The 72,089-nt window shown below is 32.4% G+C and overlaps 4 protein-coding genes and 1 pseudogene across 9 annotated transcripts; 1 reads left to right on the top strand and 4 right to left on the bottom strand.

Annotated features, from left to right (window-relative positions):
- Positions 1-4,866: 4,866 nt before the first annotated feature.
- LOC144563825 (uncharacterized) lies at positions 4,867-10,764 on the bottom strand. Of its 2 annotated transcripts, XM_078313296.1 has the most exons (9): positions 10,585-10,764; positions 9,284-9,693; positions 9,047-9,189; positions 8,802-8,906; positions 8,148-8,511; positions 6,668-6,740; positions 6,519-6,587; positions 6,345-6,414; positions 5,976-6,046 (listed from the first exon to the last, which is right to left on the bottom strand). In XM_078313296.1, exons 4-7 carry the CDS (start codon positions 8,861-8,863, stop codon positions 6,523-6,525), a joined length of 564 nt encoding a protein of 187 aa, XP_078169422.1. In that variant the 5' UTR covers positions 8,864-8,906; positions 9,047-9,189; positions 9,284-9,693; positions 10,585-10,764; the 3' UTR covers positions 5,976-6,046; positions 6,345-6,414; positions 6,519-6,522. The 2 variants fall into 2 exon arrangements, with proteins under 2 accessions (XP_078169423.1, XP_078169422.1); XM_078313297.1 differs by lacking the exons at positions 6,519-6,587; positions 6,668-6,740; positions 8,148-8,511; ... (2 more) ...; positions 9,284-9,693; positions 10,585-10,764 and adding exons at positions 4,867-5,267; positions 5,451-5,520 and having other exon boundaries at positions 5,913-6,046; positions 6,345-6,409.
- Positions 10,765-19,425: 8,661 nt separating this feature from the next.
- On the bottom strand, positions 19,426-20,435 carry LOC144564413 (putative cinnamyl alcohol dehydrogenase pseudogene; annotated as a pseudogene). Its single transcript, XR_013514624.1, has 3 exons — positions 20,415-20,435; positions 19,873-20,350; positions 19,426-19,565 (listed from the first exon to the last, which is right to left on the bottom strand). The product of XR_013514624.1 is annotated as a putative cinnamyl alcohol dehydrogenase pseudogene (transcript).
- Positions 20,436-29,509: 9,074 nt separating this feature from the next.
- Positions 29,510-33,462, top strand: LOC144564431 (protein NEN1-like). Of its 3 annotated transcripts, none has more exons than XM_078314031.1 (7): positions 29,510-29,671; positions 29,925-30,280; positions 31,091-31,245; positions 31,678-31,724; positions 31,809-31,872; positions 32,226-32,761; positions 33,130-33,462. In XM_078314031.1, the coding sequence occupies exons 2-7, from the start codon at positions 29,983-29,985 to the stop codon at positions 33,353-33,355; spliced, it is 1,326 nt and encodes a 441-aa protein (XP_078170157.1). In that variant the 5' UTR covers positions 29,510-29,671; positions 29,925-29,982; the 3' UTR covers positions 33,356-33,462. The 3 variants fall into 3 exon arrangements, with proteins under 3 accessions (XP_078170157.1, XP_078170156.1, XP_078170155.1); XM_078314030.1 differs by having other exon boundaries at positions 29,905-30,280; XM_078314029.1 differs by having other exon boundaries at positions 29,900-30,280.
- A 4,804-nt stretch (positions 33,463-38,266) lies between these two features.
- On the bottom strand, positions 38,267-41,682 carry LOC144563801 (F-box protein At4g22280-like). 2 transcript variants are annotated; one of them, XM_078313256.1, is made up of 4 exons: positions 41,545-41,682; positions 39,950-40,792; positions 39,711-39,866; positions 38,267-38,697 (listed from the first exon to the last, which is right to left on the bottom strand). In XM_078313256.1, the coding sequence occupies exons 2-4, from the start codon at positions 40,751-40,753 to the stop codon at positions 38,515-38,517; spliced, it is 1,143 nt and encodes a 380-aa protein (XP_078169382.1). In that variant the 5' UTR covers positions 40,754-40,792; positions 41,545-41,682; the 3' UTR covers positions 38,267-38,514. The 2 variants fall into 2 exon arrangements, with proteins under 2 accessions (XP_078169382.1, XP_078169383.1); XM_078313257.1 differs by having other exon boundaries at positions 38,608-38,697; positions 39,602-39,866.
- Positions 41,683-55,347: 13,665 nt separating this feature from the next.
- LOC144564573 (homeobox protein KNOX3-like) lies at positions 55,348-58,960 on the bottom strand. Its single transcript, XM_078314176.1, has 5 exons — positions 58,627-58,960; positions 58,128-58,250; positions 57,695-57,857; positions 56,552-56,763; positions 55,348-55,587 (listed from the first exon to the last, which is right to left on the bottom strand). Exons 1-5 carry the CDS (start codon positions 58,954-58,956, stop codon positions 55,378-55,380), a joined length of 1,038 nt encoding a protein of 345 aa, XP_078170302.1. The 5' UTR covers positions 58,957-58,960; the 3' UTR covers positions 55,348-55,377.
- Between the last annotated feature and the right edge of the window lie 13,129 nt (positions 58,961-72,089).

Below are 72,089 nucleotides of genomic sequence, written 5' to 3'. Positions count from 1 at the left end.
TATACATTCACATTTTAGTATATGTTCAATCCTTAAATTGAAATTTTGTGAAAGGGATATAGGTAAAAAAAAGGAAAAAAAATCTAATAATAAGATCAAAATTGATTTTTAGACCAAAGAAGTAGAAAAATAGGAATTTCAATCAAATTGATTAATAAACAAAGTCATTATTTACCTAGCAAACTTCATTGAGACTCCGATCTTAGACCAAGTTGGGAAATCCTACGCATCCACTAGAAGAGGCATACCACCAGGCTCTTATTCTCCTTCTTCGCCTTCTTACTAGAGGGAGGGAGGAGGGAGTGGACAAAAGTAACATATATGCAAGAAAATGAGGGAAATATGAACCATCTATTTACACTTTTATCTTTTAATGCATTACTGTAGTGGTATTAGAGCAATATAATTCTTAACAGTATTTACCTTGTAATAGTCTTTCATGACTTGGGGTCCTCTGAACTTGAGAATGCCTTTAGAGCCATTAGGTACCAATGAAAATACTTACATCATATCACCTACATTGTTGAAAAGTTTGCTCAACCAATCCAAGTATGTCATTGTTGAAGTTCAACTTAACTAAAATAACAAGTCAAATGTAAAATGAAAAGCCCTTTTATAATTATCCTCGACTTATCTTCATTCGCTACAACAGTAAATTAGTAATAGGTAAATAAGTAAGAAAGAGAAATAGTGAATAAACCTAACATTTGCTCATATATATAGAAAATTAACATCATATAAGAAAGTAAAGAGAGATGAATTTGTAAACCTAACAATTCCCTAATGCCGATTTGTAAATCTACCACCATCAGTTGTACAGTATCAATATGACAAACAGAAATCTAAATAAATAACTTTGGCTAAGTCAGACAATTCATCAAACACCTTTCACGCAAGGCACATGCAGTCAGTTTCTGATCACAATTCATCAAACACATTTCAGAATGCAAGTTTACGACTTGTGCAGTTAGAAAGGTACCTGGGATGAGCTCTCTGTATTTGCTCCAAATTGTTTAGTTCCATCTTGGCCATAACAAGGCGGATTTAAAACCTCCCTGATCAATAAAATGGCCAGTTACATTAGATTGGTCCATGAAAAGAAGCAAGAATAAATTTGAGAGGTTAAAAGGAGGTATTCCTACCTGGAACCGAACCAGCTGCTTAGAAGGGTCTCCCGCGAGCGCGTGAAGTTTGAATCCCGCTAGCCAAGGTCGTACTTCCTGGAGCCAAAATTTCCATCCAAATCGCGAGAAGTGAAGTTGCTTCCCGTCACTGGTTAGGTTCCGGCCAGAGAATTTAAGCAGACGTCAACTCTATTTCGTGTTTGAGAGGGGATTTGAGGTTCCGATCAAAGACAGAGAGATAGAGGTCGTTGTTGTTGAAGAGTGAAAGAGAGAAAGGGGAAGAAATAAGAAGCAATAGAGACGAGAGAGAAGAACGAACGATTTGAAATTTCAGGAGGTTACTAAACGATAGCCGCTCTTAGGCGGGATCCGTAGAAAAAGTATAGCCACGTCAGCGATCCGTGTGGTTGCATCCGATTGGCTCCCTGGCCTCGCTCTCTCTGTTCTGTGGGTCTAATTAATTTCTGCGCTAAGGGCTCCCTGACCTCGCTCTCTCTGTTTTGTTGAATCATGGCCATCCTATACTTATCGGACGGCTTGGACATTTGCCCTTCTACTAACGACATAATATATACAGCAATACTATAATTTGCAACCTTTTTAAGGTGTATTTGGATGAGGCAATGAATAGTGCTAACTCGGATTAACTACTATTTTACGTTTGAATGTATTTGAGTTAACAAAAAATAACTATTCTTTGTTTATCTCTTGTGGATTAGCATGCTATTTTACTAACTCAACTAAAAGTTAAATTAGCTCACTATTCTCATTAACTCAAGTTTTCATCCAAACACACCTCCATAATTCATATCCCCTGCATTACCTGACCGTGTAAAATGAGATCTGGATCGTTTGTTTATTGTTTGTTTGATACGAATTTCAAAACAATTCAACTATAATCCAAATAGACACTTTCTTTTTGCATGGATTAAAAAATAAAGCTCTTACTAAGAACTCTTCATGATGTACTAAATTTAGTATCACACAAATAAGTCATAATTACTAGTATCGTGCCCGTGCGTTGCAACGGAAATATATTATGAAATTGAATAAAATATAAAGAGACATTTTTATTTGACACTCACACAAAATTAAGAAAACATATATTTAAATTAAAATAAAATACACAAATGAGAAAAAATAGATATCCAAATAATAAATAACAATAAAATAACTAATTGGATGGCCCAAAAAACTCAAAAGGGTGGCCCAAAAAACTCAAAAGGGTAGTGATTTGTTTGTCAAAATCTTGACTCCCTCAAATATTCATACATGCAAGACTTGTGTACTAGTACGTAAGCATTTTTTTTTTCATTTTCTGCAGTTATGTATTTAATGGAGAAAATGTTTGTGGGAGATATAAATGTAAGTACATATGCAATCAATCTTACTATCTTGTTGTACAATGTTGCTATATATGTACCAGAATTTACCTGATGGTTTTGCGTGCAAAGTTCTTCGCAGAAAAAAAGAAGAAGATTACTCTGTTACCTGCAGATTTAGATAAGGAAAGCAATATATGTACTGCAAACTGCTGCAAGAATGAAAGTATCAGATGCATAGGTAAAGGTTGGCGTGAATTTACATGCATTAATGGATTGAAACAAGGGAATCTTTGCCTTTTTGAACTAACGAAGAAAGACGAATAAGGAATTCTAACTATGGTAGTGCATTTCAATTATGAATAGGTAAGACATATATAACAATTACAGTTTGTTTGCTAAGTAATCCCCTGTTATGTTGCACTAATTAGAACGTAACTTGTTGATTAATTGTGGAAGTAGCAAATCGATCGGATGTAATTTGCAATGCTAGCTCATGTGTTATATGCATCTGCAATGGTAGCCCTTGTGTTATATAAATGTGACAGTAATACATATGCTTTTGTATTATGCGTGATAACTAATTATTAGTTGTAATTGTCAGACAAACTAGATATAGTGATGACGGTGTTCATTGCATAGTTGACATGCCTTAATTATTATTAGTGACATTCAATTGAGCCTAAAATGCTAGCAAGTTCAAAGCAAGCAAACCCAAAATTATTCTTGCATAATAATTTGTACAATTTATTTACTTCATATGTGTCAGTGAGTTAATTAGGTGCATGTAATTGTTAGCTTGTTACATACAAGATAGCATGAGAGCGTGAGGTCTCATTAATTTCATTTGGGTTTGTTCAGTGGTATGTTGTAGGTTGTCCTATTCATGCAACCTTATTACAATGCCATCAGTACAAGTTTCCAAATATATATCTGTTAAGTTCATCCTCACGAACTAATTAAGCACCATTGACCGTTAAGAGCAAGTCCTTGACAATATACACATTTGTGCTCGCGTATTTTGGCAAACAGAGATCATTAATTGGTAGCCAGAAGCCTAGAACCAATGAAAGAACTCTGAAAGAGATGAAGCAAGATACGAAGAACTAAATCTTATGCTACATCAAAAACAGAATTGTCCACCTGGCAATCCCTTCAATCTCAGATAATCTTTTTCAGAAGGAAATTCAGATAAACAAACCTTCTTTTGGTGGACTGTTTTACCCAACTCCTCAACTAGGTGTCATTTACTCCTTTGAATCACAAGTAATGCACCACTCCATTCACAGAAAGTTAAAAACATAATTAAAAGAAAATTTAGAATGAAGCTATTGAATAAATCTCTGCGTGTGTATATATACAGCAATATACATAGCATCTTTAGAGAGATTAAATTTTGCATATAAACCAAAAAATTCTACCAACAAATCAAAGTCTTGTTGCGTACAAATTTATTAAAATTAACACAATTGTTTATAATACAAAAACCTATCAAAAGGCTATATACAAAAAATTTCAATTGGCACTGTTTCGAGTTCTACAAAAAAATCGAAGTGCATCTGACATTCCGACTAGGAATAGAGGCTTTACAAATCAGACTTCTCTCACTTTATAGGACAGGATAAAGTGGCTCGATATTTAAATTAGATCCTTAATTTATTATTATTATTATTTTGTAACGAGATAGATCTGACATGATGGTTAAGAATAATTCAATCCGCAGAGCTCAAAGATCAACAATAATTGAAACCGTATCAATCCAATCCATCAGCTCCAAGTCAACAATCACTAAATCCGCAACCAATCCGATCCATTTAGACTTAAAATTGCATTTAAATACATTTGTTATTTCCTGTTACTTAAAAGTACTTATGGGTTGGTAAAACTCTGCTATCTATATATGAAGGAATTACAATAATGCATGAGTCATTAAATTTTTTCAGGAGTTTGTTTAATATGTTATTTAGGTAATCTTTAACTTATTTGAATGTGTCATGTTAGCTATTTTGTTTAGTATATAGTAACATCATTGTAAAACAAATTCTATAAGGGGGAGATGGTATAAAAACTTTTCATTTTTTTTTGATACAATCGTTAATGGACAACTAATCCGTTCACCTTAAAAAGAAAAAAAAATATCGATGTTTTCACCTCATTTTTCTTGAATAGACATCCCAAAAGTAGACTAAATCTGACTTACTACAAAATAATACAATATTGTGAAGCTAAATTATTTGCAAAAAGACTTGCACGAACAAATAGAATATTCCATTCACATGAACTCATTAAGCTTGTTTTTTTTTATAGAAACCAGTCTTATTCTATATTAAACTAATACAGCCATATAAAATTATATATTTGTATTATTTTGTGCAAGATTAAAGAGTAGGAAAACTCAATAATTTATTATGATTAATTTTTATCCTTTGATATTGTCAATGTATATAGTCTGACTTATGTCATAAAGTTATAATTTCAACCTAAGCTATACTGTCAAGAGTTTGACACCCCGCACAACTTCGCAGCCTCTACGAAGGATTCCACAAAAACAAAATTAAAAATAAATAATTGCTAAATTGGACAATTGTTGTGACAATAGATGATCTGGAGACATGACATGGTACCAGTAAAATACATCAAACTGAGAAATCCTAAACATTGGCATCAAGGAACAAACCCTAATCTTTCTCCATTTCATGCAATTTCTTCATCAAAAGCAATGCTGCATGTTCCCTCGCCTCATGAGGATTCTTCCTCAAGTCGCTCTCGGCCATGCAATTAATAACCTTGCTTTTAAGTGTTGCACTTGCCATGTATAATCCTACAGTAAAAAAATTTCAAAGTTTAAAGTAACTCAAAATTACTGTATAGGCCTTTGATATCAGGCCCATTTAAGACCAATACAAAAGATGCTTACCCACAAAAAATCCATACCAGAAAGGATATGTAGGTAAAAAAATGAACTATTTTTTCAAGTAATAAATTAGGTCTGTTTTGATCATACCATTGGATATTAGATGCACGTGGTATCTTGGTAATGCCAGCTCATTATCCTTACCGAAGTCGTCCAGTAGCTGGCATAATTTGATATAAATGAAAAGTCAATCTCTTTGCCATAGGAATACACAAGAAAAATCATGGAATTATGTAAAATAGTAAACTAAGACGAAAGCAACAGCAAGAGAAAGTATTTGAGCTTGCTATGTCACGAGAAGTTTTCTTTAAAAGTTCGAATAGATAAATGTCAACCACTCAAAGTAATTTCTTTTAAAGGAATTGTTCCTTTGTTTCTCCCATATTTATACAGAATGAGCTGCAGTAAAAAGAGGTGTTTTGGCTTCTCTTGGACACAAATGGAAAAGATAAGGCTACATGTATTAGTTTTAGCATATTTCATATGATTTACAAGTATATATATGATAATTACAATTTTCAAAAATACCAGTAGCTTCACCAAATGAAATACCTGGCATGAACTCCTGCACTTCTTCTTTTTGTTTGGATTTAGACATTCATCAGAGGCATTAAGCTGGCCTTCACTCAGAATTGATTTTTCCCACCTTTCTACTATTTTCTCCACATCTGGTGTCATCTGTTCTTCTACAAATATTAAGAAAAAAAGTAAATAAATAACAAAACTGAGCCATTATGTAGAAATGAGGTCTGCAAAGTAAGTTTTCTAGAATGACAATCTCAAAAATCTTAATTTGGAAAAGAAAGAAAAGTGGAAGAAGAAAACAAAAGGAGGCCTTCGTCATGCACCAGACTTGACTGATATGGTAAATTATATCTGACACGGTAATTCTTAATATGACTGTAATATGCTTGTCAATTTCAACACATGAGTGAGAAAATTGTGTATAAATACAAAGGGGAAAAGTTATAATTATAGAAGTACCACATCTAACGGTCTCTATGTCCATCTCACACTGAGCAATCTTATCTTCAAGCTTCCGATTGTTTTCACACTGCAATATAAAGCCAAAATTATACTTCAATATTGGAACCAAATGAAAAATAACACAAATTATAATGAAGAATATATAAAAATGGGTAAAATAAATCGACTAACCAAATCATCCCTCATTTTCATCAGATGATACGCACGATGGAATATCTTTCATCACAAATGGAACTATCTCTGCAATAAGACAATTGTTTTATAGCATTCGATTATTGTCTTTTTTCTTGCAAACAATGGTAGAAGAATATTATATGTACCTTGCTTAACATAGGTTTCATTGATTGCCCTTTTTGTTGGAGTGCATGGCTTTGAGTTTACTGTCATTAGTTCCTGAAAAGGAAGAAAAAGAAACAAAAAGGCATTACAAAAGGGATACGTGCTCAAAAACATCATAAATATAAACTAAAGCATGTCATCCCAACTTATGTGACAGTTTCAGTATGTTATTTGCATGATCAGGTCCAAAGCAAGCATCAGGGTATAATTTTACGTCAAGACATGATCTAAAACAAATGGCCAGCAGAATAATATCATGTCAAAAAAGGTACTCACAAGAAAAAATATAAAGCCCTTTTATGTACTACCTTTGCATCAGGTCGGCTACAGTTCAACAGTTATCAAGTAAATGAAATAATAATAAAAAATCGGATCAAAGGGAAATGATTTTGAAGAATAGCAAATATGTTGTTGTTCGACAGCTTAAATGTAATGCTCTTAATTTTTCACTGAGACAACCATCATAATTTATTTTAGACTTTTTACCTTGTCAGTGGGGTACCATAGCAGTTGACTAAATTTAACCCCTAATTTTATTAGCAAGGTGTACCATAACTTGTCAGTGGGGTGCCATACCAGTTGTCAAATATGCAAGTCATGCTTTTTGAGGCATTACTAATTTACTATGCTGAACAGAAAATTTGTTCCCAAGTGGAAGGTTTGATTGAGGTACTTTGACACATTGAGAGTTTAATTGAGGTTAAATCATGTTGAACTTCAGCTTACTTCATGCTTGCACTTACATATGCATGTTAAAGCAATTCAACTGAGATGGTGAGGAACCTCTGTTACATTGCAGTTGGATCATTTATACATTTCATTTTATTAATTGTCATCTCTAGACAGTAAATTGACTTTGGTTTTGGTGTTAGCTATACAGATATGCAAATGGATGTTAGAGATATGAGCTTTTTCTCCGACAAATCGTTTGATTGTGTAATTAATAAAGGTGTGTATGTGCACTTATCTCTGTCTCTCAATTTGGTACCAGTTAAAATTTCTTTGATTATATAAGATAAACTGAAATGAAATAATGTAATAAAAGAATATCATAATAACTAACAGAAATGCTGGCATTAATTTTTGAAAAAATATGGATTCATCCTGTTCCGTTATTATCAACAGTGTTAGCACAAGACTTATATGGAATGGTACTGTTGACTTTATGGCCAATATTTTTGGTGGGAAGCTAAATGTTTCCGAGAGAACATAGAAAAACAATTAATATAAGGTGGTTACCAACAGCGCTACTGGTACGAAAATGTCATATAATCGTTCTCACTATTCTTATATGTTAACTAATTTTTATCTTATTTATTTCCTTACCTTAACTGGTAAAAATTTGGGTTACTTTAGGGGGATCCGGACCCTTACCTTAACTGGTAAATATAGATACCAGTCATGTTTCACATGTACCAGTATCGGCATACCAGAATCAATTTAATCCTAACTTAAACATACCTTGCTTGTGTTAGCATTCTCTTGTTTGACATCTTTCGTAATTTCTTTAGCAATACCATTCTCTCTACTGCTATTATCAATTCCTGCTTCTAAATTTACCGGTTTCAGAGTACCATTGCTAGAAAGCTCACGAATAGATGTGACATTCTTTAGAGAGCAATTGTTCGAGGGCCGCACAAAGATATCACAGGGCACAGTAATGGAGGGGTTGTGCTCTCTTTTGTTGTCAGGATTGTCATTTCCATTTTTGCACTTCTCCCTCCGATATCCATTAGATAGTTCCTTTTTTGCTTGAACTTTGTTTGACTTTGTTGGTTTTCCCTCTCTATTTTCAAGCTCCTTTTCTGTGTCTGATGTCAGTTTACTGAGAAAAAAAAAGATAAACAAAAAATTTATTTATCCTCAGCTGTTAGATATTCGAAAATAAAACCAATATAATTGGTACCAAGTTATCATACATAGATAATTCATTTATTACAAGTCCCAATTACACAGAAACAAGAACGTACCAATTATCATCTACTTCACATTTAACCCAAATTAGTCTTAATCGAGCATCAGATAAAATGTAATTCTCCTAGCACACCTTGAAGTGCAATTAAATGTACTCTAATTTTAGTCAAAATCTCGGTCAATACTGGTAAGAACGCATACCTCAGCCAGTCAGAAATGATGTCAGCGTAAGGCAACAAGAGAAAGAATCGAGCAATTGTCATTTGTTCATGTATTGAGCCGCTTGTAATAACTGGACCCTTCAAACTGCACCAGGCATGTTATTTAAATTGTGTTGAAAACAAAAAAGAGGAACAAGTACACAATTTACTATAAACCAACTACAAGCAAGTAGAAATTAAAAAATTAATAAAAGGAGCAGATTTTGATCACTCCTTGCTGAGTACATCTTTTATGGGGATCTCTACAAACTCATTGCCAGCTGGTGGCTTTAAGCATTCCATCAAAAAGACCATTGCCCTTGACTTTTCTTTGCTGAGGGAACACGTCTCACGACTGTACCAAGTACGTAAATTCGCCAAGTTGAGACCTATTTTAAACAACCAAAACAAAGTGCTTCTAAAACTTTCTATATATCTACCAGCCAGTACATAGATCTTAGAATAACACAAAACTTTGCGTACCAGTCCGACTCTTTATATTCAAAAGTGTGAAGTTTTCAAGTAAATCCTCAGCCTAGTGTCCCTCTACCTCTATCTCCACAAGTGAAAACACCCCCATGACAAAGGTGTCCCTCTCGAGAAAGCATTTCTCTCTCTTCTCATCAAACAAAAACACCGCCACTTTCTCAACTGGCCACGTTTCCGTCATTCTTGTATTAAGGTCCCACAATGCCTTTGATATGTTGCATGCACGCATGATGGATTTCTCCACCAGAGAGAGATTTTGTATAGGCGAGACAGTTGTCCAGATAAGCCAGGAGGGGTTCGTTTCTAATAACAGCCACCTTGCATAAGGTTTCTAAAGAGAGGAAGTCTAATTGCGGGCACTGTTTCCGGTGGTAGTAATTGTAGAGAAGTACAACCACATGCATCTGCAATTCAAGAAAAAAAATATGAATTGCAATTGCTAGAATGTTATATATACATCTCCTCAAAAACAATACTCTTTGCTTGTCTTTCCCTCTTTTTCAAACGAACATGATATATATTTACAATACTACATCTGGAATTCTGATCACCTCCCAATCAACTTTCCAGATCTCTGTGGCCAAATGGAAGTCACACACAGTTGTGGCCACATGTGATCAGAATTCCAGGCATGGTTTTGTGGACTATTGTGACCAGGCATTAGCTAAAACACATTTCGTTGACAGTTGGTGTAAAATTGGAAAAAAAAAAAAAAAAAAAAAGACAGCTGAATTAAAGCCAATGTGGTATCTTTGCATAGTTTACAGTGAGATTTCTAATTATGACGATCAATGCTAACCAATTTTGCTCATACCAAGCAGCACCTAACTTCTTCCAGAAATGCCCAAAAATAAAGCTTTAATCAGAAAGATTCATAAGTTTTTTTTTTCCTTATTTTATCTTTTCCTGCTTTGAGGTGAATATCTTTACACCAAACAAAACATGATTTTTCTTCAGTTTAAAGCTTCAATTCCTCTGAAGAATATCAAAGAGAAATTTCTTATAAACATGGTTTTTCCTTGTAAAACCTCACAGCCCTGCACTCTTTGCAACTTTCTTTTGATATTATTCCGTCTATAAAAGATTTTTTTCCAAAATCTGGTACCAACTCTTCACTTGACAAAACAACTACACAAGTTTTCTATGATAGACGAGCAAAAGAAAAGAAAAAATAGGAATCTTAACTTATTTGATTGAATTTTGAGGAAAAGACAAAAAGGTTCGCTTTATGAAACAAACAAGCAAGCAAGAAAGTTCGGTTTATGAAACAACAAGCTCGACTCCATCGTACGTACCTGTTTGGCTATAGCTTCTTGCTGAGAAATCGAAGGTTTATGTTTATGATCCATTTTTACGGGGAGGAGAGGTTGAACGAGCTCCTCCATGAGAGCAGCCATAGGCCATAGCGTCTTCCATCGGAACCATCTCTCTCGTTATGTACTGTTAATTAATAGAGAGAGAAGACGAGACGACGGGGAACTGTGAAGACATGAGAGGTATTAAAAAAGGAAACATCTTTCAGCAGATACTGAGGTAAAAGAAATTTTGAGGTTAGATATAGACCGTCCAATATACTTTAGCACGAATATTAAAGATCCAAGTGCATTCTACCTCGGTCCGGAACTCCGGATAGGCCCAGATTCTGATCGGACGGTCCGACATAAACACCAATATTCTGTAACCTTAGAGGATAAGGACAGTTTATGGTTCCCGAGGTGATGTAAATTTTCAATGAGGTACCTCCGTATCTGCAAAATTTAATTTTGTGTATGAATCATTTCTGATAAATTGCAGTGTGTGTTTTGGGAAGGATTGAGGTTTTGGACCAATAAATCTCGTCTTTTTAAACATGCTTGATAATTATTATAGAGAATTTAACGTTTAAAATAATTCGTAAGTATATGTTAAATATTTCTGTAAAACTTTTTCGTTTGTACATTCTCTATTAACCATAATATTTTATGAATCCAAACATATAAAAATGAATTAATTTAACTAAATGTACAACGACTTATACAATCTTAAATCCGATTTTTTTATTGATAGGAAATCATAAAATCAAATAATTAAAAATGAGATCAGTGGAAACGCGTGAATCAAGTGAATGATATGTTGATTATAAACTTAGTGAATCAAGTGAATTTTTTTTTATAATGATATCATGATTTTTAGTAAATGATTATTTAGTTTTTAGTTGATTAAATTAAATTATTAATAATGATAATAATTAAATTAAATATTTAGTTTTTAGTAATGATATCCGGAACACGGCACTCCGTGTGTCATGTTTATACATATTGTAAACATGGCACGACACATCCGAAACACATCAAACGTGTATCAAAGTGTCCGAAACGCGTGTCGTGCAATGCCAATACGTTAAAAAATTTAGACATGCCATGCTACATAATACCAAAGATGAACACAACACGGTTTAGTAAGTCATGTTTTGACATATCATGTAAGATTAAGAATAAATTATAATAAAAAATTATTACTACTTTAATTTAACCAACTAAAAATTAAATATTCATTTGCAAAAAATCAACATATCATTGTTAAAAAATCATTACTTCACTAAGTTTGTAATCAATATATCATAACTATAAAATTTGATAACAAACAAACAATTAATTTATCTTTCCTTTTATCCATGGACGAATAATTTTACCTGCTCATTAAAACAATATATCTTAAAAAATAAAAAACAAGGGAATCCAAATTGATTGACATGACAGGAAATACCTCTATCTGACATGAAAAAAAAAAAAAAAAAAAACATATGTTTGGAGGATGGAGATTAATACTTGGCACTTGGCATTATTAAAACAAGAACTGTGAAAAAGGAGTCTGTATCCCTCCAGCTATCTGAGGTGCAATTAATATAAATGGACGGTCCAGATTAATTCCATCCATACTAAACTCAATCCGGTAACTGTTAATGCTATGGGGTCTGATTTGAGATTCGTGCATGTCAAGTGAAATGAATGGTCCAGATTCATCGGTACCTGGGTGATGCGGATTCCAAAAAGAAGCTGGTCTTGGTACGCGGATGTAATTATGGCATTATATAACTATTAAAAATTGAAATAAATCTGCTGTGATTTCAAAGAATCACATGACTGCAATTTTAAATCAATTATTTCTGTGTTTGAGATTCGTGCATTAAAACTATCTGTTTTTAGATCCGTGTATGAAGAGAAATTAATAGATAGATTTGAAATTGTAGGGTCCCGTGATTTCAAAGAATCACAGGAGATTTATTTCCATAAAAAATAATTACAGTCGTCAATATGCCTTGGTTCGATCGTATTAAAGAAATAAAATTTTGAATTATCTTAATTTTAGTCCAACGTGTAAGAAATTTTGATTTTATAAATTAAAATCTAACGAATGAACAAGCATGAATATATTGAGTGGTATTATTAAGAATGAAATGTCTAAATTTGTTGTTTAGGTATATGAATAATAACTAGCTCCGTACTATATATATCCGTGATTTGAAAATTGATTCACCTGAATAAATTATAGGTAAACAAATGGAAACGGATGACGTCAAATCATATAGCAAAAATTACTATTTTTTAGTACATAAAATAGTGAAAAAAGCGAAAAGCAAAGTAGCTTTTTTTTTTTTGAATTATTTACCGCAAACATGGTTTTAGACTATTTTGGTAGGTTTTGTAAAATGTCATATTTAGACGATTTATGAAGATAACGTCAAAATAGAGCATCACATGGAGCATGCAACACCTCACACGAAATACACAACATACAAAATGGTGAAAAACATAGAAAATCTGCTAAGTTAGGAGCCGTACAGCCTAACCCGAGGCCGTATGGAGACTCAAACAGTGGCCGCATGGACCCACAGATCTAATCCGTGGACTATCTTGATTGAATTAAATCTCAGCCATTGACGTGAATTCTAGAAGGATGCACATACTTCACCTCCAAGTTTGTCGAGCTATTTTTGACTGGATCTACACATCATGGGCGGGTCCCTTGCCCCCATGATCTCCACTACTCAACCTCTTTAGGAATACTATAAATACCCCTCTTGTAATAGGATTTAGTGTGTGTGTTTAATTTTGTTAAGTCCAGAAGTTAGGCTAGATTAGAGAGTTGCTTAGAGAGATAAGGCTATTTAATCTTCAAGGGTTGTGGGTTATGTCTTTCTCATTTTATTCAATTTATTTTGCCATGGCTATGAGAATCTAATTTTCTCATCTCTAGGGTTAAGGTTGTATCGAATTATTTATTATGTTTTAGTATAATTTATATTTTGTTTATGTTGATTTGAGATTTCTTTTATACTTTGAATTGTTTATACTATATCTTTGCATACATAGTTATATCTACAATATGTCAATATCTTCCACATACCAATAAGTATAAAATCTTTATGCCCTAGTGTGAATCGATACTCAATTATACTACTCGGTAGGATCATGCACTTATGAACCGAACGAAAGTAGTATTATAACATAAAAAACATATTAATTTATACTGAAAGTAAGTACATAATACTCATTTGGAGTCATCAGAAATATGAAAAATCATGTTTTGGTTCAGTAATAAAAGACAATAATTTTTGCAGTGAAAAGTTACAAATTTGTAATTGAAATAATTTTTTTATATATATATTAGCATTTGAAAAGTTCAATCTCCATATTGTTATTAAAAAATAAAGCAAAAAAATGGCAGAATGCCATTTATTTTAATTATTAATTTTCAACACGTATATAGTATATAGGTCTTGAGAAAAGTATGCCATATTTTAATTATTAATTTTCAACACGTATATAGTATATAGCATTTGAAAAGTTCAATCTCCATATTGTTATTAAAAAATAATCTACAATATGCCATATTGTTATGAAATAATCTTTTTAGCAACGTTGTCCATTGACAACTGAATAAATTTTCAGGCGACACAATATCATGCCATGCAAGTTTTTATAATAAAATAATAAAAAATAAAGGTCAAATCATGGATTGTACGTACACAAGTTTTGTCCGATTTGACGTTGATGATGGCTAAAATGTCTGTTTCGTTGAATTAATTTATAGAAATATATTAGCTACATTAATATTAATCTCTTTGTTGCTATTGCAAATGACACGAATGTCTTTCTAAAAAGTAAAAAAAAAATAATAGAAATGATGGCATCCTAATTCTTCACATCCTGTTTGGAATACGGAACCTAATCAATCCTCTTGGTATATACGTATTTATTTAAAAGATAAACAAATAGTTATATACATCATATTGTATGAATTCGTATCCTCTGCATTAACTCAAAAGGGAATATTTTGAGTTAATGAATCTCAACCGTCCGATCTGTTTTGAGATTCGTGCGGACTTGATATGCACTAATATTAAAGGACCCTCTATGTTATAGACAAGCGCCGGATTAACTCCGTTTAAAATTGAACGGTTGAGATTCATTAACTCCAAAGATGGCATATAAATAATTGTTGTTTGTTGTTTGTTTAAAATTGTTTGTTGTTTGTTGTTTGTGTAAGTTGGAGTTTTCACATGCTTTTCTTTAAATGGAAGATGGCCGAGACCATTCTCTACCACTTATTAAGATAAAAAGAATTTTTAAGTTGATAATTTTATAGAATTCTATATAAGTTCAGAAATTTATATAAATCAGTACATACCAGACGTATCAGCCGGTCAGCATAAAATATGAAATCATGCTTAGAGGTGTTAGCATCGCGTATTATTGTAAGCATGCCACGTGTCTTCAAACAATGTAAACAAACAAATAAATAAATAAGATAAGAAATTGATGTTAAAGCCTTCATGTGACCTTAATTTCTTGCAGTACCAGCATGGATATGATATGGTACTGCCCACTCAAATCTTCATACAGAGATCTCATAGTCATGTAAAAACAAAGGATGAAACCTATAACAGGAGCAATACAGTACCAAAACAATTTTCTTTTGCCAGTGTTGGAAATATGTACCTGAAAAGTTGAATGAATGACGTAGAGATTGGAGTAAAATTTGCAAATGTCGTGTTGGCTGAGTTTGGTATGGATGTGTTGCACAATTAGGTCAATCGCCACATTATTATTTCTTCCCCATGGTATTATTATATCAGCATATTTCTTTGTAGGTGCTATGAAGTCCTCAAATGATGGCTTCACAAATTTGTAGTACTGAAGGATTATAGAAAATAAAATTATTGGTAAGTATTACAAATGAAACTAGTGTTTCTGTCATTACCAAATCATTTGACACTTTTTAGATAACAATATAATTAAATTAGCTAATTGTGGTGTGAAAAACCAAGGATAATTAAGGTGGTGGAAAAATAACCCAAGCTTCTCATACATTTAGGTTTATATTCCAGTATGTTCTGATAAAATCATGGTGCATATATACACATGCACCCATGCATTAAATAAATAAAATTTGTATCATCAACCATTGAAAATAATTTTGATAGGTACCCAATTATCAAAAAGTACAGCAATGTAATGCTTTCCACAAATTTGCAATTTGGCACCCCCAATTAACCCTATATTCAGCCCAAGTAATCATCCTTTATGCAATTCAGATTAAAAGCAAACAAATTTGGTGTACATCAACAAAAAAATTACATATGCAGTTATTCCTTTATCAAAAACTTAAATTCAATATAACTGATTTACTGCTCAATTGACCTGTTCAAGAACAACAGTGACAGCTCTACCCTTTTCAACAGTATCCCGGTGAATTCTCTGTGCAAGTCTGACATCAGCATCTACAAAACAAATTGCAACATTGTATCATATTTGATGTAAACAAAGAGAAAAATTAAGTAGCCATAACCAGCCATATATCAGGTTACAACCATTACCTGTGCATGTGCAGTAATTATTTAATCTGTACCTGTATCAACAAATATTTTCATGTTCATGAGGTCTCGAAGTCGTGGATCATGAAATACTAAAATTCTCTCCAAAATAATAACATCTGGAGGGCTCACCTGAAATTTGTTTGTTTGTTTCAGAAGATTAAATTTTACAATTCTGAAAACTACAACCAAATGTTTACAATTTGTTGAGTACCTTTCTTTCAGGAAATACTTTCTCATATGTTTGAAGTCATAATTTGGTATATCCGCTTCATTTCCACACTTCAAACTCTTCAAGCAAGAAAGTAGCTGTCACACCCCCGGACAACCCGCCGCGCATTTATGCGCTAGGCGTTAAGCACATCACATACATCATCAATAAAAACATTCAACAAGCCACTTTATTTAAAAATAAATGGAGTTCACAAACAAACAGAAAAGGGACAATATGTCAGACATGGCTAGTCAAACAGTCACTGCCATGTCCACACAATATATTGTTCATACAAATATAAAATAAACAGAGAGTGGCTATCTTAACAACTTCCGCTAATTTCCTCACCCGCGGCCTTCCTCCATGCTTTCTTCTTCGTTTCCTGGAACCCACATAACAGGTGGTACGGTGAGAGATCGAACTAACTCTCAGTGCGGGATTTAGTTCCAGCCCGGTGCTTTTACAAATCAATGCATTTAATTCCCCAAATAACATAAAACGAAGGTTTTTGAATTTTTCCCCATGTCCCTATCAATTCGGATATGCAAATCACTTTAAAATAACCAGTTTTTATTCCCGCCCCTTTTTAACTCATTTCAAAAGGTTTTAAAATTCCACACTCTGGGAATCCATGCCCGTACATGAAAACCCGGCGAATCGCCACGCAAGGACGACCCGATTATCACACTCTAGATGGGCCATTTCGGGGACCCATCCGGCGAACCGCCGCGAATTTGGCGACCCGTTCTGTTCTGTTCTGTTCTATTCTGTTCTGTCCTGTTCACACACTGGGCTGCCACACATGGACAGCCCGCTTTTCAAAAACACATGCAGAGCCGCCTCACACGGACGGCCCCAATTTAAAACGATTCATTCAAGTTCCCCATTCTCAAATTCACAATTCAATTCCTATCAATTCAATTTCATGCATCAAGAGTTCCTATCATGCAATTCTACACAAATTCAAACGATTGTTCGACATTCACAACATGCAGTTTATCCACCAGATTAAGAAAAAGGACTACTTACCTCAATCCATGCATTTTTTTGTATTATTTGTAAAAAGACCAGGAACCCGCACCTGTATTTTCAGTGCCTTCGTTTGAGCGGTTGTCAGGATCTCGCGTATTCTCAGCGTCTCCTAAATTCACGTGGTTTGCTCCTAAGTTTTAAACGCTTAATTAACTTCTTATTTCTTTTTAAATCCAAAGAATTTATACATAATTAAAACCCTCAATTCAGTTTCCCCCACAATTCAATTTGGTATTATTAAATTGGTATTAACCTTGACCCTCGTACTAATTTGATTGACTTTAAAGAGGGAAGGGGTTCGGTTCGGATATTGGGTTATTGGGTTTAGGTTTTGGTTCATAGGATCACACTCTAGGGTTAATGGGTTTCGGGTCTAGAGTTAATGGGTTCGGGTCTAGGGTTAATGGGTTCGGGTCTAGGGTTTGGGTTCGGGTCTAGGGCTGTGGTTCGGTCAGCAGGGGTCCGGCTAGGGTAGTGGCCGGCGGCAGCGGCAAGGGGAAGAAGAGAGAGAGGGAGGGGTTCGGCCAGGGGGCTGTCGGCCTAGGGGGCTGGCGGCCTTGGGGTTGCTCGGGTCAGCGGCCAAGGGTGGGGCTCGGGTCAGCGGGTCAGCAGCCAAGGGAGAGAAGGGGGGGCGGCGGCACAAGGGAGAACAAGAGAGAGGGAGGGCCGGCGGCATCCAAAAAGAGATGGGGGGGGCGGCCAAGAAGAGAGAAAGAGAAAGAGAAAGACTTACAGGAATAATTGAAAATGAAACAATTGGGAATGAGAAGAGAGGAGAGACTTTGGTTGGTTATATTATTGGATGTGGGCTAAACTTAGGATTGCATATTTCTAATTTGGGCTTACTAATTGGGCTAAGAAATGCATAATTAAAATTTATATGCAGAATTTAGATATAACTTTCATGTAAATTAATAAAACGTTTTGCTATTTATTTTCTGAACTATATATATTATTCTTATTTTTATTTTTATTCAAATTGGATTCTAAATTTAAAATATACCCGAATTCAAAAGCGTTACAGTAGCCTTTCAGTATCAAAAGCATCTAAAGAGAAGTGACAGAACATTATTTTTATAAAAAAACTAGAACAAAAGGAGACATAACATATAATAAATGTGAAATACCTGGATGGTCAAAATTATATCCTTGAACCTGCGACACCTTTTTTTCTCTGATAATCCATAGTAAAATGACTCCTGAAACAAAAATGCTCACTTAGTATAATAACATCAAATTCAATGATGAATTATGTAAAATATCCTTGTGAATTAACTATTCTCTAGCATGTTGTCAATTTTATGTAATTTTTATATAAGATGATGGTAATGCTAGCAAGTAATTTAGGCACTTTACAAGTACTTGGAGTGATATTTCCAAATGTTTATTAGGGTCCATTCCCCACTTATTTCATATACCAGTGAGGTACAGGGAATGCACATAACGTGAGCATTATGTGCGGTACTGCAGAGCCAGAGAGGTAGAATACTTCCAACCGAATAAAAGCACTTCCGGTAAATAATTTTTATTTTGACCCGGGCTTTGGCTTATAAGATAAGCCAGGTTCCCCAGCATAGCATCTCCCTTCCCATTTCCAAGGGAACCATTGCTCGACAGCGAGGCATCTTTGAACTCTAATCAAAACTGTATCGACCTATCAGCCCAGCCCAGCCCAGCCCACTGTAAAAAGTTTAAATGAGGCCTCTCTTTCTAAAAGGTTCGGAAAAGAGTTGCCAACAAAAATAAAGATATTTTTGTCAGCTTAATGTTATATGACAAGCTTTCAAATATCTTTATTTTTTTTTTATTTAGTTCAGAATGAAATTATAGAAATAATGTTATATATATATTTTTTAGTTTCGTTCATTCAAAAACAAATCAAACTCATTTTAGGCACCAAGGGGCAAGGGGTATAAATTTTATAACAGCATCCAAAACAAACTCTACACACCCAACAAGCCAACAAGGAGAATGGGTATCAAAGGTACATTGCATTCAGAAATTAAGACAAGGCACAGTAAAACAAACAACTCTTTACAACTCAAGTTTGCTCCCTGCCACATCAACAACAAAGCGATATCTGATATCTGTCAGGCCCTTTTCGACGCAAAATTCCAGTACTTCCTGTGTCTCAGTCATCCTTCCGATGAAACTCCCCGTGATGGCCTTCCTCCCTACAAACATTCAGGCAATGGTGAATTAATTAACAGCATTTTTGTTAACAATCAAAGCAAAATTAATCTACCAATGAAGAAGTAATTCCAATGTTGAGTGAGGCTATGGTACTATGCATAGTGCAGTTTGGTTTGTACTGCGCATCAATAATTTTGTTTTCGAAGTTCAAATAATTTAATTTCATTTTGTTTTTGAATGGTTTAGATTGGTTGTTTGGACTTTGTAAATAGAGATATTGATACATAATATGAACCAATATTTGCTATGCAGTACCAACAAGATGAAATCTACACAGCGTAAACTCACCGAGCATCACCATCGGAGAAACAAACTGCAAGGGTTCATTGATAACTCCCGTGAGAATGAACTTGCCATCCAATTTGAGCAATGAGATGTATGGTTCGAGCGGGTGGTTTACTGGTACCATATCTATGATATAATCAAGGCTATCTGCTGCGGTTGCCATTTGAGTTGCATCAGAGCTTACAAGGTATGCATCTGCACCTAGGTGATCCATCGCCTCTGCTTTTTTCTTGTCAGAAGAGCTGATTACCGTCACATGGTGGCCCGTTGCCTTTGCAACCTTGACCCCCATATGACCGACACCTCCAAGGCCCAAAATTGCTCCTTTCAGGCCCGGTTTCATGAGCCCAAAGTGTTTCAATGGGCTGTAGACTGTCACTCCAGCACAGATCAGCAAAGGAGCAGCCTGCTCTGGGGCAAGCCCTGTAGGGATTTTCACAGAGAACCTAATAGAATACAAAGGAAATGAGACCGGAAAATACTATTTTGTTGAATTTTTTGGCCTAAATAATTGAGAATCCAAATTAAAAATAACAAATCAAAACCATACATTTGGTGTAGATCATGAATTCAAACAGAGTAGAGAGAGAGAGAGACGAGGAGGTTAATTAGACACCTTTATCACCACATCCTCTGCCTCTGTTTTCCTGCACTTTCCAACAACGCCAAATTAATCCGTTGTAACGCTATCTCAAAAGAATCACACTAAACAGCAACTTATTGGTTTTTTTTTTTTTTTGTTGACATATTAAGTGAACAAAAAACAAAAAATTTACATATGTAAAAAATAAGTTATCAAAAAAGGGATTTTTTTTTTCGATACACAATTTCTACATTAACAACCACACAGTTTGAAAAATTACATGAATCAGACCATAAATTTAGTTCGTTTAATTTCAATATATAGAGACCGAATCAATGATTTTATCATTTTCCATGAGATGAAAAATGATTTAATTTTATATTTCTGAAAATAAAATAGTCTGTTAAGTGAAAATAAAATTATTGAAATGAGTTGGTTTGCTCACACACTGAGCATGCATACCAGTGAAACTGAAAGATGTGTTATGGATAGTTGCAATGTGTATTAAATATTAAAGCAAATGAAAATAGTTTTTTTTTCATGATATTGGTGGAAAAAAAATCAATGAATCAAATACAGCTAATTAATTAACTGCGCATAAACATGTAACACAATGAAAATGACACAAAAAGAAGCAAAACTCAGTGATAAACAATTTTAAAATTATCAACATATATAAAAATAAAAATATATAGTTAAAATTGTTAAAAATTGTACCTCAAGGTGTAAGTGTAAGGAGACAAAACTCCACTGGCATCCCTTGCTGCCCATCCAATCACAGTTTTCTCTGATGTAAGGCTTCCCATTAATGTTTGAGAGAGAGAGAGATGAGAAGGTTTTAGAAGTCAAGGTTTTGTTGAGAGATGAAGCAACAGGTGGATTTATAGATGAAAGAAATAGAGGTAAGGTGAAAAGTTGGCTTTTCTTATAAAACAAATAAGAAGGTGCAAAAGTAAAAGCGACCGAGCCAACTTCTCACCAAGCAAAATCTCCACTCACCAGCTTCACTATTTATTAAGTATTTAATAAAATCGCTATATTCGTACCGTTGAATTTTTGTACACATCTTAATAAATAGTAAAAAAAATTCAGAAAAATGTAAAATTTGATCTGCAAGCACATTTTAACATATCCAACAAGTTGAACGGTTTGGATTGACTGTTTGGACTTTGTAAACATAGGGTATAACCGGTGTCACCAAAAAAAGGGTGTAATCCGATCCTCCTCTTTTATGATATACCTAACACTAGTTTTTCAACAATTATACCTACCATTTTTTTTAATTTGTATTATGTTTGGTTTAACATTTGATATTTGTCACAAGAAATAACCAAACTTACTTGTAATTAGCGTTTATGAACAAATTCTCAGTTTTTATTTTCATTTATATTTTACTGTGTATCAATGTAACAAAAATAAAAAATAGGAAGCATATAAGCTTGTGCCAGCTTTATTTTGTTACAGATTCATGATTTGGATCCTGCAATCTTTTATAATACAAACTTAATAGGAAATAATTTGGATAAGGTCGAACTTTTTTTATTAAACGTTATAACGTTGCATATATGTCAGGCATATTTAAGTCTGTATCATTTACAGTACTTTAAACTTTGAATTTGCAATTTGAAGGGTCCAAGTTTGATTGGACAAATTCGATGCAAAATTAAAATTTCTGGAATCCATTAAATTTGTGCCGAGACAGATTAGACGGCCTATATTGTTTTTGTATTAACTCAATACAGATTAATTAGTAGCGTCCCATTCACGCCGTTGTCAAGAGAATAATTGTCCCACTCGCATGTGTGTGTGTGTGTGTGTACAAAACCCCATGATCTTCCAATGATTTTTCATCAGAATAATTATCTTGGAGAATGTACTCTTTCTTTTCTAGCTAGTATATAATTTACTCTTTATTTGTTTGCTACATTGCTTGATATCAAACCCCATTATCTCTCAATCACATGATTTTTGTAGTTCTACGGAGGAGCTCTAAATAACATGTTGGTACCACGAAACGATGGGCAGCTACAATTTATTTTATAAATTTTGGATATTTTATAAAATTGGGCTGATTCATCGATTACAATTTGAATCAGCCGAATAGGACTGGGAATATTGGTCCTTATCTCATGAAAATTTACTCGTATGATGGTGGAATACGCACCATTAGTACATCTAAAATGCCCTGAATCTTATCGCGCGTCATGAAAATTTACTCGTATGATGATGGCTCGCCTTTATCTTCTCCTTCTCCATTTGCCAATGATATAACATATGATCCCTAATGCTGGAATATCAACAATTATAAATTTAAGGAATTTTCATGACGGCACCGAAAAATGAGGTGCAGGGCTGTCTGAAAAGGACAGTTATTACATCACTATATTTAAGCCTAGCTTAATTACTATATACAATGAATACACAAAAAGATATATATTAATGGTTAGATTATATCCATATAATATTTTTTGGAGGATTTGACATATTTTCAACATTATAAAAAATACAGAAAAAAAAAAGAGTTGCATAGGAATTACTTAATTTTAATCGTTAGTTCAAGCTAGTAACATTTTAGTCCAATACTACGCCTTTTTTTTTTTCCTTATATTTGAAACTCAAAAATAATAAACTTGTGCTCAATTTTTTTTTTTTTTTTAATACTGGTAAGTTGTGAATGACCAATGTATGTCTACAATACTGAATATATGTTGCTTCTCACACGGAATTCATTGTCAATGACAAATGTATGCATACATAACAATGTATGCCGACAAGACGCAAAATGTTTCTTTCCCTCGCTTCTTTTATTTTATCTTTTTACTCAATTGCTTGTTTACCCTCAAATCCATTTAAACTTTGTTTTCATTAATTAAAAATATTTAATAAACCTTTAGAATAAATACAACAAGCTATAAGTAATGTTTGGTACAAATTTATTTATTCTTTCCAATTTTATCTAATTATTATTTTTACATGTGTTAGTTTTATATTTCTATTATAGAAAAATGTCTCATTCACATTAAAACATAAACTATTATGCTACAAGTTATCAATAAAATTTATTATGTGAGGCTAGACTTATAACATCTAAATTTCATAAATAAAGTTGCACTTTTACATACACATTTTTTAACAACTTTTTGTTGTTGTAAAGTTACTAATTTGTTTTTATCAATTCATGTCCATTTTTTTTCTTTGCACAGTTATAATTTGTTTCCTCGGCCTTTTATTTTGAGCATATTTATCAATTAGATAATAAACAACTAAATTATTGAATAATATTGGTCAAAGATAACAGTAGTTTTGTCAAAAAGCATAATAACAATGTTTTTTTAATACCATTTGTTTTATACTCATATTATTACTTTTTCTTCACCTGTTCGAATAATTTTGGTATTTTTATGAATTGTGAAAACAACACTCTATTAATCTAATTATATTATTCATAAAATTTGTATTTTAAAATTTAATATAATATTAATATTTAATATGTTGTCTCTGTTGTAAAATAATAAATATTTTATAACTTATTTTTATTAACATATCTCATATCTGATTCACGAATTATATATATATATATATATATATTTTGGTATTTTTTGAACAGCGCATATAGTGATATGTTTTTGACTGAATTCCTTTTTTTTAAAGCTCCAATTTTGACAATAATGCTATTGGTGGCATAACTCATGATGAGAACCTCTAGAAGAAAATATGATAAAAAGAAGGGAGAATATTCTGTCCTCCAATTCTTACGTGCCTATCTCTAGTCTTACTCAATTCTTACGGGCCTAAAATCAATTCTTACAAGGTTCGATTGTCTCTCTTTCTCTTCTTCATTAGATCCTCTGTATTGTAGTGTATCGAGGTTATTGTGACTAGTGACGAAAACATTATTCAATCCCGATTCTCTTCGTTGATGTGGCTCTTTTAACGAGGATTTGATCTCCTGGTCAAAAAAAAAAATCCTAGTAAAATCCCCTCTACTGTTTCTATTGCACCTTGCCTTGATTCCAATGTCTCTAGATCTAATTGTGGTCTCCGTTTCTCTTTGTTTCTTATTTGCTTTCTCTTTTCTCTCTCATTGCTGTAACAGAGACGAGAGGTACGTGAGTTTGACAAGGATGAAACTGGGTTTTCATCATACTTATGGTATTTCGAAGTGCAGGATCTCAGGAAGGCATTTCTTAGCAATTGCAACGACAACTGCACTGGTTGTCGTCTTCCTCATCAGCTTCTACTCGATGGCCATTGCACCAGGTGTGTGTGTGTGTGTCTCTCTCTCTCTGATCTTCATTTTTCTGTGTTTTGACTGAATCTTTTCTTGTCATCTACTATCTGGTTTCCGTATTTTTTTTCTTACACACCACAAAATCATTATAATGCCTTTCAATAAAACTATTCTTAATTTAATATTTTGCATCTTTATTATTTGTTTAATCATTTATTGTTTACTGTCAGAGATTTATTTTCCGCCCCAGCAAGAAATGACGGAGACCGTAAAGCAAGAATCACAGCGCGGCGCCGTTTCCTCGCAGCGGAAGCTTCTCAGTCATGGTACAGTTTGGCCTCATTATTTTCTCACTTTATTATGACCTACTTTAATCTTACTACGGTCATTTCACATAGGAATCTAGTGTTTTATCAATATAAATAATAATATCAAATTATCAATGAATTGCACTTTATTCAAACATTTAACTTATTTTCTATTTATTTTTTTGTCTACATAATTTATTTTTTTATTAAAGAATTATATATTTTTCTTTTTTATTTTAACTAGTACATAATGTCTAATAAACAAGTTTAGAAGTGATGCATGAACTTGCAGTATATTTAGAGTTTGTCGTAAAAAAACATTCGCCAGTTTGATTTGATTAAGTTAATTATATATTTTGGACGGATTTGTGTGTCCCTTTTTATTGATTTTTATAAAAATTTAACTTATTTTCTATTTATCTTTTGTCTACATAATTTGTTTTTTATTAAAGTAATTATATATTTTTATTTTTATTTTAACTAGTACAAAGACCGACAGTTGGGGCCCGATGTGAATTGGGAAGAGGTGGAGACTGGAGAGACTGATTTGGGGCTTTTTCTTTTTTTGGAGCGGCTGTGGCCCACCCTGCACTGGAGCAATGCAGTATGCGGAAGATGACGTTGAATGATGTAACTTAAATTAATCTGGAGCACACTTTAACGATCAGATGGCAACGAAGATAGGTAACACTGTTCATTGCTGACGTAAAAGTACATTGAAAATTAAAAGGTAGTATAATATAATGTATTAGATAGATATCTATTAGATATGAAAAATATAGATAAAACTAAACATATTGTTACATACTTTTGACAAAAATTCACACATACAGCAAAGTAACATTATATACGATGACAGTACAAATCAATGATTCGATTGACTTTGAAAAAATAGTCAATCTTTAAATCAACTGAATAAATTGGACTACACTACACTCCCTGTATTTTTAATTGCATAGTTGAAAATATTTATGCTTCTACATAACGAGTTTCAAGTTTCAACAAGAGAAACAATGGCACATATAAACTTTAATGCCAACTTGCCAACGATAAATGTTTTTGCATCATTATGCAAGGGAAAAGAGATTGCATTAGCAAAACAAAAGAGAAATTTCTATAGTGCACAGTTAGAACAAGGTAACAAGAACAAATTAAACATTACAAATATAAGCAAACTCTAGGCAACAAGGAAGTTACATTAGAAGACATTTATACAATTGAGTCATATACCCACCACATATTACATATTAGATGATATTAATACACCTGAGTCGTACATGAAAGGTTATCAGGAATATCCAAAGATTAAACAAGATAAAAGACATAATTTAAACAATAATTTCACCAATGATCTTAACATGGACAAGCAACTTGTTAATTAGCCGATCAACAAATCCGTTATCATTTTCAAATCCTACAATTCTAACGATCTTAAGGAACTCCCGCCGGACTAATGCATTGCTCGGTCCCTCTGGAGTTGTCTCCTCAAGTAAAACTTCTGTGACCCATGCCTTCAGTAAAACTCTTCAAGTAAAAATTTGAAATTTGAAAAAAGTTCAAATTCCAAATTTCAGATTTCCATTTTTTTTTCATATTTCAAATTTTTTCATATTTTAAAATTTTTCAGATTTCAAATTTTTCAGATTTCAAAATTTTTCATATTTCAATTTTTTCAAATTTCAATTTTTTTCAGATTTCCATTTTTTTTCATATTTCAAATTTTTTCAGATTTCAAATTTTTCAAATTTTTTTCAGATTTCTAAATTTTCAGATTTCTAAATTTTTCAGATTTCAAATTTATTCAGATTTCAAATTTTTTTCAGATTTCAAAATTTTCAGATTTCAAATTTATTCAGATTTTAAATTTTTTCAGATTTCAAATTTTTTCCGATTTCAAATTTTTTCCGATTTCATATTTTTTCAGATTTCAATTTTTTTTGGATTTCAAAAATTTTCAAATTTCAAATTTTTTCAGATTTTTTTCAGATTTCAAATTTTTTCAGATTTCAAATTTTTCTGATTTCAAATTTTTCAGATTTCAAATTTTTCAGATTTCAAAATTTTTCAGATTTCAATTTTTTCAGATTTCTAAATTTTCAGATTTTTAAATTTTTCAGATTTCAAATTTATTCAGATTTCAAATTTTTTTCAGATTTCAAAATTTTCAGATTTCAAATTTATTCAGATTTCAAATTTTTTTCAGATTTCAAATTTTTTCAGATTTTAAATTTTTTCAGATTTCAATTTTTTTCCGATTTCAAATTTTTCCAGATTTCAATTTTTTTGGATTTCAAAATTTTTCGTATTTCAAATTTTTTTCAGATTTCAAAAATTTTCACATTTCAAATTTTTGCATATTTCAAATTTTTCAGATTTCAAATTTTTTCAGATTTTAAATTTTTTCAGATTTCAATTTTTTTCCGATTTCAAATTTTTCCAGATTTCAATTTTTTTGGATTTCAAAATTTTTCGTATTTCAAATTTTTTTCAGATTTCAAAAATTTTCACATTTCAAATTTTTGCATATTTCAAATTTTTCAGATTTCAAATTTTTTTCAGATTTCTAAATTTTTCATATTTGCAAATTTTTTCAGATTTCAAATTTTTCAAATTTTTTTCAGATTTCTAAATTTTCAGATTTCTAAATTTTTCAGATTTCAAATTTATTCAGATTTCAAATTTTTTTCAGATTTCAATTTTTTTCGGATTTTAAATTTTTTCAGATTTCAAATTTTTTCCGAATTCAAATTTTTTCAGATTTCAATTTTTTTGGATTTCAAAAATTTTAAAATTTCAAAATTTTTCGTATTTCAACTTTTTTTCAGATTTCAAAAATTTTCACATTTCAAATTTTTGCATATTTCAAATTTCTAAATTTTTCATATTTGCAAATTCACTAAGATTTCAAATTTTTTCATATTTCAAATTTTTCATATTTCAATTTTTTTCAGATTTCAAAATTTTCAGATTTCAAATTTTTCAGATTTCAAATTTTTCAGATTTCAATTTTTTTTCAGATTTCATATTTCAAATTTTTCCTTTTTCAAATTTCAAAGTTTTCAACATGTAATATGAGCCGGCATTTTGATTTTTTTTTTAAATTTCTTTAGATCATTTCTTTAAAAAATAATCAAAGTTTTTCAACATGTAATTTAAAGTCACAAGAGTATCTCTATTCCACTTCAATCATTTCTTTGAAATAATTAAATGATCATTTTTTAACATGTAATATGAGCCGGCTCACGAGCCAACTCGCGAGTTCGCGAGTCAAGCCAAGTGTTTACATGAGTCGAGCCGAGCCGAGCCGAGCTTTTTTCTTTCAAAAGTGAGCCGAGTCGAGTTAGGGCATTTTTTAGTTTTGAGTCCGATTCGTTATGAAATATTGAGCCGCTCAACTCATTGATTCGCGAGCCGGCTCGACTCATTAGCAGGCATACTGATAAGTACAATACAACAATATCTTTGGGAAAAATATGTTTGGAAATTCGGACTAGTGGAGAACCTTTATATTTACTATACTTGCCCTTCCACAATAAATAATTTTTTTTTTGACAGCATACTTTTTTTAGCAATATTTAAAAAAAAAAATTATTTAAATTTTCTATAGGAATTGTGAAGATATTGCAATGTCCTTTCTTGTTGCAAATATCACTCGTTCTCCTTCCATCTGAGTTTAAGGTGATCTCATTTTCTTTTTTCTTGTTTTAATTTTTTTACTCTTTTTTTTTATAATAGTATTTTGCATATATTGTAAGCTGAAATACTTTGTTCCTGTACATTTTGCATTCAGGTTGTCTAGCAACATACAAGTTTTTTTGTTGTCTAGCAAGTAGCAACATATAACTTCAAATTTAATATATATTTTCATTTGTGTTCCCAATAATTATTAAAATAAAAAAATTGTGTCCACATTGACATGCAAAGATAACTTGTAATACGTATCCGTTGCAACGCACGAACACGATACTAGTATAAATATTATAACGAAAATTTTATTTTCAAACCAATTTAGTTGGAAACCCCATTTTAATTCTGGATTTGTCTTAACCCTTGGATCTCATCATAGCACGGATCTTGAAGTCATCTCAACCTTTGATTTTAAATTAAGATGAGTTCATATTGAAATTCTGAATTTTTTTGAACCTTTGGATTAAATCTAGCACAAATCCTGAAGCAATCTCACCCTTTGATCTTTGAATGGAATTGAAAATGGGGAATAAACTCCGTTGAGTTAAAATTTCGGGTCCATGAGCCCTTTCGCTCTTTCTTTCACTGCCGACGGGCCCCACAAACTCCCTTTCTGCCCTTTTCCCTTCTCCCTCTCCATTTTACGCAAGAGTGGTCTCTCTCTTTCTCTCCTTCTCTGCCACTGAGCACAGGGCCCACTTCACCTTCCCTCTCTCTCTTTTCCTTCCTGCCAGGAGAAAGAAACGACGGGATTTGATCTCCCAGCTCTCGCCTCCAGTATATTCTTTCTTTAATAGAGGTGTCCACACACACACACACACACACACTCACACTCACTCTCTTAGAGCCAGTATATTCATTATTGGAACTTGGAAGTAACGAAAGGAGGGGCAGAGGGGAAAATTGAAGGGAAGAAAGTGAGAGAAGAGGATAATGGAAACTCACAATAAAGGGTAGAGTTCGACCCCATCACGGTAATCGATCACGGGTCAGGTGCGGATGTCGAATTTATTTAGTCCTTCATTTTAAATTTGATTTTGTGTTTAATTTCTTCTCAACTGTGTCCAATTGCTGTTTGTTTTATGAGATCCTTCTTTTTAATTGCTAAATTGAATTCCTCATTAGAATTATAAAATATCGAATTTCTTAATAGAGGACCTGAATTGAATCCTATTTATAATTGGTTCGTATCTTCGGCATTAACGGAACGTGCGTTAATAGATCAGGACCGTCCCGTGTATTATAGGCGTGGGCCGGATTGCCTCTGATCCTGATCAGACATCGCCTAGAAGCTTTGACCAGCGATGGATACCGCCAGTCCTGCCAGGTGGGTCCCCCGTCCAAGGGGCCCTGAGATTGCTTTCTTCGACATCGAAACTACCGTGCCTTCGCGCAAAGGAGAGAGCCATTCCCTGCTGGAATTCGGGGCTATTATCCTTTGCCCTCAGACTCTGGTGGAGGTGTTTAGTTACTCCACTCTGATCAAGCCGGCCAATTTGGATGCCATCTCCTGGGTGAGGTGTAATGGCATCTCTCGCAAGTCGGTTGGGTCTGCACCGACTTTTGCTGACATAGCAGACACTGTCTATGCCATTCTTCATGGTTAGTTCCTTTTTTTTTTACTTTTTTTTACTCTGTGTTTATATTTTTATGTATTGCATATAGCCGTTGTTATCATGGGGGAGTTATGACCTTGGAGGATTCAGAATTGGTTATTTCTTTAGTCAATTTTTTTTTCCTTCATTTCAAGTTCAAAAATCTGGCTTTCATGTAACTTTATGAAATTTAAAATTGAATTGCTTGATATAACAGTTTGAGAAAGAGATAGAATTCATCTACTGTTTTATTGAATCTTCATTGTGTTTGCAATCACACATATATAGGCAAGCTAGTAGGCTAATCAATCACTTACATGTGCTAATCCATCATCTAACTAACACTTAACCATAGTTCTCACAGTATTTTGTTAATCAGTTACTGTTGGTCTCCTTTTTTCTGGTCCTCATCTTCTGATGATTGTGTGTAAATGGGTCTCTCCAGTATATGATCTTTTCTTTTTCTTCTTCTTCAAAGCCTTTCTTCCCAAACAAGTTGGGGTAAGCTAGAAATGAAACCCAACCGGAATCTGGAACACAGGGACTTCTAGTAGGTCACCCATTCTATTACTACTACTCCTGCCCAATTCGTGAGGGTTTCATTTTCATAAAGAGGCTTTTTTATTTACCGCTGGCTCGCCTAGTCTATCACGAACCCTCCTTTGGGACAGACTGTGTAGAAACTACACTGGTGGATTTCCAATACATGATCTATTACTTGACGAAATAGAAAGCAATAATAAAATTGAATGACTTGGGTCTAGCTCCAAATGTTATACAATTTGACGAAGTATTGTATGGTGATGTGTATATGCAGGGAGAGTATGGGCAGGGCATAACATAGTGAGATTTGATTGCCCAAGAATAAAGGAGGCCTATGCTGAGATTGGTCGGCCGGCACCAGAACCAATGGGTTTGATAGACACCTTACAGTTACTCCAAAGGTTTGGTCAGAGAGCTGGTGATATGAAGGTACTTGATGTTTTCTCTTGAGGTTCTATTTTTTTTCAGAAGAAAAACTTGCAGTGCTGTTAACCTTGCTATCAGAAACTTTTCAGAATTTTGAAATATTGAGTTAGAAAAATAAAATTTCAAACTTTATATATTGGATTTTAAGGGCTGTTTACCTGTATTTGTTATGCTGCGCACTTTTGCAAAATGAAAAAAATTGGTACTGCTTAGATAGAACTTGAGGGCTTCATATTTATTTTTTGCATGTTTTCATTTTCCTTTTTTTTTTTCCTAATGATGAAAATGAAAATTGCTCTCTGTAATTGTTTTTTTGTTGTTGTTGTGTATAGTATATTTGTACATTTTCCTTTCCCAATACTAGTTTTCTTGTAGAAAAGTATTGAAGTTAATTAAGGGTATGATATTGTTGAAGCTCAATGTTGTTATTTGTAGATGGCTAGCTTGGCAACTTATTTTGGTCTTGGACGGCAATCACACAGGTAGAAGAGACATTTTTACTACTATTTTCTTTGCTTCTATATTATTATTTCGTGTTTTTTTAACCCTAAACAAATTTTTAACAGGAGCTTGGATGATGTGAGGAAGAATATTGAAGTTGTCAAGTCTTGTGCTACTGTGCTTTTCCTTGTAAGTACTTTCCTCTATTTTTTACCCAATATGTCATATCATGGAGCTAATTGTCTTGGATACCCTTTGAACCTCAAAACATGATGGATAGCACTGCAAAATAAGAAAACTCACATACTCCTAGCCTTGTTTAACATTAACATTTTTGACTTAATAGTAAATCATTTTATTTCAGTTAATTTTGGGCATTTGGATTATTTGAAGAAATTAGAATAGAAAAGTAAGGGTGTCAAGAGGTTCCCGCATTTGGATTATTTGTACTATTTCACATTCTGAGGGATATATATGGATCTTTTCAGGTTTTAAAGGACACAAATGAGAAAATATCTAATGCAAGTGTGTTGGTTTTTCAGGAAACAAGTTTGCCAGATCTGCTATCTACTGCCACATCAATAGATGAATCTCGTATAACTAGAAATGATACAGACATAGTTGCATCATCTAATGATTACTCTATACTAGTGACACGTATAGAAGAAATGAAACTTGACAACTTAAATGCTGGTACAACCCCATCTTACACTGCTACACCAATTAATGAAAGCTCAAGTGATTTCTCAGGCTACCTAGAACCTGAAAAAGTTTTGACCCAACATATTACAGTTTCAACCCTTCATTTCGGTAAAACAGTTGTGTTCCTCAAAGATGTACCACTACATTTGTGTTGTGCCAATCTCAATGTATGTTTTGGTGTTAACGCAAAATATCTGGATAATAACGGGCGACCAAAACTTAATATAGTGGTTCAAGTACCAAAAAATTTGTGTAAACTACTAAACAAATGTGATGAAGTGACACGTAAGATGTCTTTGGAGGCGGGAAGTATTTCTCAGTGGAGATATCTGGTGAAGAAAAATGGTTGGTTTAATCTGCCGACTATTCGTTTACAGTACGTTTTTTATGTACCATTTTAGTATTTTTGGAATTAGTTTTTATGACAATGCAATGCAAAATTCTTATGTTACAAGAAGTAAATAAAATTAGGGAATTAAGATTATTTGAACTGTAGACTCTGGGAAAACACAATTGAACAAAAATATTATGTAGTAGACAGATGGTACAGTAGTGAATGCAGGTTGATCACTTTTGTTTTCTATTTGTTCTTGCATGTGCTGTGATGCTCATCATCACTGATATATTGAGGAAGAAAAGTTATTCAGACTGAAGAAAATTATATCTTTTACATAACTGGGATTATGATGTGGAATGAAGATATTAAAGTCTCTTATTCTGACATTTATGACATTTCTTCTGTAGCATGGTGATTGGAGACCATGTCATCTATCCGACAAAGATGTATCGAAGAAAATCATTTGGAACTATCCATGAGCTCAATTCCACCAAGGTTGATGTATCAGAACTGAAGACTCTTATAAGACCTGGTAGTATGTTAGATGCATTTTTTGACTTAGATGTGTATGATTATCAACAAAATGCTGGTATTCGACTGGTGGCTAAGAGGCTAGTTTTGCATTCCAAGTAACTATTGGTGAATCATCTTGAAATCTAAAAGTGCTAACACATGGCATTGATGTAACAGCTACAAATTAAACATTGATTTAGGTTTTATTTAATTTAACTTAGAGCATCTCCAATGGAGCAATTAAAGTTAATTGCTAAACTGTCACGTCATTACTTTTAGCAATCAAAGAGATTCATATTTACTAAACACTCCATCCCAGCAATTAAAAATAGATTGCAATTAATGCCACATCATCTGAAAATTAAAAATGAGAGGTCCTTTCTCTGATGAATAACGTATTTCAATTTACTATTCCGAACAATTTCTCTGTCGCTCATGCTCTCCTCTTCTCTCGCTCTCTCCTCTTCTCTATTGGTATTATTTTAATCTCATGAACACCGCTGGTACTCATGAACTCTGGCACTGCTCTTGCTCTCTCCTCTTGGTCGTACCAGCGGTACCAACTCCAACCGAGAGAAGAGGAGAGAGCGACAGTTCAATTTATTAATTTTTATTTTCTATTCAGTATTACTAAAACCACTTCGTTGAATCCACAAAAAAAGAATTTGGTCCAGGTACAACTAATCAGTTGATCTAACATGATTTAATAATTTGGTGATCGGGCCAACACAACATAAATCAAAATTCAAACAAGGTTGTCAACAAGGAGAAAAAATAATATAGACAAAAATCAATGACAAAGATATAATGTCTGCAATTTATATTCTAAAAAAAACAAATTGATAATTAATCCACAAACCTTATATCCTTCTCTCCCAATATTAAGAATACAAAAAATGGCAATTGAAATGGTAAAATTGTTCTTCTGGCATCTTATCTCTTGCCACATTTAAATAAGTCAGTTTTACACCATATCAGAAGCAGCTTGATATATCATTCAAAAGCAATAGAAAGCAACAACCCTAGTCATTTGCTGATCGAACCCCTTTCTGAACCATCATCTGCACATAGAACTCACTGACTCAGCATGCTCCTATTCAAATGTTGTAAAAGAAAAAATAATTAAGAACATGTCATATCATATATGGCCTTTAGCCAAATAAAGCACATTGTGTCAAGGGGTAATTTCAGCTTAATTTGGGAATATTTAATTTAAAAGTCACCATAGGACCTGTTGTATTGGCACTAAGATCGGAAGAGAGGAACTTTAGGAGGGTAGGGGAGGGTTGGGAAGGAAGAGGGGAGATGGAAGTGCGGATTATGTGGTTTGAAAGAAGTATCGACAGCATTATGTGTCAAAAGAGCCGTGGGACTGGTCCACCAGGCTGGATCTGACAGCCTTCTAACGTGGCATACTTACCAGAAATTGAAAAAAGTTCATTTCCCAAACAACAACAGTATTAGGCATGCCGGTGTTCTATACGGGATTCATAGCATTTAAGAGTGTTCGGTGTATCTACTACTGGTGCCAAATTGTCAATTGTGGATACTCAGGGTTTTAACAAAGTTCGGTGTATCATATGTGGAAAGGGTTGTCATAATTGTTTGGAAGATGGAGACCATCTCATTTGGCACTGTTTGTTTTCAAAAAAATTATGGCAAACGTTGTTGGCTAGCTACTCGTTTGATTTGACTGCTGGTAAAGGTTATTTGCGCTCAATTTGACTAAATCTTGCTAGCTACTCATTTGGGGTTTTCAATTGTGAGTTTGACAGATTGGCTGCTGGTACCTGATCCTTCCGAATTGCTAGTACCTCATACTGGTTCATGATCCTAGTAAAACATTAGAGTTTATGGTACCTTGATTTGGAGTTTTTGGACTGGAACAATCGAGATGATATTACAATTCTGTGATTTTCAGAAAAAATAGGGTTTAATGTGTAAATTTCACAGTACCCTTCTGTCTTAACTTTACATACATCATGAAACTCAAAATTATTAATGAATTGGCTTTTTTTTTTTTTTTTTGTGGCTCAAATCAGATGGAAAAATTCATATATGCATCTGTTTTTCGTAATTGGCAAACTGTTTTTTTTTTTTTTTGCTAGAATCAGATGGAATTTTTGGGCTGGTACAATAGAGATGATTTGCTATTCCGTGATTTTCAGAAACAATAGGGTTTAATTGTATAAGTTTCACAATACCCTTCTGTCAGAACTTTACATACATCATGGAACTCAAAATTATTAATGAATGTTGATGATTCTAGCAATTTGACTTGAATTGGTAAACTGTTTTGTTTTAGTGCTACATGTGGTCAAAGTGCACCCACGTTTCACATTGATTTAGCCTTAAACTGGGTGTGAAAACAAATTTACCCGATTACTGATTCACATTCCTTAAGCTGGGCATCAAAACAACTCGTATGTGCATTAGATGAAGTATAATCTCAGCCCAAGATTATTGTAATTTCCTGACAAGCAATGTAAAGATGTTTTCTACCAAAAGTTGCTTTATTGATTAATGATTTGGGCTTATATAGAGACTTACAAAGCACTCTTACAAATAACCCCCTAGAGTATTCCATAATGATGTATTTACCGATAGGCCCCCCAAAACTATGCTAATATAATAAACGATAAAGATACAAATATCTCAACACAATGTCATGTCAATCATGTCTCAAAAAGCTGGCATTGCAAGGCATAATAAGTGTAAGAATAGTTGCCGCAATTCTCATAACGGGAGAATAAAAGAAAAAAGAAATATACAAATTGTACTGGCAAAAGTAGCCCATATAATGAAACAATTTTCAATTTTTATAGGAATGACTTTATAATTTCATTTAGCATGGCCATTATTCTGAAAATATTTTGACTTTTTTTACTCTTTATCTTTATGTTGAGACAGTCTCCAAGCGGCTTATTTGAGACAAGTATCATAAGGGCATAATGGTCATATTTAAATTTAAAAAAAAAGGTAAAACCCAAAGTTACTCCACAATATTTTTTGTCGAATGGGAAGTTTCAAATCTTGTGATTAAGCTGCTACATCTAATTGATGTTTTGATGGCAAATGACTTAAAATTTAAAAGGATAACATTATCAATTATTTATAAGGGGTCCTAATTCTTACTTGCTTATTCGAAGGCTACTCCCCTGGCTCAGATTCAATTCACCTTGAGAACATTTGGTGCATCCTTTGCTGAAGAAAATGAAACTTATTTGGGATCCCCGGTTGATGTATCCAGACCGTCTGCCTTTCAACCACCGCTGCAAAAAATGGACAGCAGATTGCATGCATGGAAAGTGTGTGCAGTTTGTTTGGGGAAAGACGATTTAAAAAGGGTATATGCTATGTCAAATGGGAAATGCTGACAAGGCCAAAATTGGAAGGAGGGCTGGGATTGCGAGACTTAGAAACAATGAATAAAGCCATGATTCTCAGTTGTAGAGCTATTATGGCTAGTCACACTAAATGGGTTCTCAGAAATGGAAACAAGTGTCGGATATTTGTCCAGCCATGGTTCAGGAATTGGCAAGCGATTGTGCAGATTCCGCGTTCGCATATTCATCTTAAGGTGGGGACACTTTTCAATTTGAATACTCTGACATGGGATATGAACAGACTGGCAGAGCTTTTTGATAATCAAATGGCCCTAGAAATTGAAGAAGAATTAAGAGGTACGATCCTATACCCAGGCATTGAAGACAGGTGCATGTTTACTCGAAAGAATGGTGAATTTTCAGTCAAAAGGGACTACCAAATGATTAGCTAATTACAACCTCTAATTAGAATGGTTCCTGATGATGATGTAAGATTGGTGTGGAAGAATACTTAATAGAGCACTTCCCACATCCTTTGAAATTGCAAGGCGCATACAAACTGTGCAACCTGATTGCAGTATTTGTAATGTCACTCAAGAAGACATATCCTATGTAATTTTAAGATGCCCCCATGTGAAGGCTACATGGTTCCTATCATCACTGGGCCCCTGCACTGACACACTAGCACAGGGGTCGGTACTAGAAATACTAGTGTACTTGTGGAGAAATCTTTAAGCTCTGCAAAATTGCCTTGTTTATGTCTCTAGCCTGGCAGATTTGGAAGGCAAGGTGTTCACACATCTTTAATAATGTAAAATGTGACCCGGAACTCACTTTGAGACAGTTGAATCTCAATCATCAGTTGCTTAGTTTCCCAGACCTGATCTCTTCTAGAAGGAAAGCACAAGAGCAGACTGGTATCCTGCAATCTGAGGTTGACACGCTTTGTTACAAATGCTGGTGTGATGGGTCGCTTGATCAATCAGAAAGGGGTGGTGCGGCTTTCATTATGGAGGAGCATCAAACACTTATCAGATATGCATGCAAGTCGTTTCAAAATGGTAAATCTCCTATTCAAATGGAGACAAGGGCATTGCTTATGGCAATTCAGGCAGCAGCACATATGAACATTAAAAATTGCATCTTCTACTCGGATTCAGAATTACTGGTAAAGGTGCTGCATTCCAAAGTTGGAACTCATAATCTTACATTATGGAGGAGCATCAAACTCTAAGGGCAATTTCAACCAAAAAAAAAAATTCTTACTTGCCGCATTAAATGATCACTATGATTCTTTATGGGCAAAAAAGAATTATCTTATAAAAATCTAAAGTTTCTTTGGTCAAAAGTTTTAATTAATAAAAAAAAATGGAGATGTGTATCTCTACTTAACCATAAATTATAAGCCATTTACGTGATTTTTCTCAATTCTTTTTTATTTTCAAAGTACAAATATCCCAACTATTTTAGTATGTATCAATAGCGCGAAAATTCAACTATTTCAAAGTACAAATATCCCAACGAGCTTGGACCCGTTGGAGCTGGAGCAGCCGGGTAAGATAAATTGCTCTAGGTATATGCGGTAGGTACATCAATCATTCAACCACATAAATTGTGACTCATAATTCCTCAAAATGGGTAATCAGCGCTCAGCAGTGCTAGTTTAAGTTCTATAAAAAAAATGGAAAGAGATGCAAGAAAGTCAAACACAGCTAACAACAAAAAGTAGAGTTTTTCATAGCTAGAAAGTAGTATTATACCACAAAACACAGCTAACAACAAGCACTAAGTGTTCCTTGCACAGCCAAAAAACACAAGTTTTCTTTGCGACAATCTAACTTAAAAAGTAAAAGAACAGAATAATACTTAAAGAGATCACAGCATCCAATCACCGATTTATCAAACTAAACAGTTTCCAGACCTATCATACAATTTCAAGGATGATCGACAAACTTAGAGGATTACAATTTTTCCTATGGTCTTTAAAAGCACACCCAAAGTCTTCACCACCATTTCTTCAGTCTCCTTTTTAAGCCTTGACTCCACAACCCTTATCTCCACTATCTCAAGGAATTCACGTGGAAATGAATTTTTTTCCCGGTAATGCTTCTTGCACAACGTCTTCACTCTCGGTTGCTGGACAATAAGATTTAGTAAGGTAGTTGACAACAATTATCCTAATAAAAGTCTAATGATAGTTTATAATAAGAAGTTAGTATGACAGTAAGATAGTTGTCACAACACTTGTGCAAACAAGCAATTGCATCCTCAATATTTAAATTCTTGATATTAAAAGATGGATGCATCTAAGTCCATTAATTGCTCAATTGCAAAATATATATATATATATATATATAGAGTTAGGCTGGGGTGCTATGGATAGCATAGAGGCCTCTATGCTACGGCTCAATATTCGAGTTTTCAAAATCCAAACGGTCGATCCGAACCGTTCATCTTATTCTCCATATTAATATCTGCTTGGAGACCAAATTTTACATTTTTCTGAATTTTTTTACTATTTATTAAGCCACTTTGAAAATCGCTAATCCAACGGTTTTACTGTTTTGTGCAGCCACCGTTGGATCAACAATTTTGTAAAATACTTAATAAATAGTAAAAAAATTCAGAAAAATGTAAAATTTGGTCTCCAAGCAGATATTAATATGGAGAATAAGATGAACGGTTCGGATCGACCGTTTGGATTTTGAAAACTCGAATATTGAGCCGTAGCATAGAGGCCTCTATGCTATCCATAGCACCCCAGCCTAACTCTCTCTATATATATATATATGGTATCTCATTATCAGTTATCAGATTTTGAAGAAATCAGCCTCTGCAATACTATACTCGCATGTATGGTGAAATATTAACTGTATGTGCCTAATATTGTCTGACTCTTGAGTCTTAAGTGATGATGTACTAAAGGCATCCCTCTCATTTTCAAAAGGTTGGTTGGTGCTCAATATAATAAGCAAGCTCCGAGGACAAAATCAGAAAAAGAAAAGAAATAAACACGAGACTTGTACCGGAAAAATGCTACCTCATCAACTACACAATATTATGAACAGTACTGAAATACCAGCATCTTTACTACTACCACTCCTTCCCCAGCACAGAGAGAGAGAGAGAGGGGGGGGAAGGGGTATTACATAACCAAACTTCAAGACAAGCTTCTTTAAATTGGGTGAATGCTGGAGAAACCAAACCACTAAATCCCAATCATACATCGTCTGCAATTCTCCTAGTTCCAAGCTCTTCAAGTTATTCAATATCAGACAGTTTGGAATATCTTTGTCGGGTAATCTCTACAAATAAGAAAAGAATGTCAAACAAGATGCAATACTACTATTTCACACCTCTATTGTGATGCACTCAAAATTAAGCATACCAGGATATCACGAGTTGCATAAAGCCTCAGACTTGTAACATTTGGAAGGCCGCAAAGAAGATTCAGTTCACCATTATAATATGAAATTTGAAAATCTAGGTCTGCTGTGACTAGAGATGATGAGTTCTTCAATGTAAATGATCTTGTACAGAGAGAACATTTCTTAATAGTCAATTTCTTCACAACATTGGAGTTGATCTCTTTAAACATCAACCGACAATCTGTCAGGGCCAATTCTTCAAGGACAGGGCACCCCAATAAAAACATTTTTATCAAATCATCATCGATGGAGATATGACCAATCTCCAGTTTTTGAAGAGAAGGGAGGTTTATAGATTTAGGTTTGCTTTTAAATAAACTATATCCAGTTAACAATGACATCTCCTTTACTAACCCGCAATTGAGAAGTGAATCAGGCAACTTGAAGATCGGATTCGAACTAATGTAAATATAGATTAGCCGAGGCATGGAAGCAACTGCGTGACTAATGCATTCTTCAACAATACCATGACCGCTTCTATTTAGATAAGACCACCATGTCAGTTTGAATTTATCCAGGGGTGAGAAATCTCTACGGTTTAGTACACCATGAATGAACCGCAGAAATCTTTTGTCGCAGTCAGAGTTCCCAAATTCATGGCTGCCGAAGTCGAGAGTATCCGTAGAAGTCCAAAGATCTGTCCATCTTTTGGACAATATGCACGTGCGCACTGCCTCTTCGGTTGTCAGCAAGGAGAGTATTCGTGTTAGAAGTTCATCGGGCATATCACTTATTCTGTCGATGGCAAGATCTCTACCATCCATCTTTCACCCTTCAATAAGGCAGTTCGTCAAACACGATCGCTGTGTTGAAATGCAAGAAAAGAACAAACCAGCTAGAAGTTATCTCAAATGTAGAACAAGAAAAATGAACAATGATATCACCCACATATCAGAATGCAAAATTATAATCAGCACTGCATATGGATTTCTAAGACCTTGATTAAACTTTTTCTTCGATTTTTCTTTCAAATTCGTGAAGAATAGCTCAATCAGCATTAATTGGTAAAATTCCAACAAAAAGTTTGAAATCAGCTCTATTTTTTTTCTTCTCCCAACATTTCAAAAAAAAATATCACTTTCAATTTAGTTTTTACAAATATCAAAAAACCTAAATTTTGCAATCAGTCACCTTACACGCCACATTAGACATATTAAGAGCAAAAAAAGAAAGCTAACTAAAATGCATGTCATGAAGTTATTAGTAATAATTTCCGATTTGCAAAGTAATTATTGCTTGAGGCCAATTAGTATTGAGCAATGACAACTATGAATAATTAATTTAATTACTTGTATGAACCTGACAAATTAGGAACATAATTAATAAATTATTTGTATGAGAAGAAAAAAAAAGAAATAGCAAATTAAATAGAACCAACAAAAAGTAGTCTAAACTGTTCCAAGTTCCTTTACTACATGGGGCTTAATATACAATGAATTTAACAGTTACTTTACTAAACGAAGGCAAGGCCTATGAAGAAGAAGAAATTAAGAGCAAGTAAAGGTGCTACTTCTTAGAGCAATAAGCGCTGGAAAATGAGGGGAAGGTAAATCACCTTGAGGACACGTGGCACAACGGCAGAAGATAGGGGCGATTGGAAGGAGGGTTGGTGGTTTAGGGTTTAGGGTTGGTAGCAGAGAGCACAAATCCTCCTTAGCCGCTCCATCTCCGAAGATGAAATTGGAACTTTAGGGTTTAGGGATTATGGTTGGTGAGAGTGAGTCAGTGAGAGAGATCGATTTTTTTTAATTTTGAATAAAAAAACCTCAAATTAGCACTTCCCCTTCCCCAGCGGGCTGCAGAATTAAATCAAATAAGGTACCTCAAATTTTGAATTTGAATACGGACCTTCCAATCAAAACCAACACGAATATTAAAAGGACACTGTGCACTCTTACATGATTGATTCGGTTCTGATTCTGATCGAACGGTCCAGATTAAAACCCAAATTGTGAGTTTTCTCAGAGGATTTAGACTCGCATGGTGTATGGCCATATGGGTCCACGTCCAGCTATGATTTTTTCTGTTAGTTGTACCGCTGGAAACACACAGAATCAATTGATCACATTAATAAAGATGATGAGTGTCAAATGGAAATAAAATGTAATTCAAATATATATATATAGGAATATGCTAGCATGCTATGCATAGCATAGAGCCCCTCCATGCAACGCCTTGGATTTCGACTTTTCAAAATCCTAACGGTCGATCCGAACCGTTCATCTTGTTCTCCATATTAATATGTATTTGGGGACCAAATTTTATATTTTTTGAAATAGTAAAAAAATTTCAAAAAATGTAAAATTTGGTCCCCCAAACACATATTAATATGGAGAACAAGATGAACGGTTCGGATCGACCGTTAGAATTTTGAAAAGTCGAAATCCAAAGCGTTGCATGGAGGGACTCTATGCTATGCATAGCATGCTAGCATATTCCTATATATATATATATATATATATATAGAGAGAGAGAGAGAGAGAGAGAGCAGAAGTAGGGTCCTCTTAAGTTTATCAAGCCTCTTAGTGAACTCAAGTCTAAAATTTATCGAATCGGCTTTAAATAAAAAATCTGAACCGTTGAAACTCTCATACCTTACGAGTGATGCGTCTATATGTAAAAAAATTTAAACATTAGAATTAATTTAGTATAAAGTCAAGCGGTCAAAATTAGAAGATTAATAAATTAATTTTAATGCATTTTTTTTTTAACATTTTTTTACTACTTGACTCTATGCAAAATTAATTTTTTTTACATGTAGATGCATCACTCGTAAGGTATGCGGATTTCAATGGTTCAGATTTGTCGTTTGAAGTCGATTTGATGGGTTTTAGACTTGAGTTCACCAAGAGGCTTGGTGAACTTAAGAACACCCTAGTTTTACTCTCTCTCTCTCTCTCTCTCTCTATAGAGTGGCTAAGTTCAAAACATTTGTTTCTAGTTTCCAGATCAAACGGTTAGATTTTTCAATTTTTAAAGTCTAAAAAGTCAATCCAAACCATTAGATGTTCAATTTATATTAAAATGTGATTGGAGACAAAATTTTACATTTTTTGATTTTTTTTTTTATTATTTATCAATATGGTTTGAAAATCGTTGTTTTTATTAAAATTCTGCAACATTAAAAAACAACGATTTTCAAACCATCTTAATAGATAGTAAAAAAATTTCAAAAAATATAAAATTTTGTCTCCAAACACATTTTAATATAGATTGGAATCTAACGGTTTGGATCATTTGATTAGAAATAAAACTCAATTGATCACATTTTAAGATAGATTGAACATCTATATATCTTAGAGATAATTATGTAAAGTTTCTAAGAGGAACTATTAATGTACTTAAATAGTTTAGTCAACTAAAGAGTTGATTTATACCTTTACATGTATAAATCAAATCCAACTGATTTGTGTACCTCTGAAATCTTAGACAAAATCCTTTAGGATGCTCTTCACTGAATTCTATTGAGCTTTGAGGTACCTCAAATTCATGTCAAAATTTTAAGATTCAGACATAAATATGTTGGAATGGTAACTTTTTAGTCAACTAAAGAGTTACTTACCAATGATTTTTGGTATTCCAAGATCCATTAGTCTCTACTCTCTATACTGCAAATTTTACAAGGAAGCAAGAATTAAAACAAGTAAAGTACCCCCATTCAATAGTCAGTTATTGCAATTTGGCAAAAGAAAAAAAAAACAAAATTATTAATTTCAGTACTGCTTCAAAATCCAGATTGAAGATTACAAGGAGCATATCCTAAATTTCATTGGTATATTCAACTCAAAATTCTCTATTTTAATTTAGTATATTTCAACACAGCGAGAGTAAGTGAATCAGGCAAGTTCATGGTGCATATATACTTCTTTCTCCCTGTGATCGATTGCAATTAACTTCTTCAATCTTATTTTGTTGAATTTGATTATAATTTTCAATTTACTTTTGTGAAATCTGTAAGGAGATAGATCCGGTGGAGAGATTAATCACTGGATTTAAGCAGTTCAAGACCGATCGTGTATGAGTCAGTATATCTGCATTACTGACATATTCCATTCATAAAATATTTTTTTTCTTTTTGGAGGCTAATTTTGTATTTTTTCCCTTTTTAATTCAGTTGATCAGATATTTGTTTATAATGTTTAAGATCTTTTTAATTTATGAAATTTTACAGCAAGAAGCCAAATGTGTTTGGTCCCCTCAAGAATGGACAATGGCCCAAGGTATGATATATGTTGTTATTTTCAAGTTCTTTCAACTCACACCTGAAATATTTTCAAGATTAATTGTTTTTATGTCACTTAAAATCTGCATCTGCCTACCGCAGAATACTTCCTCATATTACAAAATGTACACTGATTTCCATTTAATTAATACGGTAGTTTAAAATGTACACTGATTTCCGTCTTTGGTCTAGTGGCAAAGACAATGCCTTGTGGATATTAAATAGTTGGGTGACTTGACGTTCAACCTTTACTCAAAATTAATATTTCATTACTCATCATTTGAATCTTGAAAATACATATTATTTGAATTTGTTTAATATAAAATATAAATTTTTCCATAGAGTGCAAACTGGTTTAAAAACGTATAGTTGTTGTTTTAAATTCTGGAACTCATTATTTATAAATCATATATACATGCCCTTCACTGGTATGTATGATCTATGCTGTTGTTTTTAAGTTCTTTGAACTCACATCTGAGATATTCTCGTAATTTTTCTTTCTTTTGCAAATAGAGTAGAGTATGCTGGACAGACAACTTGCCACAGCTAATTCCTCAATGGAAAAAAATAAAATAAAAAATGACACTAATATATGTGTCGCTTATCTAAATATCTATATTAATGGTGAAATTAATTTCTTTGGTTTTTGTGTGGCAGTATATGCTGTTTGCCTGCACTAGTGCACTGACTCGCGTGTCTGCCCCTCAATTACACTCGGGTTCCAGCCTGGGGAGGCCTTCACTGTTCGCAACTTTGCCAACATTGTCCCACCCTTTGACAAGGTAATTAATCCTTAAAAATCGGATGAAATAACTTCCATTGAATGTTTCCTTCCAAAAAATTATATTTAGTGATTTGATAAATTTCTTTTTAATGCTTTTAACATACCTTCTGTGTATGAATGTAGACCAAATACACCAGTGAAGGTTTGGCGATTGAGTATGCTGTTCTGCACCTCAAGGTATTAATTTAACACATTAGTGTATGATAATTAACTTGATAAGAGAGGCCAACAAAAACATATAATTCTTCACTGTTGAAGACAGAAGATAGAACTTCTAGTTTGTTCAAATTTATTAACTAGAACTTCAAGTAATAATTTGACACATTAGTGCAAGCTAATTTTTTTTTTTTTTTTTTTATGAAGTCTGAACATTACTTCATTGTTTAGGTGGAGAACATTGTGGTGGTTGGACATAGCAAGTGTGATGAAATTAAGGGGCTCATGACCTACAGAAATGATGGAAACAACAGAATGTAAGTCTCCATGAAAATCATGTCATGATGTTATTTTCACAATATGCATGAATGCTAGCATAGTGCTTGCTTGGATTAGATCGATTGAAACATATATATGCATACCCATTGGCTAATGATCTTCCACCTTTTAAATTATTTATTAACGGCTTGAGCAGTTCATGAGCAAAACAAAATCCCACATGAATAGCTAGCTTAGGTCAATATTGCATTGTTAGATTTAACATCTGTCCACAAATGCGAACAGTATATATAACTTACCCTTAGTAATATAATTAGCCTTTTTCTTAATTATTTTGTGCCCTTGAACTGGCATCTCAAGAACGCCACAGATCAGGTCGGCTCCACAGTAAGAACATGCATATAATTAGCAAATCTTATCTTATATTAAAAAGATAATTAATTCGGAGCTGTTAGTTAATTATTAATAACTAATGACCTTTAGGAAACTAGTTTTTGATATAGTGGCAAATGCAAATACTCTCCATGTGAAAGGTCGCATATTCGAAATCCGGATGGAGAAATCTCTTTTGAATATTAAATAATTGTGTGATTGGACCTCTAACATGTATTCAAAAAATAAAATAAAATAACTAATGACCTTTAGGAGAAAATTCAAAATTCCAGGCTTCAAGCCCAATTAACGGCTGACTCTAATTAGTTGGACCTACTGATTGGACCTTTGATGTAGTGATAACACGGGCCGGAGCCACCCATTTTGGGCCAGAACCTTTCCTGCATTTCTGGGGCTCAACTGTATGTATACAAAGAAGTTGTCCATCATAAGTAATGCACTAGATTATAACTGAGTATGGCTAATATAACATCAGTGTATTTCAATCTATATAACACCAAATTTAAAACCTATCAAATCGAGTTCAAATGGTGAATCCAAACCGTTCAAACCGATCTACTTCATTAGTTGTGCATTTACATATAAAATTTATAAGTTTTTGAGTTTATTTGGTATCAAGTCAAGCGGTCAAATGTGTGAGTTTTTAAGTTAATTTTAATACATTCATTTTTCAATTTTTTTGCCGCTTGATTTGATACTAAAATAACTCGAAAACGCATCACTCATAAAGTAAATTAATTTGAACGGTTTGGATTCACCATTTGAACTCGATTTGATAGGTTTTGGAGTTGGTGTTATATAGATTGAAATGACACTGATGTTATATTAGCCATACTCATTATAACCATTTGAAAAATGAACAGTGTATGTGTATATTGAGGATTGGGAGAAGATAGGCTTCCCTGCAACAAAAATGGTTCAAACTCTATTCCTGCTCCCTGCTAAATCTGCCTTTGTGATATACATGCAAATGCTAACTTATTGCATACGATTGGATTGGATCGATTGAAATATATAGAAGCAAACCAATAGCTAACTTTGATCTATCAGTAATGCACTTGTTTATACTTTATACCCATCTTGTATTTTAATATTGACAAACTTCTCCTGCGTATTGTGATTTTTAAAAATAAACAGTGATTTTATTGATTATTGGGTGAAGATAGGCTTCCGTGCTAGACAAAAAGTTCAAGCTGAACACAGCTTCAAATCCTTGGATGAGAAATGCGCCATTTGTGAGAAGGTTAATTTTTCTCGCATGCGTTTTCGTTTTTTTCTTTTTTTTTGGTCAATAACCCCATGCCCACCCAAAAAGAAATATAATAAATTAATTAATTCATAAAATACTGTGTCTTGTATATATGTACATGCTGATGTGTCATTTTAAGTTGTATATTTTCACAGCTTGCACTATCAGTGATAATTAAGATTTTTTGAAGGAATACTGTGAACCTGTCATGATTGTGATTTTAATTTCAAAAAATTATATAAAATGAAATACTCCAATCATTTTACAACTATATATGATATTTATAATAACCAGGGGCGAGTCCAATGTACAACAGGGGTAGGCACTTGCCTACCCCTGGAATTTTTTTTTTTTTGGACTGGGCTTATGCTTTGGGCTTGCCTACCCCAGGAGTGATATTCTGCCTACCCCAGGCCCAGAACCATCTCTTACGTGAAGGAAAAGAATGTCTCTGCGTGAAGAAAAGAAGAAGGTGAGTCGCGTCTGTCTGTCGCGAAGGGAAAGGAGGCCGGGCTCCGTCGGCCGTTGCGCGTCTTCTCTCCTTCGCTCAGCGTGCGCGCACCGGCACCGCGCATCTTCTCTCCTGCCGTCCTGACTCCTGTGCGCCTCAGCTTTTCCTTCTCTCAGCGCCAAAACCTAATTCCTTCGCCTCAACTTTAATTGCAAAGGTTAGTTGATTTAACACTTTTATAGCAGATCTGATTGACTTGATTTAACAATCTGACATCGCCAAACAATTATGGGAAAATAAACTTATACTAAAAGCATCCATTAATTGGTTTTGGTTAATTTTACAATATATCAGATTGGTCAATTTTACAATACAGCTTTAATTGGTCAATTTTCTGCAAAGCATCCATTAATTGGTCAATTAATTTGGCAATTGGTTGTATGTATAGCTTGGTCAATTAATTTGATAGGGATTTGTTTCTGCAAAGTTTAGTGCTTTCTATTTTGTATAATGTTGAATTGCTGATAGGTATTTGTATAGGCATTTGTTTCTGATAGGTTTTTGTATAGCTTGGTCAACTAATATATTGTATATTTGTATAATGCTTTCTATTTTGTAGTACTGCACATGGCTAAGTTAAATTAACTACATTATAATGCATGCTTTGAGTGGTTGATTTGATACATTAAAACTAATAAATTTTGTATGTCATGCTTATACCCGAGTAACTCTTTTTCATCATTTAATAAAGATAGGTTGGTTCAATTAGCTCGATTTTATCCCTCTGATTTCAACCAATATGAACTTGTTGTCCTAGATGGTCAATTGGAGAATTATCGCATGGATATGCGAAGTGATGATGATTTTTTGAAGTTAAAGGGCATAGTTGAACTTTCTAAAAAAATGGTGGAAAAGAGGAGGCACAATGTTTATCCATTAGTTTACAAATTAGTGAAATTAGCATTGATATTGCCGGTAGCTACGGCTAGTGTTGAAAGGGTATTTTCGGCAATGAATTATGTGAAAAACCGAGTAAGGAATTCAATGGGAGATCAATTCTTGAATGATTGTTTGGTTACTTACGTTGAGAGTGAGTTATTTGACGAGGTAGTTGATGAACGGATTATGCAACGATGGCAAAATATGAGTAACCGTAGAGGAAAGCTCCCTCCATTGACTTGATTTTGTAGCGTTAATATATTTCATCTTTTTTTGATATGTAAAAGAATATTTGTTATTAACTTTTGACTTAGTTGAAACCTTTGATGTTCATTTATGTTAAAATTTTTTTTACAATTATTTTATTGTTTTTCTTGCCTACCTTAGATTGAATTCCTAGACTCGCCACTGATTTTGACCCATATTTCAAATCCGTTTTCAATCCCATGTGTCCGCCGAACACGCCCATTTAAAGAAAGTTTGTATTGATTTTACTGCGGTATCGGAAAATTATACCAAAATCACATCAACGAACGGATATGATCATCTAAAACTATGCTACCCTGTGATAATCGAAGAAATCCAGCTTAAACTCAACGGAATCTCAATTGACGAGATCCAGTGTGAAGAATCTGGTACGGAATCCCCGTGCCGATCAGTTGAACCAATTTAATTGTTCAATAGATTTTTAATAGCTATTTTTTCTGATAGTTTCTTTTTCTGAGAACATATATAATGTATACTGTAACAATTCATAATATGAACCAGTACAGTAGACATTCAGAGAGAATCTGTATCAGTATTTTCATGCAACTATCAACTGTAAGTTTCTTTTTGGTGTTTTTCCATGGATTATACTTGATTTTTTCAATGTTAAATCTAAAACACTAATTTGATAAAAAGATAAAATCTCTTGAGGCCTGGTATAGACCCAGTTTCAAAATTTTCAGCCCATCAGCCCGTTAACAAACAACCCCAAGAAGTCAAGAGTCACGCTTTCTGAGGTACCTCAAATTTTGAGATTTGCTCCTATGATCAATTTAAAATATGATATATATAATCAGAAGATTAAAATGATAATCATTTTTGTGGGAAGTTATAATATATAATCAGAAGATTAAAATAGTTTAGACGAACTTATGAGAATAAAATATTACATTTATGAATATGAAAGTTATTTGACTCGTTACAGATACGTTTTTTTATCAATTAAATTATGTTTCAAAAATATATAAAGTTAGACACATTGAGACAACAAAAGAATTTTCTCATATATAGTAACATTTTGCCTTCATTTCTTTGTTTTTTTTTTTTTTTGCAAGTCGTTGATTGAAAATACAACAGATCAAATAAATGTCACAGTCTGGCTTCTTCATTAATTGTCCGATCTATTGTCTTTACATTTTTCTTAAATGAACAAAAAATAATAATTTAGATATAAAAATTAAGAAATTTAGATTTTTCTTAAATGAACAAAAAAAATATGTAATCAATTAATCAATTTAGATATAAAAATTGAAAGCTACCACAGTGCAAAATCAAATAAATATCACATTGAGAGAAACATTTGAGACCTTGTAAACTGAAGGTCTAAATTGAAAAAAAAAAAAACATATTTAAAGCCATCAAATAAGTATTTGACGTGCCAGTGAATCAAATAAGTATTTGACCTTCTTAAGTTAGCCCAAGCTTCTACGGGCCCCCACTCAAATCCGGCTAAGGATTTGACGTGCCAGTGAATCAACCTCCAGGTTTGTGGGACCCATCGCAGACTGGATTTGTCTTACCCAGCGCTTCGTATTCCGTTCCTACCCAACGGAGCAAGATAATACCGTTTGTAGGAGTTAGATTTGTTGTAGTATTGAGCATGGACTCGGTCTACTTTCAAATTGAACACCGTTGATGAAAAATTTATTATATTTTATTCAAAATTTTGAATTTACAGTGTAACTGAAGCTCTCAAAATTCTTTTCATAATATCATAATTAATTTCGAAACTTCATATTAAGAGTTTGGAAGTCAAATTTTAAAATAGAATGGAACAAGACAAATAAGTGATGATGATTCTATTTTTTTCGACTCAATTAAAGTCTGTTCGGTAGCGATGCTATCTATGGGAATTCTTAGATAAAATGACTTTATAGCTATTTGTACCCTATTTTTTATTTATATCCAAAAAATAAATAAAATTTTGAAAAATATCCAAATCCTGACTGAAATTCAAAAACTATCTAAACCGGTGCTCCAATAACCGAAATTGGCCATTCTTTCCGGTCAACCAATTCCTGGATTTAAAGAAATGGTCCGGTTAATGGTTTACCGGAAAGGTTATTGGTATAGCGCAATTTTAATATAAATCCAGTTAAGGGTGAACCGGTTTTGTTTTTTTTTTAAAACATAATTTTTTTTGGTATTAAAATATTAGAAATGTTGAATATATTTCTTTGAAAATAGATGGAATACAATATAATTTGATTTATTAGAAAGATTGCAACAAATAACCCGGATCAATATTTTTCAGGCCGGATTTTTCACGATTGTGAGTTATTGATCCCAGTTCAAAAGTCACTTCTAGGTAATTCAGAAAATATTGTGATATTTCTAGTACATTTAATTTATTAAAAGTTGTATCTATTTTGAGAATTCTTTTTGAAAAACAATCATTAAATAAATTAAAGTTTTTGTTTTTTTTTCAAAAATAGATAAAACTTTTTATAAATTAAATGTACTAGAAGGATTACAATATTTTCTGAATTACCTAGAAGTGACTTTTGAACCGGGATCAATAACTCACAATCGAAGCATTTTTATTTTTTTCCAATAACACATAAATAAATATATTAATTTTTCTTACAGCCGCGAAAAATCCGGCCTGAAAAATATTGACCCGGGTTATTTGTTGCAATCTTTGTAATAAATCAAATTATATTGTATTCCATCTATTTTCAAAGAAATATATTCAACATTTCTAATATTTTAATACAAAATTTTTTTTTCTGTTTTAAAAAAAAAAAAAAAAAATCAAAACCGGTGCACCCTTAACCGGATTTATATTAAAATTGCGCTATACCAATAACCTTTCCGGTAAACCATTAACCGGACCATTTCTTTAAATCCGGGAATTGGTTGACCGGAAAGAAAGGCCTATTTCGGTTATTGGAGCACCGGTTTAGATAGTTTTTGAATTTCAGTCAGGATTTGGATATTTTTTAAAATTTTATTTATTTTTTGGATATAAATAAAAAAATCGGTATTTGCACACATGAACCGTTCGGATCTCAGCTTTTATTCCCATTTTCATCGCCTAACTAGGTTATATTCTCATTCTCTTACATATAATTTGTAGGGAAAAAAACATCTTCTTGGACCTCTGTTTTTTTTCCCAAACGCTGAGCTTGCTCAACTTCTTCTTTTTTTTTCAATTTTTTTTCGAAAAACTTACAAACCCAAAATATCTACTATGAATATTTGACGTCTAAATAAGCTTGATATTTTTTAATGATGTCAGAAAAAAAAAGAATTAATTAAACGGAAACAGAAATTAATAAGTTTTTAGTTTCTCCAAAAATTTAAATAAGTGAACATAAATGAATAAATTTAGTTTACGATTAATATGATTTCAACCATTATAATAAATAATTGGAGCATTATATAGTTAATTTTTAAGTATTGTTTATCCTAATTGTGAAATTAATGTTTATACAGTTAATTACTTACAAAATATGAATATTCTTTGTTTTTAAGTACTTTTGTGCTATACAGTTAATTATACAGTTAAAATATTAATGCCTTTAAAATTATTTTTAATGCATGGTACGTAAGTGGCTGTAATTAATAAGTTCTCTTTTAAACATGCGACTTACGTACCATGCATAAATAAAGACATTAATTAAAGAAATGCCCATGATAAGATATATTGTAATTTCGATATAATTGTACATTTAATTTGCAAAATATATTAACGTCAATTTACAGTACTATTCTATGAAGTTTTTACTAATATTTGTAGATAATTAGTGAATTGGTCATTGTAATTTATTTCGTTTGAGTCCAAATTTTATATATCCGAATAAATACAACATAATACGGTAATTGTTATGTTTATACGGCAAAAATAATATTCACGAGAGCCAAGTCGTTGATGTTATTATTTTGTGGAAAACGATACGCTATAAATTTATAAAAGAAAGAGAATATTTTTAATATCAATGATAATTATTATTGGGACGACTTTCTTATAAAATGATGTTAATCTTTTAATACTTTTTTTTACTATATTTTTTTCTAATACGAAATGACATAGATATCTTCGTCAACAAAACCAAATTTACACAATAAATTATTTTTTCTACAATTCTTTTATTTCTTATCATGCAGGCTATGTCTAATTAGAATGACTTTATAATTTTCTTTTGGAATGTTTCAATTTTTTACAAAATTAGAAATCAACACAAGTAATTAGTGAAGCGATACATAAAAAATAGCGAGATATTTAACATCTCCATTATATATCGTTTATTGAAGATCAGAATGACATACAACATCATACTATAGTTTACAAATTCCATTTACCAAAATTATTTGAAATATCATGAAAAATAGTATAAGATCTTCACATTTGTTTTCACAGTACTGCTAAATAGATCATTAAGCAATGTTTAATTTTTTTTTTTTATAACCTAGATGAAAAATTTGCTCGTTGAGTTGTAGCATGCTTTAAATATTTTTTATATAAACCGACACTACTTTGTTAATGTTAAAAAAAATAATTTCATAAATTATAACGAAAAAATATAAAGATATTAAATTTAAAAAAAATCAATAAAGTTACATGATCCACCGGACTAACGAATCGTATCCTCTGAGATATCTCAAACTTTGCGTGACTTTATGGAAAATCCTAACCGTTTAAATACGTTCTGCACGAATCTCAAAGCCCACATGACACTGACCCCTACATCATCCCCGAATAGGCACCGGACACGTCAGTCACGCAAAAGTTGAGATATCTCAGAGGATACGTACTCCCGGTCTAACCCCTAAAAAACTGATAGCATGACCACTTGACCAGAAAATTTTAGTCAAAACAATGCCTACATAAGAATAACCGCCGCCAGTGGAGAAGCTTTTAACCTACAGAAACCTCGCGAGACCACCGGACCTACCTCTGTTTTAGACCTCTGTCCTATGTTCCCACTCTACATAACCCCGTTTGTCACAGCTGTCATTTTTCTAATATTGCTAACACTTTGCTTTTTTTTTTTTTTTTGAAATACAACTTCCAACTAAAAAATGAACTAAATTTTATTTAAAGTCTTAAACTCTTCTTACTTGGAATGATTTAAAATAGATAAAAACACTCACAGGCAGATATTCCATCAATTAATTAATGGTTAAAAAGAAAGAAAAGGAAAACAAAAAAAAAGATGGAGCAAAACAAGTGTGAGTGCAGCATTCCCAGATTAAATTACTCAATACAAAGCTTTATCCTCACACATTACAAAACACTAATCTCTAATCACTAAAAATACAAATAAAATCATACAATTAATGTCATAAAAAAAGAAAAAGAAAAAGAAAGGGGTTGCTATAGGAGAAGAAGTGAGGAAGAGGTCAGGCACACAAGCTAGCTAGAGCGTCCAAGAATGCGTCCCTTACAACCTGTTTAAATCCTAGATAGATAAAGAGAGAAAGAAAAAGAGGGTAGCATGCAATTACCAAGAGAAGAGATCGGACCGTAATGCCTCAATTCCCCATAAAACCAAAGCAAACAAGCTTCGGATTTATCTATGCGGCTGCTGCTTAGTCTTTCACCATTGCTTCATGATTTGAGTATTCCCTATATTGCTCCTCCCTTGGAAATGGCTGAGCACGCTGCTGGGGTTCCATATCAGAGAGAGAGAGATAAAGAGAGAGAGAATGACAGATGCTGTCAAGGTTTTAAAAAGGAAAAAGGGAAAGCAAGTGCAGGTCAAAAGTAAAGGTTGGTTCTGTTTTGTCGTGAGAAAACAGGTAAGGAAAAGGACAGTTGCCAGGAGAGACGAAGATTCTCATGAAAAGTTGTTTAACTTTCGGTCATACAAGAGTTAAAATTACTTAAAAAGAAAATCAAATTATATATATATTAAAGAATATAGTTTGCACGAATATTAAAGCAAAATTCTCAAAGCTTCCAAATTTATTAAGGACTTATGTTTCTTATCATGACATATATAATAGTTTATAACATTTATCAACAAAATAAACAAAATCCAAATTTTAGAATGTTATGTTTCACTACTTATTATTTTTTTTTTTTGTGAAAATAGGCTTCCAATTATTTTTGTGGAAATTCAAATGTAAGTTTTAGCCTATAACGCATTTTTTTGAGTGAAAATTTGGTTGAATATTTTACATACACATAATATATAAATAATTTAAAACATATCCTTCTCTTCCACTTTTTCAATGTCTAACCGTACCTCAAAATCTAATCCCATGTCCCAACTGAGGTTTCAATCGAAATTCATTTTTCCTGATAAAAAGTAAATGTAATGCGGGTTATACGTAAACTAGGGCGTAGTACTACTCTAGTCTATTAAGTATTGTATAAGAACACAGCTGAAACATTATTTTAGTACCAAGGGTGTAACAAATTATGCATTTTGAAGGTGCCCACGACTGAATCAGATCTCTCAGTAGAGCAATGCATCCAATAAGATCATCAAAAACCTAGTAGTCCATATAGCAAGTGCAAACAAGCATACGATACAAATAATTCATGACCAACATCAAAAACCTAGTAGTCCACGAGGAAGAAGTTTTGGAGTAAGTTCATGACCAACATACAATGAAACACACAACAAACAAGCATACGAATAATTCATACACCATGTTTTAGGGCTAGGTTTTTATATTGAAAACCTTACATATATTTTATGGAGCACGGTGGCAAATGCCCACACTTAAGAAGTGACCGTCCATGTAGAAACCAGATGCCGCATTTGGGGGATGGTACGCATCCATCTTGACAATCTCCATTTCATCTGATGGTTTCCAGTGGCGCTTCCTTCGGTTTATGAACCAGTTGTTTATTTGCTTCAGATCTAGGCCCGTAGACTCTGCCAATGCCATCTTTTGGGTTTCCTGCATATAGAAATAATAAGAGAAAAATCAGACTAATGGATTTAGCAATTTACAGTTAGTTAACATTTAAGTTATTACTCTCCGGAGTCCCGACACAAGTGATTGCCCATGACAAGCACACGTGGAATATTACTGGTTGCTAAAAGAAGAATATAATAGTAGCAACAATAATAACTAATTTAAAAAAGATCATATTCTTAAATGATTATTTGAATATTTGTTGGCTTTTCATTGACTTATTGTATAGTTGTTAACGTTCTTTACATTTTGACAACATATTTCTAGCAAATCCTAATTTGTATTTATGAGCACTAGGTTGGCCCCAGCATTTGATTGTATTTGATTAATAACATTTTACTAGATAGAGGTATTAGTGCAGATCACAAAACTAAATGGTTTGTCTATTATTGTTTATGCATGAAGCCACTTAACATGGGATATATCTATCTTCTATCTATCATAGATAGATTGATAGTGGATGCATGCAAATATATACTATCATCATTTGGCTGTGTGCTGGGAGTCATGTACTTAAAAAATATCAAGATACGAGTTACCTTAATCATTGGTAAGATGTAGCAAATGATCAGATGCAACTATGAAATGGAGAGAGCTAAATGGAACTAATTAAATATAATGTCACCTACAAGTTGGATAAGGTTTTATGTTATCTTAAACCCAAGGTTGACATCACAGACTTCTCTACACAATCAAAACGCTATATATTTTTTTAAAGATATGAGATTACAGAAAAAAGATTGATAGAAGTGAGATATAGAAACTAATTCAATAAAAGTAAAAAGAATGTGTAATTCATAGTTAGGTGTCTTGCATCGTTTGGTTCATTAATGAGGGGATTTTTGAACTAGAAATGGACACTAGTTCAATAGTCTTCCCATTTTATTTCTTTTAATATTTTGTTGTACCCTGACTTAAAAAGCACACGTCAGTAGAAACCACGCACCGATGGATAAGGCCACTTGTAGTGCATCTCCCACCAATTCAACAACTGCTGGCGTGCATCCATGGGTAGTTTGCCTTTCTTTTTCTCTTTGGATAACTCCTGCTTGAGCGAGCCCAAGTGGCCTCTGTACTTCTTTAAGAGACGATGCTTGAGTTCCTGATCCACGCCATGTGCATCTTTCTCTGGCAGTACCGTCTTTCCACCGCTACCTGCACAAAAGAAAGATCACTTAGTTTTGTTTATACAAACAATCATGATAATATTGAAGGCTTATACAAAGATCAAAATAACTGAGGATAATATTCGTGCGAGGTCATCTAATTTTCCAAACAAAGTTCAATAAACAATGATTTTTACTTGAAATTACATGGAACTAAATATGAGCAATGCTAGCATGAAAAGACGATGAATATAATAATTTTTTTATGTGAGCTGAAAAGAAAGGGCTAAACATGGAATAATGTGCATGTAAATGGAGCATATAACCAAATGATTTTTGGTTTATAACAGTACATGTTATTCTCCTCAAAATACAAGAAAAGCTGCACTGCAATGTCCAGAAACTCTACAAGGATCAGTAACATAGTTCTCTGACAAGGAAAGCTTTGAGCCTTTAATTGACCCAAAGATCATCAAAGACTTACATAACAGATTCAAACAAAGTCTTTTAATTTGACGACAAACTCTAAACCAAGATTATTTCGAACAAAAAATAAATGTAACGAGAAAAAGGTTGTAACAATCAGAGGATAGAAACAAACAAGAAAAAGACAAAAAAAGGAGAAAAAAAAAACTAGGGTTTGATTTTAATTGCTGTAAAAGTTCACGATTGGATTGATTAGAGAGGCATTTAATGTTATTTCACCCCTTACCCTACTGTTTATTTATTTAACATATACCTCCCTTCCTCTCTTAACCTATATCAGAAGCATGACCAAGAAAACCCAAGAAAATAAATTAAGGGGGGAGGGGTACAAAAGAAATTTTCTTCTCAGTGATTATTCTCGAGGCAAAAAGGCATTTTCTTGCTTTGGAACCCCAAACACTGTCAGATTTTTAAATAAAAAAACATTTCAAAAAGAAGCTAGCTAAACCCTAGTTTTCAAAAAGAACGAAGCACAGGAATAATTATTAATAAATGCTATTCTTTTTCCAAGCAATTACCAGTTGAGAGGATCCGTGGTGATCGATTAAAGAGTGAAGGGGAATTGAGTTGTGTCTCGACACGGCGAAGAAACTCCATGGCCTCTTGCAATGGCCTTGTTAGTTCTTCTCTATACTTCACTAGCATTTCATGATAGGCCTCCTATATATATGTAGACAAAAACTAAGATAAGATAAACCTTGCAAAATAATCCCAAATCAAAACCATTTTTAGTTGTGCAAAACATTAAAAAAAAAATGGGGGGACTGCAAGCTTGAACTACTGCAATGTGATTATTTTAGGGAATAATAGTATATTATATTCGCATGAATAATTCGTGAACTTTAAACTAACAAGTACCAATTAGCTTTCAGATGTAATGTGATTATTTATTACAATTATAATAACATGTTTATTTCCTGGCTCAATTACCATGAATTGGTCTAGTTCTGGCTCAATTGGTGCATCAGGTCGATTAAACGAGCTGCGCTGTCTCACTTCCAACTCTTGAGCAACTGCGGATAGCCGTGCAGCCACCTCTGGAGGAGCTCCTACCTATCAACAGAAAAGATATGCGAGGAAAAATCTAAGTAATCCCTCAATTGATTAATGAGTATTTAATGTTTGGAGCAAACTAGGTGTAGCATAAAAGGACAATAGTAGTAGCTATGCTAACAGAGAGATGAAAAATATATTAACATAAAAAGAAAAAAAATCTACTTTTACGGTTTTGTAAAAATAAGTTAAAAAAATATAAAAATAGCACTGATGCTAGAACATTTTAGCATCAATCAAAAACCGTCTTTCCAAGTTTCTATAAATAGAACGAATTATCATATTGTACTGCTGTGATCAAAGTTGGCATAATTTTAGTTAAATCAGTATCACATCGATCAAGTACAACTTATGTCTAGAAGAAAGAAGTATACACCTTTTGGCAATCTAAGTAGGCAGCGAGGAGAGAAGTATAGTGCGGATGAGATATGATCTTAGCCTTGATGGCTTCAACCTCACTAGGCACGATCTGGAAAGGGGAGGAAGAAGAAGAGGCTTCTTTACTGGCAGGTGCAGCTACATGAGTTGTACTGTTCAATGCAAGTGGTATTGCAACGCTTAAAGGAGTAGGAGATGCAACTAGTGCATTTGGATTTGGTCTGTTAGGGTTGTTAGTTTGAGTGGTATGAGGAGACGTGAAAGAGTACTTGAGAGAGCCCCATGGGTTAGTGTTGGTAGCTCCAAACTGGTGGGAGATCTCTTCCATTGGTTTCTGCCTCTCTATTCCTCTCTATTCCTCTCTATTCCTCTCGTTGGGGAGAGAAGAAAGGAAGGCAAGGTTTTGGGAGAAGGGAAAGGATATTTCTTGTTCTGCCTAAAGGAGAGAGGGTGGCTTTCTTTTCCAGGTCAAATCAAAGAGCAGAAAGGAGTGACCTTGAACATATATTCATCAATATATATCGTACAAAGTGCACATGCATAAATGAAAGCTTTGAAGTGAATTATGTGGATATGAAAAATTAGGAAATGCTGTCCGTATTTTAATATTCATTAAGGTAATTAAATTATCAAAATTTGATTCCTTTATTGTATAAGCTCTTAAAGCATTCCAAAATAAATTAAAATATATAATTTTTTATGTATGCACATTGCATAATATATACAATTTATCTAATTAAATAATTATGTTATAAGTATTAAACATAATTATTTGCAATGTAATAATATTATTGGTGCCGATTAGCACCGTCACCATATGGACATTGAAATCCTTCTTTAAAATCAAACACTTCAATAAATGATTTACTTTACAAAATATATACATTATTTACTATCTAAGCACGTTCAGTGCTTTAGCTCTTATTTATATTTCTTGAATGAAATATTTACATTAGTAATAATTAACCTTTCCTTAAAACGTTTGCCTTACTGTAAAACAGAATGGAGTCACCCAATTCGGTGGCATTTCCATCCACAACTTTGAATTCCACCCTTCAATAAAATTTTATTATTGGCAGCCGCTGCCAATACTTCAAAAAAAAAAAAACTTTGAATTCCACTCGTGAAGAACTAATTCAGGTGTGTAACGATTTACAGCGTAGACATCGAGCACATAACTACATGCACAAAAAGAAGATAATGATGTAAACCAGTGTTGCAAAAAATAGCCGATTAGTCATTGACGGTGATCAAACCACCACAGGATTTTCAGATTAATCGGCTGATTATTTCCGATTATGACCAGTGATTTTCGATTATTTTTGATTGATCGCTTGGTGATATCAAATCCGTCCGACGAGCGCATACTGCTATTTACAACACTGATGTAAACAACAAAGAAAGACAATTAGTTAACCAAAATCTCTCTATTTACATATATAAGAAGAAAAAAACTTGTATTAACACTCTATCTCTAATTTTGTTTGGAATTTACTTTTCAAAACATCTCCTCTTCAGATTTGTCACTAATATATATTTTACAAATCTAGTTGGACTTTATTATGGATAGATACCGATATTTTTCAAAAACATTATATCGGTTTCCAAAAAAATTAATAACAATACTTTAATCCTAAAAATTGGAGGCACTATGGCCATTGAGGAGAGCCCAGAGAAGAAATAATAATAGAAAGTAAATTGTCGAAGGCAGTATATTGTTGTTCAAACAAAATTTATAAATTGTAAATTTTGACAAATGAAAAACATAAACAAAAAATAGAGGGTATTTTTTTTAGAAGTTAACTTTTATAAAAATTGTTTAGTTTCTCATTGTTTTCTCAATTAATATAAAGAATGTTTCTTCCTTTAAATCTTACTGAATCTTTAATTTATAAATGGAGTTATAAAGAAATGGGGTTTCAGGAAGAACATATGTACAAATATGACTTATCTTTGTTTTTTGTAGCTATTAAATTTAATTTTCTTATTATGTATCAACAACAGAAATAAAATTAAATAAAAATTGATTATGATTATGTGATGCTCTACTCCATAAATCAAAATATAAGTATGACATATCTTAGTTTTTTCCTAGCTAAAATTCCCTTCTGACGTGAATCAGCAATAGAAATAAAATTTCATAAAAATATATATTGTTTATGATCATGTCATGCTTTATATTACTTAAAAAAACAAAATTATCTGTATATACATGTATAAAGAAAATAGCTTGTATTAGCACTGTCTCTAACATTGATTGCAGTCTACTTTTCAAAAAATCTTATTACCAAATTTATCAATAATATTTAATTTTTAAATTAATCTAGTTTGTATCTTTTGATGGTTAGGAATTCACTCCACCACAAAATATAATATCGGTTTTCAAATAAATGATAACAATGCTTTAATTCTGAAAAATGGAGGCACTATTAAAGGGCCGAGAGAAGAAATAAAAATAGAAAGTAATTGTACAAGGCATTATATCGGTTGACAAAAAAAATCTGAAAACAGCAAATTTTAGAAAAAGAAAAAAAATTACATGACATTTTTGTATAAGTCCATTTTTATGTTTTGTTTGGTGTATCTAAGATAGCCTTGCTAGTATGGGTTGTTAGCAGGGGTGAAAACGGAGCGGATAATGCTGATGCCATATTCGCATCCGTCGGATAATGAGCGGATACGAATACGGATACGGATACGGATAGTAAACGGATATCAAAATTCAAAACAAAATCCGCCTTAAACGGATACGGATACGGAACGGATAATTAATCTACGGATACAGATTCGAATACGGATATAACACGAATAATTATCGGATATTTGAATCATATAAATTTTAAGATACAGATACTAATTAAGAAATAAAAGCCTTAAAATAAATTTATTTCTTTTTCAAAGTTGACTCTGCAGCAACTATATATTATTTCATCATTAAAGTCATCAGGATCTGAATCTGAAAATATCCAGTTCGGATTTCTAGCAGATACGGAGCGAAAATATCCGGCTCCGTTTTCACCTGTAGTTGTTAGTGGTGATTAGTTCATTGTATTTTTAATACAAACATAGTTTTTTTTTCCTTTCAAATCTAACAATTGTTCATTGTATTTTTAATTTATTTAAAGAAAAATATTTTGTTTTAAATGGAGTTTTAAAGAAATTTAAGAAAGTACGTTGAGCTTTTTTGGGAGAAGAAAGAAGTCTGAAAAGGTTCTTAGAGTTAATGAATGCATTGATTTTCGAATCTCTCTCCGCTGTCCTTTTGTATAGCTCCACTCTAGTCTAACTAAGAAAAGAGGAAAATTTTGAAACTCCTTGTTTATTAATTTTACTATCGTTGTATATTTAAATGCAATAACTTATGGGTTCCACACTTCTCTTTAAAAACTAAACTAGTGACATCTGTAGAAAAAAATGGAAGTAATGCATCCAATACTTATTGATCATTTTTCTTTGGTTTTATTCTAATCATGTTCAGTGATACTTTACATATTCAATAATATTATTATTGATATTTGATAATAACTTATGCGTACGTAGTAAAATAAATGAATAATATATACACGAAAAATAGAAAGTAGAAATCGACTGAAATTGAGGTTGTATATTTGGAACTTTGGAATCAGCTGCATGTTTCGATCATTTTCAAAATTAATTTCTATGGTTTTCAAAATTGACTGACTAAAAAAAGGAAGTACGTAATATCATTTTAGAGTTTACTAAATTATTCTAGACCATTTTGAATATTCTTAAATTATTCTACACCATTTTAAAATTTTATAAATTAATAGGGCAATATTATAAACTATTTTGGAATTTTATAAATTATTCTAAACCATTTTAGAATGTTCTAAAAAATTCTTAATTATTTGGATACTATTCTAAACTCAGACTAAAATGAACTAATTAATTATATTATAAATTAAAATTAAAATAAAAAAAAACCTGAATCGAAGAGTTGATCGATCAGACAATCTCCATAAGGGATCTGAAAAGTAAAAAGGTTCCTAAAATAATTCTGAATCATTTTAGAATTTTCTAAATTATTCTAGACCATTTTGAAAATTTCTAAATTATTCTACACCATTTTAATTTTTTTTTAATTAATAGAACAATATTCTAAACTATTTTGAATTTTTCAAATTAATCAAACCATATCTAAACCATTTCCTAAATTATTCTAAACTATTTTTGAATTTTCTAAATTAATAAGGCAATATTCTAAACCATTTTGAATTTTTCTAAATTAATCGGATTCATTTTAAAAATTTATAAATCATTCTAGATTTATAAACTATTTTTAGTCTAAACAATATATAATTAACCTATTTTTAGTTTTGATTGGTACAATTTAACAAATAACAACATAAAAATAATCACAAATTTAAATAATTGAAAATGAAATAAAATTAAAACTTACTGTTTGTGAGACTGAGTGAAAGTAACACTGAGATCCGTAGTTTTTATAAACGAAATCAGTGCGAGTTCAGAAAAAAAAATTCCGGTTCAAAATCGGAAAAAAAAATTTCCATTTTGTAATCAAAATACTGAAAAAAAAAATCCGGAATAAAACTGGGAAAATTTATTCTGATTTCTTGATTGGGAACTGAAATATTTTTTCCGGACTAAGGCCTAAATCAGAAAAAAAAAAAATTATTCCGATTTATTAATCAATTTCAATTTTTTTTTCTCACTCCGTATAGATGTAATGGAGCCTAGTGATGTCGGGATTGATGCATTGAGTGATGACGAGGGATTTTATGTTGCTGAAGCCTTTTTAACTAGTATACTGATTAATTAATAACTGTTGAACAATTTAATATTAATTTAGATAATAATTCTTAAAGAAACAAATTAAGAAAAAGGTTTTCTTTTGAGAAAAATGAAAATGGTTTTAAAGTTACACGTTTTTATTACAACATATATAATATATATCAAATTAATTAATACGAATAGACTTGAATACTATATTACATTATTTCTCAATCAATTTCTATAAAAAAATAAGCACAGCAACCTTAGTTTCGTGTGTGTGTGTGTATAGGGAGGGATTCAATTACACCATTTTATTTTATGGTAACACATCTTGACAACATATGTTTTTAAGTTAATTTTGTGATCTCAAAATTCAAACAGTCGATCCGAACTGTTCAACACAGTCTCCATATTAAAATGTGCTTAGAGAACAAATTTTATATTTTTTTTTAAAATTGTTTACTATTTTTTTAGTTTTTTTAAATCATTGATTTTTCAATAATTCAGAATTGTCTGAAAACAATAATTTTATACATATATCTTAATAATACTAAAAAAGCACCCAAAAAAAATGTAAAATTTGGTGTCCAAACACATTTTAATTTAATGATCATGTTGATATGGTAGGAATGGACTGTTTTAAATTTTAAAATCACAAAAAATAAGTTAAATATATGAATCCCTCCTCTCTCTCTCTCTATCTCTCTCTCCTTTGTCTGTATATACACAAGTCAACACGTTGTGGCAATATCCGTACTAGAAGTAACGTTACTGTTACGCCCCGGCGGCCGGGCCGGGCACGCGACGCGACAGAACGACATCCTCGCATCCATCTGCCGTCCTGTCAACCTACGTCGCAATAGAAATAAACAGAAACAATACGGAGTCAGCTACAAAGCTGAGTAACCAGTTATTTAACGACGCAGCTTCTCTATAATTGGCTTAATAACAGTAAACAACTATTTCAACAGGATTGGATTAATTCACACAATTAAAAATCAAATTACGTATGCAAATTTAACCGGTAATATCAGTTGGGTCTAAGTTTTCAGTAAAATCAGTTTCATTCCAATTGGAATCCCTGAAACAGACGATTCCCAGTATTTCCAGTCCATTAAAAACAATTTCAGTATCCAGACCCCATATTCCAGTTAAATATGCTATCATAATCTGATTACCCAATTCAATAGCAAATAAACCATACAAATCGAAACCACAGATTATAGAGAAGTCTGGTTACCTGATAGCGATCAATTCAGAAATCCAATTCGAGTTGCAACGGCTGTTCAGAATCAATGTGACGTAGTCAAAATCCAATCGGACAAACAACCAAATAATAATCAATATCAAAATCTATCATCAAAATGTTCTCTCTATTATTTTTCCTATTTTTCTCTCATTTTTCCTTTCTTTTCTTTTCATTTTCGGTTTTCTTTTGATTTTCAATTAAATGAAATCAAGAAAGAGGAGAAGGATTTTATCTAGGAGGAATCAAATGAGTCACCATAGTTGAAAATTTTACCATGAGCCACGTGGCCAATTAGTGCCACCTCCTTTTTTTTTATTTGAATTTGTCTAATTTACAATTTAAACCTTTAATATTTTCAATATTATAAATGAGTCCAAAATATTTAAAAATGTATACCGGGGTGTTACGGTTACTTTTGCATTAATTCTTGAAAACGAGGTGCAAACATTAACTTCAGTCACTGCGCATGTTTTCTGCCCTTTTAGTTTAGTCAAAGTCAAATTTTTTATGACTGTATGTATGTACGTTTACCTTATTTGAAGGACAGTAGTTGATATTTCAATTTTATTATACAGGTGGGCTTGCGAAACTGGTGTCCAATAACCGGCTCCCTGATGCACGCTGCAAATCCTCGGTATTAATTGTTTCCCAGAAGTGGAGGGAACTTGCACGTACACCTTCTATATATGCCGAGACACCATGCATGTGCCATCTTAGACGTTCTTTCTCCACCGTACTCCGAGGATATGCATGGGCCGCTCGTCCAAATATTACGTACAGCTAGCGACATCCCCATCCAAACTTACCCGGTAATTATGATATCTAGTGAGTAGATCACTATTTTTTTTGTTCTTTTGGCGCGCAGGAAATGTTTCATGTTTATGCATGTCAGTGTGCAATCAAAGTGCCATGGTACTAGCGCAGTTTGGAACACAACTTAACATATATATATAGCCTGCTAAAATTATTGTTTTAACTATATATGTAGGTTATGCTGTTTTGAAAGAGACTGATTTAATTACCCGATGATTTGACCGTGCGTGGGGCGCCATTCATGGGACCTGAACTCAGTGTGACATGGAGTTTTGCTGAGTATTCCATTTTCTTCCTTTTTTGTTCTAGATACTTGGGCAATTTTACAATTTAGTCCTTGTGATCACCAATAGATAGAGGGGAAAAAAAACTCAAATGGAAGGAAAAGGGCAAGCAGAACTTATAATGAAATAAGAAAACAAATACAATATTCTGTACATCTCCCAGAGCATGCATACAGCTAATTAACCAAGACAAATAGGCAATTCAAAATTGCCCTTTATTGTGTGTACATTTTTACAGAGCTCCAGACTTGTTTTTCTCGGTTGTAAATACTCTAAGTACTGTTGAAGAAAGAAGGAGAGATTATGACGAAAAATGATATTGTTTTCTTTGTACTAGTTAAAAGCAATTAATGTATCAAGTACAATATATATTGCTGAATTTTATTTTTTTGGAACATTTTATATAATCTAGCTCCCCTTATAAATGATCACATGTTAACTTTAGCCTAGTAGTATGAGCTTATAAAGTGTTGAGAAGAGCTTAGATTCAATTCTCTTACTACACAATTTTTTTATTTTAATTTTTAGCTCCCCCCCCCCCCCCCCTCCCAAGATTTTCTAGTTCCGCCTCTGTGACCGAGTCTGGGTCGATAAAATTTGAATTTATGTAAATTGTTTCTTCGGTATGTGTGTTACTGTTACCTTCTGATGTCATTCTTACAAAATATTTGAAAGGTTTTACAATAATACTGTGTTTTTTTACTAATAAGAAATTATATTGTACAATTATGATTTGAAGTGTATATAATTAATTTATTTAATAACAAATTTTACCATCATATTATTTTTTTATTAAGGAATAAAATCCGCAAATTTCAACCTCTTAAAAATCAGGATCTGTATTCAATAATTAGATACGGATATCTGATATCCGAATATCCATGCGAATAGTGGTATGGATATGGTCTTGAATTTCAATTATTTGTATCTGAATAGTAGATATATAACATATAATTTAATATATATTATGAAACAATTGATGTATATATCTACGGATATCTAATCCGTATCTGTATCCGGAAAAAAAAAACTTGAATATGGATATGATTTTACCACCATCGATCCGATCCGTTTTTATCCCTACAAAAATACAATATTTATAAATGGATCGCATTAGACAGCTAAAAAAAATCGGAACCTGACTTGTTTACACTCCTACAGACTACTAATTACTTGTGGTGTTCTGATCGAGTTTATTGTATCAGTATTAACTCGAGTAATAATGTGACATACAACTGAATAATTGTACTGGATATCAGGCCAAGTCAAATATGTGTGACCTATAATATAGTACTAGACTCTTACTCCTTACAAAGTTGAATTCAGATATAATATAGTACTGGATATCAGGCCAAGTCAAAATATTAAACTAAAACATATACTAAACTGAGCAATTAAGTCGTTGAAATCATATCGTATATCCAGTTTTTACTATGAAACAAGTAGCGCCTCCTTTGGATATGGATAAGGGATAAGGACCACTTGCAGAACCGGGTAATTAACTTAGCTAGTAAAATTAAAAATTCAAAACTATCAAATTTATTTTACTTTATTTGGTCCAATAATAAAATTAAAAATATAATTATATTTGGACACATCTTAACATTATTAATAAGGAGAAATTAATTAGTTAAATTAAAAAATTAAAAATATACGGTTGTCCTCATAGGAAGACTACAGCGCGGTGTTGTAAATAACGGTATACAGTCGTCGGACGGATATATAGGATACTGCCACGCAATTAATTATAAATAATTGAAAATAATTAGTCCATTAATTAGAAAAATTCATAACAATTTGATCACCGTTAACGATTAATATCGGTTTTTACAACACCGCTACAGCGGTGTGCATTGATCAATCAATATTAATATAATCTATCTAGTTATATTGACATAATCTGTCTAGGTATCCATACTACTTTTGACTCATGGTGTCCCCGCTTTTTTTATTTGCATGATCAAATAACAACAAAGGTTACGGATCGAGGCACAGTACACATTTGTTACATCTTCATTTAATTTTTTTATTGAAGTCAGGTCATGCACCGAATAGAGATGCATAAGTTTTTTTGGCACCCAAATAATGTACCTGAAATCCGGAATCCTTGATAGCAGTCACAGTTAAACCTATCCCTATTTCCAAAAATATGCCAGCGAAAACTTCTATTTTATAATATTAATGATGAATCTATATTATCTTTCAGATGTTATTAATTTTACATGAGTTGCTAATTATTTTCTCTACATTTTTTGCAAATACTAAGTATTTGGATCACGGATCGATCACCGACAAGAAGCATGTGAGGTTCACCACGAACCTTAATTAGTACCAGAAGCATCAACATGTTGAACACCACCTCCGATCATTGTTAATTAGAGCAACTGAACAAAAGGATTATAATCTATTATCATAAAATAATTGCATCTGCAATAAACTTGTGTGGCGAAATCAGAAGAAAATTTGGGGGCAAATTCCTTGCAAAATGGCATTTCTTCTTGTACATACCAATTGCAACAGCTTAGTAATCGATGCATGCAACTAAGTAACATGCTTTCCAGCAGATAAGTATTAGTCTTTTCTTTGGAAATATATGATCTTTTGTAAGTCCTTAATATTGGTATTTGGAGTGGAAAATTTTGTTCAATGAAAAAAGAATTATTAGAGTTATATATTAATTTCACAGCACCAGACATTAACAATCTGTAAGGGTGCCTTTTAGATGAGTTCTTCTGCAATGCGACCAAAATTGCTCAAATTCCTTGATGATGTCATCAGGGATTTGAGTGTCAGACTTCCGCTCATTGGTTCTTCCGATTCAGCAAAAAAAAATATACAAAGAAAGGTCATTGGTTTCAGTAATTGACAAATATGTGAATAATGAGTTCACAAGAAGATAGTTTTAGCAAAAAAAAAAAATTACCTTACAAAATTAGCAGCTATTATTGGGTCAAGTTCACATCTCACATCCTTCAAGTCTGATGATCATTTGGCGGTTAAAACACATGTAATTATCACATCATCTGAAGCAAGAATGCACTAAGATAGCATCTGTACAAAATTATGATGCCATTACCTGTCCTTTTACTTTTCAAATCAATTTGATTCTTACAATTGGTTCAATTGGCAATGGAATTATTTTGTTCCCCACATAAATATTCAACCAATTTTAACAAAAATTGAAAATGACAAAGTAATTTTACAAGTGTGTTATGAGAAATATAGCTAGACTATCTAACATTTTTATGCAAATACCTACAGTTTTATAATGTATTAAGAATGTCACTGCTCAGAGGATTTCCCGTAAAAAAAAAAATTCCCTCCAACTCCATGTAAGGCAATATGTTATTTACACGTTCAATATATTTCATAATTGTTAAACATGTTATTTACATCATTTTAATTGAAGTAAATACACAGATGTGTAATATAAGGTATTAATATAACTGGCCGCTGGGCTAAGATAAGAGTCTAGCTGTCTAGGAGGCTTTTACTATTATTGAATTATTATTTTTCAAATGTTTTATGTATACTTTCGTGTAACCTTTGTTGCCACTTATCATTTTGTAAATCATGTCACATTAAATCTAGTTCATAATTTTATGCAACCAAAGTCCAAAATTCAAAAAGGAAACTTATAAAGGTCATTGTGTGGCAAGTCTGAAATGTGCATTATTTTTTTTTTGATGGGACTGAAGTGCGCATTAGCTGTGTTGAAGCCTGGAAGTTACCTAGTATATACATTGGAAGAAACTCTATTAATATGACCTATTAGTCTATTACTCTATTAGGAAAGCAGACAAAAATATTTAGGACTAATTTTTCAGATATCCATCGAAACTTTCAAAATTTTGCAAAGACGTGCATCACTCATGAAATACATGGATTTCAACGGTTTGGATTCGTCATTTGAAGCCGATTCGATATACTTTTGGAGTTGTGCTCATCAAACTCTCTTGATGAGCACATCACACCCTAGCTTTGCTCCTTATTTATCTCTTAATTCATACAATGTAACTTTTTTATTTATCTATCACTTTACACATTCTAAATTATCTCTTAGTTAAAATCCTTCTTAATATGTACAAAGCACCACTATGCAATATGGGCCCCAAAAAAACCCAATGCGGTATGATCATGTAACTATACTTATCTCAGTTGAATTTTTTTTATCTACTGATACTCTAATCAAGGTAACGATTCTTTTATTGAATTTTTAATTGTGCACCTGTGAGCTACTGAAAAGACAAGAGCATATCATTATTTGTCGCAAGGAAATTGTACTTGTTGAATTTCATAATAAGGTCGCATGCACCTTTCAATATGGTTCCTCTTCAGTATGAAGAGTCTTCCATTTTCTAATCAAAGTTAAATCAAGAATTTTTTATAATTTAATTAGGGATAATATAAAATTAGTTAAGTGATGAGATAATAAGAAACTATTATAAGAGTCAAGGAATAAATAAGACATATTTAAGATTTAAGAGGTAAATATGAAATTATTAAGGATGTGTTTGAGAGATACATAGAAAATTAACACAAATGTTTAAGTCGGAAAGTTCACTTTTTATATTGTGTACGATTATGATTTTTAGAGGCAACAGCCGTTTCAAACAAATGTGTTTATGGTTTGTATTGAAATATATACTTACATTCTTTTTCCCAATTAATCTGTATTGATCATACTGACTTCAATTTTTTAATTTCCTGTTAACCCTCATGACACGTTCTTCTTTCTATTTTTCACTTATTTGTTGGTTGCAGTTTTCTAATAGAGTTGGGCTCAAATGTTCCATTACTTCATTTTCCAATTGTATTCTAACATCTTTATTCTCATTAATTTATGAAGTCTAAACAAAAGATCAGAACTGCTCAACATGATATTCATGTACATTAAAATGTGTTTAGAGATCAAATTTAATATTTTTAAAAATTATTTACTATTTTTAAGGTAGATACAAAATTATTGTTACTCGAGAAATTATGAATTATCTAAAATAATGATTTTGTATTTATCTTAAAATATAGTAGAAAATAATTATGTTTTAATGTGAATATTATGTTATACTGTTCAAATCGTCTTGAAAATAAAGATATTAAAATATAATTAGAGCATTTGAACCCTCATCTTCCAAATATAAATATTATATTTTAATTTAATTTCTATCGAATCAGCTAAAATAATATAGAAAATTATATATTTATAAATCTATGGCACAGTGACTAAATAATTCTCAATTGTTTCTAGTTTTATTTATAATTTCATCAAGCTTTGGCATTATTGTTAATATATTTATTAATTATCCCCTTCTCAGATTTTGTGTTTCTTGTATAGTTAATCATGGAAAATTTAATTTTAATTATATATAATATGTATATACATAATATATACTTGGAGCCGTCCATCATTCAAGGGAATATAATTTATTAATTTTGGCCTCAGTGGGGAATTGATTGTATTCATAACGGACGATTTGACAGTGATATTTCAAACCGAGAAATTATTCCTCGATTCCGGGGCCTAAAACAGAGAAACTATTTCTCGGTTTTGGGACCGAGAAATAATTTTTCCATTTATTAATAAAGTAAGCAACAAAAATTAAATAAAATAAGAAAGTTAGTATATTTTTCGGATTTAAATTTTAGTCATAAAATTTATGTTAAGACATAATGTACAGTTAAATTATCCTTGTAAATTAAATAGCTCGGACTCATATATTTTCTTTCTTTTTGCGAGTACAAGCGGGTACAATTTTCAATAGCTTGGAAGAGGATATTTATTTACGAGCAACACATGATTTTCAAACGTGCAATTATTTAAATTAAGCACAAGAAAGAAAAGTGAGATAATTTAGTGTCGAAAGATGTAATATAAAAAGTAGATGCGTAAGAAATTTAACTAAAAATTAATCTTAAAAACATATAATAAACACAATCTATAAAAAATCGAAACATTTTCTTATTCAAGAAAGAAATTTATTATAACAATTACACATTAGCAATAATGAAACACAGTGCATAACTATATTCAGATGATTTTAAAAATGAAAGAGACACAAAAAGCCTATAGAAGCTAAAACGTTTTGAGGACTATTTTATAAATATTAAAAACTTTAAGTTTTATAATATAAACAAATCGGATAAATTATAGTTGACTGAACTAATTCATTAATATTTTTTTAACAAAGTTTAGGAAATATAGGAAGCAGTTAAACAAGGAAAATTTTAGCTACACAGTGTAATTCACTAATAGAAAAGAAATATATATTGTTATACCTTTTTTCTAAAGCGTATTTCATAAAACAATAAAAAATGTGTATCTTAAAAGTAAGAAATAAAATTATACTTTACAAATCATGC

The sequence above is a fragment of the Carex rostrata genome, chromosome 13 (genome assembly GCF_964058835.1).
Source record: "Carex rostrata chromosome 13, lpCarRost1.2, whole genome shotgun sequence".
Lineage (NCBI taxonomy): Eukaryota > Viridiplantae > Streptophyta > Magnoliopsida > Poales > Cyperaceae > Carex > Carex rostrata.
This window is presented reverse-complemented; position numbering and strand designations above follow the sequence as displayed.

Excerpts from the sequence above, each read along its gene's own strand:
- LOC144563825 (XM_078313296.1), bottom strand. The coding sequence starts at position 8,863 with ATGACAATTGCTCGATTCTTTCTCTTGTTGCCTTACGCTGACATCATT. Across the intron at positions 8,512-8,801 it reads ATCATTTCTGACTGGCTGAG|TAAACTGACATCAGACACAG; the intron begins GTATGCGTTCTT and ends TTTTTTTCTCAG. Across the intron at positions 6,588-6,667 it reads TGAAACCTATGTTAAGCAAG|AGATAGTTCCATTTGTGATG; the intron begins GTACATATAATA and ends GTCTTATTGCAG.
- LOC144564431 (XM_078314031.1), top strand. The coding sequence starts at position 29,983 with ATGGATACCGCCAGTCCTGCCAGGTGGGTCCCCCGTCCAAGGGGCCCT. Across the intron at positions 30,281-31,090 it reads TGTCTATGCCATTCTTCATG|GGAGAGTATGGGCAGGGCAT; the intron begins GTTAGTTCCTTT and ends GTGTATATGCAG. Across the intron at positions 31,725-31,808 it reads CTTGGACGGCAATCACACAG|GAGCTTGGATGATGTGAGGA; the intron begins GTAGAAGAGACA and ends AATTTTTAACAG.
- LOC144563801 (XM_078313256.1), bottom strand. The coding sequence starts at position 40,753 with ATGGATGGTAGAGATCTTGCCATCGACAGAATAAGTGATATGCCCGAT. Across the intron at positions 39,867-39,949 it reads ATGCAACTCGTGATATCCTG|AGATTACCCGACAAAGATAT; the intron begins GTATGCTTAATT and ends TCTTATTTGTAG. Across the intron at positions 38,698-39,710 it reads TTGTCTTGAAGTTTGGTTAT|CAACCGAGAGTGAAGACGTT; the intron begins GTAATACCCCTT and ends CTTATTGTCCAG.
- LOC144564573 (XM_078314176.1), bottom strand. The coding sequence starts at position 58,956 with ATGGAAGAGATCTCCCACCAGTTTGGAGCTACCAACACTAACCCATGG. Across the intron at positions 58,251-58,626 it reads CCTACTTAGATTGCCAAAAG|GTAGGAGCTCCTCCAGAGGT; the intron begins GTGTATACTTCT and ends TTCTGTTGATAG. Across the intron at positions 57,858-58,127 it reads CAGAACTAGACCAATTCATG|GAGGCCTATCATGAAATGCT; the intron begins GTAATTGAGCCA and ends ACATATATATAG.